The sequence below is a fragment of the Cololabis saira genome, chromosome 7 (genome assembly GCF_033807715.1).
Source record: "Cololabis saira isolate AMF1-May2022 chromosome 7, fColSai1.1, whole genome shotgun sequence".
In the NCBI taxonomy this organism is placed as follows: domain Eukaryota; kingdom Metazoa; phylum Chordata; class Actinopteri; order Beloniformes; family Belonidae; genus Cololabis; species Cololabis saira.
Window position 1 is genome coordinate 16,579,404 of NC_084593.1, and position 72,089 is coordinate 16,651,492.

Genomic DNA, 72,089 nt, shown 5'->3' on the forward strand with positions numbered 1-72,089 from the left:
CATCTCTGCACGATGAGGTGACCGACCTCGAAGTCCAGATCAAACTCTGCATAGGAAGCAGCATCTCATTCTGCAGCGGTATGAACTAATGTAAATGTGCTGCCCGAAAGAAAGAGAGAAAAGTGGGGTAAAAACCCCAATTTGTCCAGGGAAGCAGAATCGGAGATGGATGATACCAGAACCTTAGGGGAATAAATTTAGCATAGGCAGGATTCTGGAGGGGCGAGATCAGCGATGCCTGCTGAAACAACACGAGGAAAAAGCTTTAATGACCTTTTACTTGCCTGAAATGACTGAATAAAGACTGACAAAATGATTCAAGTGCTTTAAATTGCAAGTTATTTGCCAGGGGCACAACCAGACATTGTAAACCTTCAGGGCAGTGCGTCACACAGAAATGAGATGAAGTTTTTAAAAAATAAACTACCTGAATGATTAACAAATTCAATGTTATTGAATATGTTTAATTAACAAACAACATTTAGATTTTTTTTATTTGAAGATTATTTCGAACATGCATGATAAAAAAGCGTACAAAAAAGTGAAAAAACAGAATACACACATATATATATTTGTATATATATTTGTATACAAATATAAATATATATATATATATATATATATATATATATATATATATATATATATATATATATATATATATATATATATATATATATATGTACAGTGTACAGCACTGGACAGCAATGGTATAACAATATACTTGAATAACTATATACTAAGAGTAGCTATGCTATATATACTGGTTCTTATATTTACCCCCAATTATATACATAAAATTACTATAAATCTATATATCAACATATCTACATATAAATATAAATCAATATATATTAATAGAGATATAGCTATATAAATACTGTACGTATAATATAACTCAATATATCTATATACATACCTACATATAACATATCTATATCCATCATATACATCTATATATCTACATATATTAATAAATGTTCATATCTACATGTTTATTCATGTCTCTATTTTGAATAGAATGTTTCTTTGTATCTTTTTTTAAAGGAGCTTGAGGCTCCTTTTAAGAAATGAGACTCTCTAGCGCCACCCTTCACCACGACGGCCGTTGGGGGTACTGCAGCCAACAGTGAAGCCGGCACGGGAGAACGGGGAGAACGCACATGCAGCGTCATGTGACGTCACATCCGCAGGACAGCGCGGGAAATTCCGGTCCAGAATTGCAGCACATTTTGCAGCACACAGCCTGTTCAAGGCAAAGGAGAGATACACTAGAGGGCCCATTCGTTTTGGTTTGGAACGCTTCATCTGACATTATTACTAGAAAAATTACGTATATGAATTTTTTTCATAAATCCTGTCTCAATGCTGCCTCATGCTCCTTTAAATGGTGATATGTTTTGATTTTGTTTTAGCTCCATGTTCAGGCTGTTCCACAGTTTCATCCGCAGGTCGACATACAGAAACTCTTCCGTGTTTGTGCGTCTGTTGAGAACTTTAAAATTAAACTGACCCCTGAGGTTGTACCCTCCGTCTCTTTCAAAAAATATCACCTGTATACGTCCCGGTAATTAATTATTCTTTGCTTTGAACATTAGTTGTGCTGTATTGAAACTGACAAGAGCCAGAAACTTTAGTGATTTGGATTGTAGAAATAATTGATTAGTGTGATCCCGGTAACCTGGTTGTGTATAATTCATCATATAAAACATCTTACAACGTGGGATGATGTTCAGTAGAAATATTACCTTTATAGCCGTATCCCTACCTGCAGTCTTATAGAAGCCTACTACTTATATACAGTAGTATGTCCACCTACACAAAAGATTAATTTAGCCTGCTATGAGTTTCCTATATTTTTTCCAGAATACTATAACTTTCTTAAAGTTCTTTTTTGTAAGGAAAATCGTACAGTATCTACAGCGATGCTATTTTTCCAGATGTTACTGGGCTTTCTTTGACACTTGTCCCTCTGTGGGTTTAGCAGCAGTCCTGACTCCTGCGATGCTTCAAACATGTGTCCATCGTTAGATGTTTTTGCAGTGGCACAGTGGCAGGTGATTGACAGGTGATGCTTCTTGGCAAGTGCCAGGTGACGCTCAATCAAACTGTCCTGGAATGGAGAAGACTTGAGGAGTCATTAAATATACAGAGATAAAATATTATATATAAAATCTGCCTTACAAATTGACATTTATATTTGATCTGACTATTTATTATAAAATCGTATGAAGAAATGTGAACTAATGCTATGTTTTAAAGTATTGTTCTTAAATCTATTTGAAAAACAATGATCTAGGCAATAGTGATTGGGTGCATTAAAGGGAACATAATAATTAATTTGTAGCCAGCTAAAGTAAGTACTTTTTAAGTACTTCACTGTGATGCACTTAAATTAAAGTCACTGGCTACTTCATTAGGTACAATGTGCCTGTTATATTTGATTGAGTGGTGAGTGAATACATACACATGCACATAACATTAATGCATCACCACTGTTCATCTGTAAGGTTTTTTACAAACCCCCAAGCTGCTGAAACTGTGGAACAGCCTGAACATGGAGCTAAAACAAAGTCAAAACATATCACAATTTAAAAAAAGATACAAAAAAACATTCTATTCAAAATAGATATGCGAATAAACATGTAGATATGAACATTTATTAATATATGTAGATATATAGATGTATATTATGGATATAGATATGTTATATGTAGGTATGTATATGGATATATTGAGTTGTATTACTGTATATGTACAGTATTTGTGTATCTATATCTTTATTAATATATACTGATTTATAGTTATGGTAATTACTTCTATTAGTACATACATACATAGTAGCACAACTTAATGCTGGGCGTTTGTTTTGTTTTCTTTTGTTTGCCTTCATTTGTATTCTGTTTTTTCACTTTTTTGTACGCTTTATATCATGCATGTTCGAAATAAAAATCTTCAAATCGAATCAAACCAATATATCAGAGTTTTAAAAAAGTTTGGCCCTGAAAAGACTAAAAACGGCCCTGCCTGTCAGAATCCCGAATTGTAATAAAAAAATAAAAATAAACAAATTGAGTAGCCTATTACTGTTACTGTCATACTGTGGAAACTATTTTCATCAGGTGATTAGCACTTTTCATTATCAAAACGGCTCATGTCGCCCATCTTCCTCATCGCTGCCATTTCCACAGGCCAAACTGAGCAGCATGTTTCCTCTCGCCACATTTCATTGATGGTCTTTAGCCCTAATTACAACCTAAACCAGTCCATCAGCACAACCAAACAAAGCCACAAAGTGTAACGAGCACTGTGTAAAAAGCCTTTTAAAGGACGTGTAGACATTATTCCAGCAGACGTGTGAATGGTGTTTCACACTGCCATTTGACGTTTTTATATTTGGGGCTGAAGCCACAGCAAAAATCACCTGGCAACGCTTGTTACTTGCTATGTTCTGCACATACCGGTTGTTGATTCACTACCCGCATCAGAGCAGAAAACTGCCAGAAGCAGGTAGGAGTTCATCGTTTTGCTCAAGGTCACAACAACATGGTTTCAAGCATTCACAGAATCCAGAAGATGCTTTGCTTATTTTTCATGTATAATAAAGAACAGCAGAGGAAACGGGGGACTATTTTTACACATCTTACCCAGGTTAATTCCTCCTTTCCCTGCCTCTTTTTACTAGCAAGCCTCAACAGACTAACAAGTGTGGGGGCCATAATTTTTCACAACAATGTATAAGTAGTATTCTAGAAGGAAAAAACAATCAAATATGTTGTCATGTGATGATGATGCTATTGGGCTGCTGACATTTTAAAGCCTGACCCATGGTTTCTTTTTTCAGTGCAATTGTTACTATTAAATGCTTTTTAAGATTTCTTTTGACATGTAGCACAATCAGGTCTGGTTACAGATGCATTTTTTTTTAAATAAATTAATATAACTACCTGAACAGTGGTGAGATCTTTAAAAAAATGTTTTAAAAAGAACAGGATTCTCTACAATTTCATTTATAATGTATAATAAATGAAGGAACGTGACTATCTTTTTCTTCAAAAAGAAAACATGGTATTCTGTATGAAACATGAATAAAAACAGATAGTTTGTAACAGAAGTGCTCTGTTTATTTTATAGGCCGACAGCACCGTTAGTTAGCATGACTAACTACGCTGCGTTTTCACAGGATACTACGTAAATCACAAAATTTTGTTCAACCCACAGCTAGCAGCGCTCGAAGTTGGACATTATTGCAGTATCACAACACATCCGAAATGCAGCTGGAAATTTGAAGCTTTAACTTTAATCTACCGTAATTTCGACCACATTTCATCAAGCTATGTGACACACAGATCCTGCCCTCTGCTGGTCAAAGTGAAGAACTGTAGTTTCTGTCTGGATAGGGAGGCTTGATGCTAATGTTAACAACAACTCATTGCTGCCATGACAGAGAGATTCTTGTTATCACAGCACAGCTCGCAGCCTATTCAATTTATCACGCAATCAAACACCTGAAAAAAGATTATTTTTCAAAATAAGCATGCATGTGTTCTCTGACATCCACCACACAAGTTGAGGTTTCGACTTCGAAGTCGGCACAGACTAGGGATGTCCCTGACACCATTTTTTAAATTTTACATTTTTTGTTTTTTTTCACACCGAGTACAAGTATTTTAATTTGTGTACTTGCCGATACACTGCAAAAACTCAACATTTTACCAAGAATATTTGTCTTATTTCTTGTTAAAATATCTCATTTTTAGTCAAAAAATCTCATTACACTTAAAGGGGAACTATTATGGCATTTAATGTATATTTTAAACAGGCCTTGAATGTCTTAAAAACAATCTAAAGCTTGTTTTTTCTACATGAAACAGAAATTCAACCTCTGGGCCATGTCTCTAGTTTTACCGCTTCTAACCTCCTTCTCTATGAGGGATTCTGAGGGGCGGGGAGGCTATGATAATGAGGCTCTGCGCTGATTGGCTGCCTGAATGACGTGTAGCAGGGGAGGGAACAAAGCTTCGCTCCGGCCAGAAGAGCCGGCTGCGTACACAAAGCGTGTCCTCCATTGCTTTATTTTTTTTGTATTGGACTGTCTTAACTGGCCACGAGTTTAACGGTTTCAGTGTGGACAGAGAGCGTCCGATGTCACGCAGCTCGACGCCATAGTGGGACGCTCGAATGCAGTTACACGGTGTAAACGGATCTTAAGCTTGAATTACGGTTCTGCGTTAAATCAATGTAGGCTCAGCGTTGGTGTAACGCAGAACCATAAATCAGCCTTTAGTTCCCTGAAGAGGGAACCGGGTCACCTCGTCTTCACACTAATTCACACAGGAAGATTTAATTGAATTCTAAACAGGTACACCAGTTATTTACTCCGATTCCTCATCATTTCATATGTTACAAGACAAATGAATCATGTTAACTGTAAAGAAATCACAACACTGAATTTTCACAAATGGCAACTTTATTGTTAAAAAAATAAAAGAACATAAGTTGTATATAAATAACATGTATGCACTATTGCTGGCTCAAGGAAGGACCGTGCGTGTTCTGAAGGTGTCGTTGAACAGCTTCAGGTGCATTGCTTGGAAGATCTGAAACCATAAACAGAAGAAAAATGTATTACTAATAGAGCTCCGGTGTTACCTAGCGAGTGAGTGGCTCCATTAGGGAACACTGGACCCGCCGGAGCTACTCACCGGTCCGGTCCAGTGACTGGCCCCGGGGCTCCGGACCTAAGCTAAATACTTAGCCCATGCAAAGATCATACTTGTAGACAAATATAAATAACAAAATAACGTCACTTACCGCTGACTCGTGTGCAGTTGCCGGGTCCGTACTGTTGGTACTGATCCTTTTATGAGGGTAAATGTCGATGCAAAACCTAATTTTAACTGTCCCTCGATGTTCAAACAGCCACCGCTTCTGAACAATGGTTGGTTGTGGGCGTGGTTTCAGCAACGGAGCCTGACCTATGGAAATCTGCGCCTATCGTTACGTAGCGATAAGCGCAGATTCTGAACGGCTCGTAGAAATCACATGACACTGGAAGATTCAGCTGGGCGGGGTGTACAGACCCTGCAGAATTTCGTGGCATTTCATCTTCTCTGTGTTGGCAGGGTGAGGGGAGACCACTTTATATATGTTAAAACAATAAAATCTTCAAATCAAATCAAATCAAGTCAAATCAAATCAAATCAAATCAAATCAAATAAATGAAAACAGAAGGAAACTACATGGAACCGACCTCGTGTGCACCACCAGCAGGAAGTGAGGGTCCAGTGCAACGAGGATCGGGCAGCTTGTGTGTAGGAGGACTTGGCCATTTGATCCGCAGCTGCAGAAAACTTGAGCCAGCAAGCGGTTGCAGGTATAGTATAAAGGATTAATCACAATCACTGAAAATACACGCCTCCACCTTTCATGTGTTTCATCACCGGGCTGAAGCTCTAGAAACAAGAAAAGCCTTTAATGCAGCAGTTTTTTCTTATGTGTACATAGAGGCAGCTGTCAGTGTGTAGATCACGCCACAATGGTCGAGGGCAGTCATTGAGGACAAACACGATACTCTCATACTACAATCCAGTGAACTGCTAAATAAATTAGCTTGCTATGTTATTCCCTTCATTGAACAGTGTCATTTCGCAATCTCAGATACACATGTTCATGGTGAAGGGCACCCGCAGCTTATTATTAACATATTAGTGGTATCAACAAGGCTGAGATGTTAAACATTATATAATATATTCTCTTTTCTCACAATAGTACACAAATGAAAAAGGATTTTCTATGAAGAAAAATATCTAGAGTACACTGGCACTTAAATTATTATTTTGTTACCGTACTCTTTATTATTGTTATTATTAGGTTTGACATGATCCGAATAAAAGCATGTTGTTTGTATTATCTGCTCCGCTGCTTATTATTTTGTCAAGTTGTAACGTAGAGAACCAAGGACGTAGAGACCATATCAAATATTTCAACTGAAGAAATGAGTCTTGAGAAGAAATAGGAGAATTTTTTATTTAATGACAGCAGCGTTTCCCAAAAATGGCTTTTATTCTTTTAACAACAGTCCATAGAAATGTGGGAACGAAGAAGTTCTTCGAAATTCGGGATGGAAATGTCTTTATATTCTTGTCTGATTTAGTTGATAATAGCTCTGGACTCGGGGAGGAAACGACTTTCTAACTGATGCAGCATGCAGTTCATCAATGTCTTGCTGAAAGATGCAACGCCTTCCCTGAAAGAGACATTGCCTGGATGAGCATCGATGTTTCCTGTTCAGTCCAAACTGGCATTAATGAACCCTTCTACCATCAGAGATGCAAGCTTGTGTCCTTTCCATTTTAATTCAAAGGATGCGGCATTCACCATTTCCATGAACAATTTGAGATTTGGATTCATCCGAACAACAGGACAGTTTTTTTCTACGTTGTTTCAGTCCATTTTAAATGAGCTCTGGTCCAGAGAGGACCGCAGGCTTCCTGGATCACGTTCACATCCGACTTCTTCTCAGCATGATGATGGATCTTTATGCTGCATTTGTGGATGGGATGGCACAGCAAACTGATTTCTTCTTCCACAAGCGTTCCTGAGCCCATGCAGGGATTTCCATTACAGAATTAGGCCTGTTTTTTAATTTTGTACTGCATGAGGGCGCAGAGATCACAGGGATCCAACACTAACTTTTAGCCTTGTCCCCTAACACAGAGAGACCTCTCCAGACTCTCCAAGTCTTTTGACAATATTAAGTACTGTAGATGACAAGATGTTTACAGTTTTCACACTTGTGTGTTCAGGAACATTATTCTGGCATCGTTTCCCAATTTGTGAACCTTTTTTTCCCCACGGACTCTTGAACATCTGCCCACGTTTACTCGTGATAGACTCCTCCTCTCTAAGACGCTTTGACCTGGTGCCTTTTAACCTAATTGATTACAAGATGCTCCTGCAGGTATGTGTTTTCAGTACGACTCCGTACTACTCCAGCTTTGTAATGCCGATTGTCCCATCCCTGGTTAAATATGTTACTCGCACCAAATTCAAAATGAGTTTACATCTTTCATGAAACTAAAATATAGTTAATAAAGTATATTGTTATATCATTGCTGTCTATTGTTCTCTATTATATCATAGTATTATTGTAAAGTAATGATAATGTAATACTATACATTATAATTTATTCTATTAGTACATACATACATACTAGCACAACTAAATGATGGGCCTTTGTTTTGTTTTCTTTTTGTTCGCTTTGATTTGTTATGTTTTTGACTACGGTATATTTATATATACATATAATTGAGTCACTATATTGAATAGTTATTAAAGCAGGGGTGTTTGGTTCTGTGTGTTTTATAAGTAAGCTTATTGAAACTTTTGTTATATGTAAGAATGTATGTAAGATTCAGGGGTAGGACTCGATAAGTGTTTACTTCATTTTTTTATAACATGCATGTTCGAAATAAAATCTCTCAATTGATCATCAATCAATCAATCAATCAATCAATCAATCAATCAATCAATCAATCAATCAATCAATCAATCAAAATGTCTCTTTAAAATTTGAAAAAGTTTTCTTATAATCCAAAAAACATGTGTTTGTAAGGTTTGCAAATCATTGCATTCTGTTTTATTGATACTTAATAGTGTCCCATTTATTTTTCTGTGATTGAGGCTGCAGATAATTCACTATAACATGTCCATGAACTAATTTTAAGAAGAGGTGACCTCTACTGTACATGATATAATTGCACTGGACTTTTTACCAACAACCTCCTCGCACTGCTGTAAATACTTCCACACGCATGTAAATACTGCAATCACCAGTGTATATACGGTCATTCAAAATCCGTGTAAATCATATGGTCACATCTCATCTGTTCATAATATATATTGTTCATTCATGTCTGACCTGCACCTTATAATAATAGTTATTTATTGATCTTCACTATGTACATACATATTTACTGTATATATATATATATATATATATATATATATATATATATATATATATATATATATATATATATATGCTGGGCAAGTTAACGCGTTATTATCAAGTTAACTCATTCATTTACTTTTGTGCTTCACACTTTCTAACAGGGACATTTGGTGCTGAATATAGACTGGTAATGCTGCTTCCCATTAAATGTTTCTGCTGTTACCTCAGAAATTGCCTGTTTTAATGTCATGATTGTGGATCAGGATTTTGTTGGTAGACTTTTTTTTATTTTTCATAAAAAAACAGGATGACATTAATGCCCTGGCAGTGGCAATAAGCTATATTTTATTTGACATTTTTACACTAAATATGTGTTACTGACAAGTGCTGATGTTTGCTGAGATGTTTGCACAACAAATGTTATGGCACTTTCGTTCATACTTTTATAAATAAAAGTGCACTTTACACAACTTTTGAATTCATTATTTGATTTTGCATATACAATGTGATTAATCGTGATTAATCAGGGAAATCATGCGATTAATCATGATTAAAAATTGTAATCGTTGCCCAGCCCATATATATATATATATATATATATATATATATATATATATATATATATATATATATATATATATATATATATATATATATATATGTGTGTATATATGTGTGTATATATGTGTATATACTGTGCATTGTGTTTATTTCACTGCATAAGCACTTCTGGTTGGATGCTAACTGCCTTTTTTGTTGCCCTGTACTTTTGACATGTGTAATGACAATAAAGTTGAATCTAATCTCATCTAATCTACTCATCCTCTTTGCCACCAGCATTCTGGACTCCAGCCCTCGTCCGTGCGCCTCTTTGCCTTCACATCTGCGTGTACGCGCGTTATGCAGCCTCCCACGTGCTACTTGGCAAACGAGTAAGACTCCTCCCTCTGCTTTTGACAGGAAGATGACAACATTATTATTGACTCTAGGACTCTTGTCAGGCACACCGTGGATAATAACCTTCCCACTGAGCCGAGCCCGGATTCCTCACAAGCAGCTGCTGGAGAGGTACAGTGAGCGAATAGTTCAGTGACACATCTGTCACAAAACACAGAGGGAATCAGCACCTCCTGCAGATGCAAGGCTCGATCTGCAACCTTTGGTGCTGCAGTCTCATCCAGAGTGGTGTCATGTCACCGAGTTTAGACCTCAGAGAGCTGGTGACCAGGGGGTTGACATTTGCCTAAAGAGGAGTGGGTTATACAATGCAATATATATATATGTATATTTGTGTGGTTAAATGGGGGGTAGGAAAAATAAAGAAATGGTGACCAGCTGCCATCTACAGATACCGTCTTTCTCCCAACGTGTGCAACAGAGACATACTCAGCGGAAACTGATGTTCCCCAAACCAAAGACATTTATGGGGGATCCAAAAAGTTGAGACTGAAGTCAAGTATGTAGCCATGCTGCCTCCCGGTGGACAGTTTATGAAGAACAGCAAAAAAAAAAGAAGGAAAAAAAGCCCCCAATGTGATCGTAGGCTGTACACAGTTTCATCATTAATCATTACCCCTAGCAACAAAGGTGAGACAGACTGGTAGATTTGGACCAGAGGTCTAATTAACTAGTACAGATTGCATACCTCTGCTTTCAGTAGGCCAAATTAAACTGGACCTTATGTCTAATTTCAGCTCTAATTTTGTAATAGTCGTATTCCTTGCAGCCAAGCGAATCTTTGAAGACTGATGGTTTGGTAATAAGACATAAGTGCAGCATTGGAGTTTTGTTTAGCGGATTCCTGTCAGCTCATCATAATTCACATGCAGCAAGCCTCTTAGCCTGCACAGAGAGCGAGGACGGGAGCATCTTGTAAAGTATATCCTCAGATTGCCTGCTTGTATAAGCTCCGATTCCCCCACCAACAGCTGACAAGCTCATAAACAGACATCTTTCCAGGGTGAGTTTGGATGGCAGTGAATTCACAGCTCGCGCCTCTTAACAGTAGCATTAGTCACGACATCACGCAGGGACAAAGTCACAGAATCCTTCTAGTTTTGAAGTAGAGAGAATTAATTCTGTAGATAATTAATTATTATGATATTATGAGAGAAATCACAGCTTTCATACGACCTCAAATATGGAAAATGATCACCTCATGCATCTGTCAATTACAGGTGCCGGCTCAGATTAGCAGCTCCATGTATCAGGACATCAGGAACATCCAATCTACACCCTCAGGTGTCTGTTAACACCTCAGGAGAACAGGATGTGCTGATCAGCAGAAACGGGTTTAGGAGACGAGGTTGACATTGTATAAACTGTCAACGGGCTCATCGTCACGTCAGTGTGGGCCAAAACTAAAAATGGCAAGGCTGTCGGTGGAATTAGAAACACATTCCAATTATTTGTTTTGTGGTTTTGTTTGGAGTTATTATTATTAGGGCCTGAGCACTACAGTGCGAAGGCCCTATTGTATCCGTAGGAATTTATTTTTTCCTTCTTCCAACGAAATTAGGGGCTTTTTGCCCCCCTAAACGTGCCGCAAAAGTCACCAAATTTTGCACACAAGCCAGGCCTGGCGAAAAATTTGATATTTAATGGTTTACATTAATGGGCGTGGAAAAATGGCTCAACAGCGCCCCCTAGAAAACTTTGTGCCTCAAGCCCCACAATACGGTTTGACGTACATGCATGAAAATCGGTACACACCTATATCATGTCACAACTTAAAGAAAAGTCTCTTGGCGCCATGGCCGAAACCGAACAGGAAGTCAGCCATTTTGAATTAATCGTGTAATTTTGGCGCAATTTATGCCATTTCTTCGGCCGTTAATGCGGCCCGAACCGTAACGTGCACCCAGATGTGTCATACATCAAAATGTGCATCTCCGTCCTGCGAAAACGCGCATTACTTTTCTCAGTCAAAAGCATTACCGTGGCACCAAAAAGCGCGCCCCCGCTTCATCTGATTGGTCGATATCTGATAGTTCCTACTTTCTGCCATAACTTTTGAATGGTTTGATATAGAGAGTCGTGGCTGGTGTCATCCGCTAAATGTCCAGGCCTGAAGAATCTACATGCAAGTCATGCAAGCGCTTCCACTGCAGCCTGAACTTGAACAAGGGTGCGAGGGCTCGTTCATCGCTGCTTGCAGCTTTAATTTCTTTTGTGGTTTTGTTTATATCTTGGAGTTCTAATTTCTTTTCTTTTTTTAAATAAAATTATTGCCCACATCAGTGACTTATAAATGCACTTACAGCTGCAATATGTATCACACACACACACTTCCACACAATGATGTCACTGTTTTGATTTGGAGCGCACCTAAAAACATCCAGGACTGGAAGGTAAATGCACAAAGTTAATTTGTTTGAAAGTGTTGAAATGAACGGAGCTCTTTAAAAGATAGAAGCCCAAAAGAACCCGAGGTTGTCTTTGGCTGACCGGGATGCTAATGAAAGCATCGTGAAACACTGCAGACAACAGCTGTTCAAAGGCCGGTTTCTAGTAGGGTCAGGTCCAGAAATGACTGGACGATGAGTGTTTTCAATAGCCTTGAAATTAAGCTGATTCTACTGCAGAATTTCAGTGTTCATTTAACATTTAGGGATTACAACTACTGAATGCAAAGTTAGGGAAGAGTATTAGGGCCAGGCAGGAGAAAAATAAAAACATTTTAGAAGAGGAAGATTTTTTTTTCATTATGCACTTCGAGAAAAAAGTCGAAATGTTGAGAAAAAAGTCGAAATGTCGAGATTAATGTCAAAATTTTGTGAATAAAGTTGAAATGTTGAGAAAAAAGGCGAAATTTCGACTTTATTCTTGAAATTGTATTTGAACATTAATCTCGACAATTCGACTTTTTTCTCGACATATGACTTTTTTCTCAAAGTGCACAATTAAAAAAAATCTTCCCCTCTCAAATATTTTTTCTCCTGCATGGCCCTAATACTCTTCCGTACAAAGTATCTTCATTTTTAGGGGCCCAAAAGTATTTGGACAAAGTGACAGATTTGTAAAAATAACCATGATTTTTCATTTTTGCACTAAAGTCCTTTGAAATCAACGACTGCCTGAAGTCTGGAGCTCGTGAACATCAGCAAACTCTTCCCCCCTGGAGATGTTTGGCCAGGCCTTCACTGCATATTTGTGGACACAACAGCTTTCAGTTTGTCTTCGGTGTCTGAAGAGCATCTTTTGTTCGGGCAGCTGACTTCATGATTGACGAATATTCCAATTCTTTGCCTTCAAAATATCTTTTCCAGTGTGTTCAGGGTCATTATCCATCTACACTATGAAGTGCCGCCCTCTTACTTTTGTGGCATTTGTCTGAATGTGAGCGAAGTAAAGCCCTAAACACCTCAGAATTCATCTGTCAGCAGTCACATCATCAATAAACAAGACTTGCTCATTCCACCAGCCGTCGTACACGTTCCGTCCAACCACAACTCTGCCTCCATGTTTGACACACGATGTGATCTGAATCACGAGCTGCTCCTTTCCTCCTCCAGACTTTTCTCTTTCCATCATTCTGATACAAGCTGGTCTTGGTTTCATTCATCCAAAGAAGAGGACTCCAGAACAAGAGGGGCTTTTTTCGTTTTGTGTATTAAATCCACTTAAAATAACCATCTTTAAGCATCTTTTGAAAGTGCACATACAGCTGTACAATTTATTTAAATGCTTACATTTTACGTTTCAATTATTTTACATTAAAAGGCACTATTCAGTCTCTTAACAAGCTTATTTTGTGTCTGAGAAAGCAATTATACAGTCAGCCCACAGGACAAGAAACTGCAAACCAAACTGTCTAAAACATGATTCCTGAAAAAAACTAGTCATGCCATATTACACAGTGGATATACTACAGAAGAGTATTAGTAAAGAAGTAAAAATAATATTTTAGAGGAGGAAGATTTGTTTTTCATTATACACATTATGCAAGTTGAAATGTCGAGAAAAAAGTTGAAATGTCGAGATTAATGTTCGAAGTACAATTTAGAGAAAAAAGTCGAAATGTCGAGAAAAAAGTCGAAATTCTGTGAATAAAGTTGAAATGTTGAGAAAAAAAAGGCGAAATTTTGACTTTATTCTTGAAATCGTATTTCAACATTATTCTCGACATTTAGACTTTTTTCCTCGACATTGACTTTTTTCTCAAAGTGCACAATAAAAAAAAAAAAATCTTCCCCTCTCAAATATTTTTTCTGCTGCATGGCCCTGATATACTCTTCCGTGATATATATATTTTTACTTACTTACACATATAAATCTTAGAAAATATTTTTCTTAAAACACACCCTTGGAGTGTCTTCATGCTTTGCAACTCAAACTCCCATTATTATGGAAAGAAAAAAGGTTTCCTGACAAGATGTAAAATACTGCAATTGCTGCACTGCATTTATTTATATGTATTTTGTAATTTAATCTGAAAAATATGTGTGCTTTTAAAGCAAGTAAAGCTTTAAAAGCAGTACGAGTGCCCTGGTGTTCTCTTATTCCCCCACTCCAAGAAAATTTGCATCCCAATATTGTGGCTTGAAAGAAACAGGTGTTTTAAACGTGACTGCTTCCCTGCTTTTTGCGCACTTGAACTAAACCAAATATTTATATTTCACAAAACCAGAAAAAAGCTTATTTTGAATTTCACCTTTATTCCTCAGTATTCAAAAATGTACCCATTCCAAAATATTACCCATCTTGAGAATGTTACATCTCTATCCACCGACCCCCAAAAAAGACGTTTCCACAGAAGTACAAGTGCTACATCTTTAATTGCACATGGTCTCACCACAAACAAAAGCTTTGGTAGAGTGCCAAAACAAAACAAGAAACTTTATCTCCATTTTAAATGCATTTTCTTTTTAGGTGGATTATCATGTATGTTATATTCAAAAAAAAAATTCAAAAATATATATTTATATACAAAAGAATAAGTCTTTTCTAACAATGGTGAAGAGAAAACAAACATACAAACAAAGAAAACTTGGCAAAGTAAATGTGCAGGTCCTCAGGCAACAAACTTGTTCTTGGTGCTGGAGCTGCTCTTGGTGGCCGTGTCTGCGTGCGACTGGTAACCGATGATCACTTTTGTCGGGACGCCTAATCTCTCTTTATACACTCGCCTGGAAACACACATGTTGTCATTAAAGCAGACAACCTGAAAATCTGAACATGAAAGACCTCAAATCATTCAGAAATACACGACCTACCAAAAAAAAAAAGAAAGAAAAAAGAAAAAATGGAGGGGGTTTCAAACATTCTCTACAGCAGACCTACTTTATCAGGCTTAAATACGACCTGGAACACAATTACAATGCCTCGTGCAGATGCAGCTGTTAGGAAACACATTTAAGCCCTTCTCAAGCGTGAGACATGCGATATTAATGGCTTTAAATCTATTGAAGTGCTGGGATACAGTCATTTGTCACTTGGCGCGTTCATACTGGCGTTTCCTGGTGGAACATTTCCCCCTTCATTCGGTCACGGTGTCTGTGTGCAAGAAACACTTCACAGAAAGGTGGAAAATCTGATCACCTCTTTTCTCCGCCTCCCAAGGTAGAGAAAAAGACGTGAAAAAGGAGAGAGCGGTCGTGTGTGACGGGAAGACCCGGCTTCTGGTAGGTGACGAAGACCTGGGAACTTCCAGCAGCTGAGGAAGACCTGGGAACTTGCTGGAAGCATGTTATTTTGCCTCATTCAAATCATCTCGAAGTTTGCATCATAACTTCTCAGCTGCCGGTTAACCTGGCAGATCTTCGACTCACTTTTTTCCAGATTGCCGCTAAGTTTCTCTATTTTCCGTTATCTCTTCTCTTATTTTCTTATCTTTTCTTTCTTACCGCTATTTTTAGGGCCGGAGCACTTACAGTGCGAAGGCCCTATTGTATCTGTAGAAGATGTGGCTTTTTTCTTCATCTCGTTTTTATTTTCCTTCTGACGAAAGGAGGGCCTTTTTGCCCCCCTAAACGTGCCCCAAAAGTCACCAAATTTTGCACGCAAGCCAGGCCTGGCGAAAAATGTGATATTTCACGGTTTGCTTTAATGGGCGTGGCCTAATGGCTCAACAGCGCCCCCTAGAAAACTTCGTGCCTCAAGCCCCACAATACGGTTTGACGTACATGCACGAAAATCGGTACACACCTGTATCATGTCACAACTTAAAGAAAAGTCTCTTGGCGCCATAGCCAAAACCGAACAGGAAGTCTGCCATTTTGAATTAATCGTGTAATTTTGGCGCAATTTATGCCATTCCTTCGACAGTTAATACGGACCGAACCTTAATGTGCACCCAATGTGCGTCTCGATCCTGTGACGACGCGCATTACTTTTCTCAGTCAAAAGCGTTACCGTGGCGGCGCTAGACGCCAAAAAGCGCGCCCACCCTTCATCTGATTGGTCCATATTTGATAGTTCCTACTTTCTGCCATAACTTTTGAATTGCATTGCCCATTCATGGTATGAAGTGGGCATGTAGAGGGCGGGGTATGAGGCGAATTCACCTGCGCAACCTTCCAGCTGGACTGTGATTTATAAAGCGAACATTGCGTGCAAGTGTGCGTGCACACGGTTTTATAAATCAGGATTTTTTTTGTGCGCACGCCATTTTCGGCTTTTGAGCGCACATACACTTTTAGTATGAATCCTACGCACTCTTTTATAAATGAGACCCCTGGCCTCATATGTCCACAACCACTGGTACTGTGGTGAGCTGCTATTCTGGCTGATTTGTTTCTGCTGATCTGGGCTCTGGACCTGATGGTCTGCATCCTTAGCTGTGCACCATTACCAAAACACTCATTTAATTACCGTATTGGTGTTATTTGCATTGAAATAAGACTGGAAAGTGGGCGCCGTCTTCCATTTGGGGTCTAGACATTATACCCATTCACAAAGCTAGATGGCGCCAGATATATTTAAAGTGAATGCTGAACTCAATTCCCCAGGCCAAAGTGAACTCCTGTCACGAAGAATGAAAAATAAATTAAAGCTGCAAGCAGCAATGAACCGGCCTTCGCACATGCAATTTTCACCGAGGCAGGTGGGGCTGTGCCAAGCAGATACCTTTTCTGTACCGAGGTTCTAAGTGGCTGAGTCGGCCCTGGATCTGACGTCATCACTCTACACGCCACCGATTGGTCGGGGGGCGGGGCCGTCAGACGTTTGCATCAGGAAGCGGGAGTCGGCGCGAGAGCGACTCGCAGCGATTTTATTATACAGTGCAAACGTCTGTTTGGTGATCCAACTCTGAGGTGCAGATGATCATAAACCTGGTGCTGAGGAGAGAATTAAAAAGGGATCTAGACAGGAGATAAGGAACGACCAGATCCACCAGGAGCTCTGTCACTTCATAGCTGCTCGCGGCTCCAGCTGACTTTTCAGCAGCGCCGAGACAAACAAACAAAAAAAGAAAAGTGTCGCTGCTTGAAGCTTCACTCGCTCTCATTTTTTAACTTTATATTGAACACAAGTCACAGACCCAGCAGCACATATACCATCTCCTCCCGGTTCTACATCTTTAGTGTTGTTGTCTTCTTCGTTTAGATCACACAATCAAATACGTCACAGCAGCTTCGCTCCAACCTTCTACTTCTCATCTGGGTATTGTCGAGTCGAGCTGAGTAGGTACCGGTGGAAAAATGCCATTGGAGATGTGTAAAGATACTGAACAGTGATGGGACGGAACACATCCGTAAAATCCTTCTGCCTTTAATCAGCAGGGATGAATTGATCATTTACAAAGTGTTACGTTTTTATTTTGTCTGTGTGTGCATGTGTGTGTCCACTGTAAGGCCAAGGTTTATTATTGGGGAAGCAGACGAGGCTCAGGTAAATGTTTCCGTTTGATCCTGAGCAGACTGGTGCACAGCAGGGCACATGTCAGCCTCCTACGGCTGGTAGAAATTAAACAATATTGTGTGCTGTATTTGTTATTGTTCACCAGCAACACAGCAGCAAGAAATGAACATGCTGGCATACATCATTAAAAAAAAAAAAAAAGGACACATCTATGCTCATTATGATAGCAGTTGCAAGCAGGAGGTGGGAGCGAGAGAAGGAGAGCAGTGCAGGTCTGACGAAGTTTTAGTCTGAAACATGATAATGGGGATTTTTGTGGAGGGGTGATCAGAATACACATTCATTACAGTATCACTCAGTGTGTTTACATGGGAAGTTTAATTCCTCTTTAATTCAGAATTAAAATTAAATCCGATTTAAAATCAGTAAAAATGAACATTAAAACACCTAATTCCGAATGAAAATGGCCATTCCGAATTAAACTTAATTCCGAAGTAAGTGGCTGGTTTATTCAGATTTTAAATCCGGATAGAATAATTCCGCGATCATGTTTACACGCATTCCTCTTTAAATTAATTCTGGGCTGCGTCCGAAATTGCATACTTATACTAATGAGTATGCAAAATGAGTATGGAAGATTTTTTTTAGTGCGTCCGAAACATTAGTACGTACTCTATAGTATGCTCTATCCATACTCATTCTGGAGAAATGTATTAGTATGGATTGATGGACACTAGCTAAGCAGAAACTTCCCACAATGCAATGCAGCGGTGTTTGGTTGCTAAGTGATACGTATATGTGATAAGTATAATATTAAGTATAATAATATTATTATATAATATTAATATATTTCGGCCAGGATAAACGGGAAATAGCGGAGCTGCTACTACTGCTCTGACACGTCACTTCCTCCCAACGGCAGGAAGTGACGTGTGCGCTCTTAATAGAACGTCCGAATTAATGCGAAATACTGATATTTACTCAAAAGTGTGCCAAACTTAAAGCAGCACAATGTAACTTTCAGCTTTTGTTGAGTTTGGCGGCTCCTTTGGACAAAAGCGGTAGTGCTTTACCAGAAAGAACACTACATTTCCCATGAGCACCAGCGCGTACTGCCGGAAAGATCCTGTCCCCGTCGCGTGCATTTGTTTTGATAGTGAATGAACGGGACAGACTTTCAAAACTACTTTTCTGTTTTCAGCGGTTGTTTGCAGGATGAATAGCGAAGAGGTAATGTATTTATTTTTGGCTAAACAATATAATATGACGATAAAACTTTTATTTTCTTCGTTTTTTTTCGCTGCTTTGGCCATGATACCAGCTTCTGCTGCTCTCGCTCCACGCCCGACCAGCTTTCGTCTCAACTACGAATTGGGAAGGAGGGGGAAGTGACGTATGCCGTAAAGCAGTCAAAGCCGTAAAAAAATTGTAGTTTTTTAGTGTGGCAGGGTTCCTACCATGCTCCTCAAAGTTACATAGTGCCAGTGAAGGCGATACAGACCCCTCAGACCATGACAGAGGTTCATTAAACCTGTTGGAAGTTGATGTACCATCACAATGACTCTGGAAATATTATATTAAGGTGGAAAAGTTACATAGTGCTGCTTTAAGTATACACTTTATAGTATGGCATTTCGGACTGGTCTTCCTGCGCTGCTCGTTCCCTCGCCCGTCTGTCTCCATGATGCTTATATTCCGCGCTGGGCTTGTTTTCGAAAACAAAGTTTCAAGATGGCAGCACGCAGTAAACGGTGGTCAAGAGCAGAGACAGTTTATTTAATAAATAGCTTGGAGGACCTGGAAATAATTAAAAGAACAAATGGCAGGAAACGTCAAAAGCTTTTCAAAGTTGTAGCGGCTAAGTTTGTTTTTCTTCCGGTAGACGTAACTTCCGGTCCGCCCCCCTATCCAACCAGAACCTTCCCAACCCCCAGACCTTAAGAGGAATTGGATAAAGCCGATCAAACGTGTTTTTCCATGTAAACCTCAATTCGGAATTACTATTTCCATGTAAACTCAAAGGAAAATAGTTTCATTCTGAATTATTTAATTGGGAATAATTAATTCCGAATTAAAAAACATCATGTAACCGTGGCCAGTGAGTACCAGTGAGATAAAAATGCCATAACCAGGATGACTAGATAAGCAGCAAGATGAGATGTGATGCTCACCATTTCCTTTTCGTCAATAATTGTGATTTGTGCGGCTCACCCTATGTGTGTGATGGCATCCTTGTTCTCACAGTCCGTGGTCCATATCGCTATCTTGTCTCCTTTGGCTCGGACGTTGATGACGGCGCCGCAAACATCATCACTGGAGTCATCAAACGCTTCCCCCACGAGACACAAGAGCTGCAGGGAAAAGACGGTCCACATTAGTGTAAATTGTTAATGCTTCATCAACTGCACTTAGCGGCCCGTGTGCCTCGCTAAAAGCAGGGTCTTTGACGGATTTATAGCAGAAGTGTTTCCACTCTTCTTTTATCAAGAAAGCCAAATCTGAATATTACTTCTCTGTCACCACTGAGAACCTAAATGATCCACGGAAATTTTAGAAAGTTATTCATTCTCTTTCTGTGAGTAAAAGCTCCCCGGCTCTACCTACATATGTCTTAAAGGATTCTGTTCCAGTCTATGATAAAATGAAGGTACTGAATTGTTTTAACAAGCATTTTATATATCGTCCCGTTCTCTTTTTGACTCTGAGAGATCTGTCTCGGACAGACCTGGCCCTCCTACGTTTGTACCCTTCTTTGTACTACTTTGTACAGGGTACTTTGTACCCTTCTCTGTCCATGACGTTCATAGAGCACTTTTAGATTTAGGTCCCAGAAAAACCTCTGGACCTGATTTAATTGATCCTTACTTTTTGAAATTTGCAGCTGATTTTGTTGCAGAGCCTCTTGCATTGGAGAGTAATGTACTTCCCTCTGTATGGAAATCAGCTTTTGTTCTTCCTTTATTAAAAAGGGGGGTGACCCAGCAATTTTAACTAATTATAGGCCAATATCTAACTTATCAGTGCTGGCCAAAGTTCTTGAACCTCTTGTGAGTGAGCAAGTTAAGCTGTTTTTACATTCTAACTCCATTTTATCCAAATTTCAATCAGGATTTAGGAAAAAGCATAGTACTATCACATCTGCAATGAAGGTGGTAAATGACATTTCTGTTGCACTTGATAAGAAACAACATCGTGCATCTCTTTTCATTGATTTGTCGAAAGCATTTGATACGGTCAGTCAACTGGTTCACCAATTACCTCAGCAATAGGACTAGGATTGTGTTTGAGTGCATCAAACACAATGGCCTGTGTTCTGATTTTCTTACAAGGGGGTGCCACAAAGCTCTGTTTTAGGCCCACTTTTATTTATATCAATGACTTGGGTCTAAATTTGACAGATGCTAATTTACATTTCTATGCTGATGACACAATTATTTATTGCTGTGAATCTCCTCTGCCTAAGGCCATTGAATCCTTGCAGAAAGCCATTGCTGTTGTCCAGCATTCATTACGTCAGCTGAAGCTCGTTCTCAATGCAGAAAAGACGAAGCTTATGCAGGGCTCCAGACTAACTTTTTTCACTAGGAGCACAGTAGCCCCTAACTGAAAATTTTTAGGGGCACAATCAGAAATTTTAGGAGCGCACATCGTTTATCGACACGCTAACCAAATGTTTACATTTCTACTACATTTCAGTGTATTAGTAATACGTATTTCATAATAGATTAATGAATTACCACAATGTGCTGTTTCAAATGCAGTGTTACATTTTATTGTGCATTTTTAAAGATGCTGCAACATAAAGTAAACTGACAGCACCATTGCTGTCATTATATATTAAAAAAACATACATTCACATGATAAAAAAGTGCTTGGTAACAAAGTGCTTAGTAACCTTTCAGCCATGAATGTAACTGTTAAACACAGTACTTAACAAATGTACAAATATTGGGGGTACTGGCCAATAACATTTCCCTACTTGTGTCTTTACTAAAACCCTGAACTTACACCAGTCGACCAAATTCACTGCCTTCACTCAAATAACTCAAAGGATCTTACCAAGAAATATTCTTATGTCTAACCTAAAAATGCCATTACACCTGACAACACACATCACTTAAAAGGTTAGGTGTTTTTCCCACGTGTTAAAATTTAACTTTCATTTGTGTCAAGCAAATTTTAAGCAGTGTTCAAAATAAAATTATGAGACCTGCTGTATTGGAGCACATTTTCTTTTAGTTAAAACTGTAACGGGGACAGATGTTTAGAGAAACCTATGTATGTACCGGGTGAAGGCTGATTTATGGTTCCGCGTTACAACAACGCAGAGCTCTGCGTCGATTTAAGGCGGAACCATAAATCAGGCTTTAGAGGGGGGACATATCGGAGAACAACCAGAAGAATATAGAGTGGATTAAAAATAAAAGTTAAGCACTGAGCTACATGTGTCTCCCGTCTGGGCCATTGCAGACTCATGGCCTGAGCATGATGTTACTAAAACCAAACATACCCGCCGCCTCTTTCTTCTAACTTTATGTGCGCGCCGCGGCGGCAGCGAGTTGTGTCGCATTAAATGTGGTCCGGGCGTAATACCTGCTTTGAGCTGGTGAAATTAAACGAAAAAAATAAATAAATGAATAGATCCCCCAACTCATTCCCTTTCACACTCATTGGCCTGCAAATATAGAGGTTCATTGAGGCACCCCTTCCACGTTTAACGTGTAAAAAAAAAAAAAAAAACACTGGCAAATTTACTGGTCGCACGTGTGCGAGTGGACATGAAATTCAGTCGCACATACTCAAATTTTGGTCGCAAAATGCGAGCATTTGGTCGCAGTCTGGAGCCCTGTTATGCTGTTCTCCAATTCTAGGATCAGGCCACAGGTTATCCCCTCAGTGACCACTCTTGAGGGAAATGCAATCGAGGTTGTACATGAATATAAATACCTAGGTGCCTGTATCGATGACTCCCTCACTTTTAAGAAAAAAAATCCTTTTTTGCTTAAAATCAGTCACTTAAAGTCACTTAAAAAAAAAAAAAAGAAAAAGTTAGTTGTACTCAACAGAGCAGAACCCGGTTTTCTGAGCCTACCGTCTCCAACCAGAACCGGTCCAGGTCTGATTTCCGCTGCTGCTTGGACAGCGTTATGAGCCAGCGGCCTCCTCGTCGGTTCCTGTTATCCTCCCACATGGGTTCGATCCCATCCTGTTGAGAAAAAAACATACCCGCTGACTTACTGCCTTTCCTATAATTTGGGAACTTGGTTTGAGATACTTGGTGACTGTCTTCATCGCTCATGCTTTGCTGAATGATTGCAAACATTCATCAGTTGATGTGAAAAACTCTGAGCGCATAATGATGCTTTATGCAGACTTCAAAAACAGCTTATTCCATCTTTTCTGTGAAAGCTGGCTCCTCATCATCCCTCGTTACAGTTAATCATTTGACAGATGGAGTCCCGTTTTATTTCCAATTTATTCTATCTGATTCTAACCACTTTTTTCTTCATGGGCTTTGTGTAACCAAAGAAGGAGGAGTCAAGAATGTCCCCATTTGCTGCCAGTACCTGGAGTAAAGTAAGCCGCCGTTAGCTCCACTAACCACACATATCATATACAGGCTCATCAAATCTTAAGTAGAGCACCCACTGTGCCGTGCAATTTCAAGTTTAATATTCTCTCTTTTAATAAACATGCATCATTAATCGACTTTAGCTTTTAAGAGATGCATCTAAACAGCAAGTGGCCGACACTGTGAAAACGGCTGCTCTAAATTAAAAAGTGAATTTATCAAGATTGTAGAAAGACGCAGATGTTATGAGGCTGTAACTTTAAACAGTCTTACCTTAAATAGTGAGTAATCACAGCCAGACATCAAGTTACTCGATAGCTGGATGTGATTGTATAATCTGCAAGAGGACAATGTTTCAGTTAGAGTTTTGACAACGATGATGCGACTTTGATACGATGCCATGAACACAGATCCCACAGAAAAGTGGCTGATGGAACAACTTTCCTTCAACCAAATAAATACAACGAGATATGAATTTGTAACAGAGTGGATTTTCGCAAGTAATCAGGTCAATGGTTTATGAGCAGAACATCTAAACTGAGAAGGTTTTGCCAAATGATGCTACTAACCATCAATAAATATACATACATACATACATACATACATTTTTTTGTTTTCAACAGAAAAAAAACAAACATCTTTGTAAAAAAATAATACAGAAACAACAAACACTGAGCACTTCAGTGTTAACTACGGAACAATCATTTACTTACGCCCAAAAGTCCTCAACAGCGTCAAATTTGGAGATGAGACGAAGGTTGGCCTGCCATGTTTTGCTTTTGTCATTCTTGAAAAACCAAAGAGCCCACCTGCGGAAACAAATTCATTACTTTCTGAAGTCCAGCTTCATGGCTTCACTTCAAATACATTGTTATGAATTACACACATCTATTTCCTTAAGATTTGAACTCTGTTCAATACCTGAGTCATACTGTTTTAATGGATTACAGAAACGTGCAGATAAACCTTTGATCCCTTTAAAATGATTTAAAGTTGATTTGGGTATTCATTTTATTGGTGATTTGATTTGATTATTCAATGATGAAGGAAACATGTAGACTGCACCTTTTTTTTTTTTTTTCCTTTCTTATTTCTCGAGGAATCTTTGTTATCCCCATGGAGGCAATTTGTTTTACTGGCTTATCTCTTACTTCTTGCTTTTATTTCAATACTTTAAATAATCCTTTTGAGGGAAGGCAATGAATAAGCTTTGCTTCAGCCTCCACCTTTTTCGGTCTAGATGTTATTTGTATATTGGAAACTTTTTTGTAATGATTTCTTTGAACAGTGTATTTGTTTCCTTGTTGTCATTTTTATTTTATTTTCAATTTTGTAAAAGCTATTTTGATGTTTATCTTATTTTTATTCTTTTTTTGTGATGTCATGATCGAAATAAACTAAACTAAAATGAGTGGATCAACTTTCTTCAGCAACGATGACTCTCCTCTAATGTGAGACTTGCACACTGAATAAAACCTATTCCATTAAATTCCACTCTTACAGGTGATGTAATGTATAAATCCTTTCACTGTCTAAAAATGTGTTAATATGACTTTTCCTCCCCACATTATTCTAGCGACACACTGTTTGACTGTTTTTCACCTTGGATTGAATCAGGAACTGAATCTGGAAAGAAACTTAACTTTAAATATATCCAGATGGAGGAGAGAAAAAAAAAAAAGGTACAGAAGAAAACAGAAACGTACCTGTTCTGTAACGGATGTTTGATGCAGGGGTCAGGACTGATGACCTTTTCAACAGCCATTTCAGATTTCTCTTTTTCAGGATCTGCAGGAACTGAAGCTGACACCTATTAAAAAAAACAACAATTATTTATTTATGCGTGTGTATGCATGTAGATTATATTATATATAAAAATAAGGGCTGGGACTTTATCGCGTTAATTAATTAATTACAGAAAAATAACGCGACCGAAAAAAAATAACACATTTAATCGCAATTGCACGAGTTCCCGGTATAAGTTACCCGTAATAACTCAACACGAGAAACAACAATGGAAACCCAAACCGATGGGAAGTCGTTGCTGCGTTCGGTGGGCGTAATTTTTAGTTTTAAAAAACTAGACTACAGAGTGGAAACCTGGATAAAAGCACAGTTGTGTGCAAATTGTGCAAGAAAGAATTTGCCCATCACCGGAGCTCTTCCAGCCTCCGTCATCAGTTGATGGATCATTTTTGTTTATGTTGTTTTTCAAAAACATTTATGGTAGAAAGGGCACTTTGTGTTTAACTGTTGGTCTGTTTATTTTATGCCAAGGATATTTGAACTATTTTGCAATGTTCAGTTTCCACTTTTCTGGAACGTACTTGAAAGTGCTGTTTTTTCAATTTTTACTAAACAAAAATAAATGAAAAAGCTTGAATATAGCCAACTTGAATTTAAGTTTGTGCCTTGTGGACAAATGCAATCATGTTCCTATTATTCATATTGCACTTTATGTTAACACTCAGTTATCAAAATAAACACAATTTAGTTGTTTAAGCTCATTTATGTGTCAATTCAATGATTCAGTCATATACCAAAATCCATTTAAATTGAAAAATGTTGCTTCTCGTGCCAAATATTGATACGCGATTAATTAATTACAAAGCCTCTAATTAAATAGATTACTTTTTTTTTAAATAGAGTCCCGCCACTAATACAAATATAAATAATGATACATTGCATATTTCTATAAAAAAATTCTGACATGTTAAATATTTCTCTGCTATTTTTTAAATAATTACTCTGGGTCTTCTGGGCGTCGTTTTCCAGGGGAAAGCATCAATGAACTCAGGAAAAAAATACATTAATAAATAATGGATTAGGAACGCTCAATTCAGTAAAAATGTGTTGATCCAGGGCCTTATAAGGAGTTCTGCAGCCAGAATGAGTCGTCACATAAATCCCATCTCTGCCCAATTGCAATTAGTTCAGTATGTTTTGTAGCAGTGGAAATGACTGTAAATGGGAGGGATACCAACCCCATTTTACACGAGAGACTCGTCAAATTATACATCTTTAAAATGAATGTGTAAGCATATATTTTGCATTGAAAGGGCACATGTTTTCACAGAAAAATTCAATGTGTAAATTCAGTAATTGGAGAAGCAGTATTTTTTGCACTGTTAACGGTAACATTTCCCATTATGGATTATATTTTAGTGGAGAGTTCAATTTACTGCATAGACCCAATCAGCTTAGATATACAGAAATGTATGTTAATAATTGTTCTTATGCTTATTTCACAGTCTTGGGCTTTCAAGCGCATTTAGGACCTTGACAGCCAAAGTTTTATCGGGTCTTCCTTGTAATGTTACCAAAAACATCAGCTATTTAACAAACTGCTGCTCGTTTTTTTTTATTGTCTCCAATCTGACTACACATTTCAGATTCGGACGACTTTATTAATCCCTTTGGGAGGTTCCCTCGCGGAAATTGACGCCCCAAGAGCCAAACACCCATGTAAATATGAAAAGATAAGAAATTTAAAAATAAAAGTAAAAGGTCAAAATAAACAGAAATAAAATATAATTCTATTCTTTATACTGTACATTCTCATGTTTATAGTCTCAGAATAATTTACTACTTTACTGTATTGTACATATCTTTCATACTTTCATAGTTTGTCACAGTTTAAAAAACTGCTGCTCACACCGTACCTCATAATTTTATACAACTTCTTTGCACTTCTGGTTAGATACTAGGTGCATTTCGTTGTCTCAGTACGTGTACTAATCTAATGTGTGTGTAAAATAAAATAAAATAAAAAAATATACATTATATACCATATATATATATATATATATATATATATATATATATATATATATATATATATATATATATTTTTTTTTTTATTTATTTATAATTGCTCTGGTACATCATTTATTTATAATGCTCAGGTATAATATTGCAATGAAGTGCTTTTTATATTTTTATATTATTACTTTATATTTTTATAAGGTAATAACAGGGATTTTTTTAATAAAGTAAAGCTTGCCGTTATATTTTTTCTTGTTTTTATTTTCAAGCAAAATTGAAATAGAAACAAGGGGTTGCACTTCATAAGTTTTTTTTACTTCCCCCTACTTCTTTTCGGGCATGAAGGTTTATTTCCCTTTGATTTTGTTTAATGACTGTTTATTTGTATTCTTTTTTTGTTTTGTGTAATAGTTTTTTTTTTCTTTCTGTACGCTCGAAATAAAGATTTCAATCAATCAATCAATGTAATACCCCGTCCCGCCAGCAGGTTGGGGTAAAACACCAACCAAGGATGCTCGGACTTCCACGGACAGAAACATCAACTTAACGCGAGTTAAATCCACGCACTTGGACGTGCAGGGATCAGGTAACATTGTTTTCGGTGAAAGCACGTCCACTAACGAGTTTTCACACGGCCACGTGGAGTAAATTTGTCCACGTTACCTGCAGCTTTTCATTCATTCAAGCTTTCACAGCTCAGCTCAAAAGTACCAAACTTTTAAAACATTTCTGTGCTTCTCCATTACAAACTGTCGCTAACTCGTCTTTTATTATTTAGGTTAAGCATGTGAAAAGCGTGTATTCTGGAGGGGAAGTAAGCACTACTTTGCACGGGACTTACCACCACGGCAGTCGCCATCTTCTGGAAACAAGATCCACGTTTTTGTCCTGTTAAAATAGCTGATTTACAGCTCAGTGCGCATGCGCGAACAGACCTAAACACATTGATCCAAGACACCCAGTACGCATGCGCGAACAGACCTAAAACAATTGATCCAAATTGTGCCAAGACACACTCCCACACTGAAAAAAATAAATCTAAGAGAATGTAAATATAACATATTTAAATCTGTGACATTAACAATTAAAAATGAAGTTTGTTGCTTTACATGAATACATCTAGTTTTGAAATTAATCTGCATTTGTGCAAAAAACAAGACATTGTGCATTTTTTCCAGCAGTATTTATGTGAATCCCAGGCAATCTTTTCATTTACACACAAACAACAAGCAATTATCTTCTTGTATTTACCTTTTCCTTTAACAATTTTAATCTATTGGGCAGATTGACCAACGTTTAGATGAAACATGCTTTATTTGTTTAAGTAGAACACCACAGTAAAAAATATCTTGCTTGATCTACTTTAAAAAAATGTAAGGCAACTTTTTCACATGAGATTTTTATGTAGATCAAGAAAGACTAGTCTTTGTATAAACTACTTAATTTAGTATGAAAAACAATTTAGAAAAACCGAGGCACTCAAGAAGTTAGAAAAATATAAAAAGCCTTTATTGCGAGGTGGATATTGGAGGATATTGTATTATTTACATACAAAAAATTAAGTAGTTTATACAAAGACGAGTCTTTCTTGATCTACATAAAAATCTCATGTGAAAAAGTTGCCTTCATTTTTTTTTTAAGTAGATCAAGCACAATATTTGTATCAGTGCATATTTGTTTTATCACTGCTCACTTTGTACTGATTTTGAGAATTTTATACATACTGTAGTAAAACTAACTTTTCTATAACAGTTATGGCTAAAGATATTATCACTCAATTTGAATCTGACAAACCATTAAGTTACATAGTAAATCTTATGATTGCAATTGTTAAATTTCATATAAGCAAAATTCTCAAATCACTCCCAAATTTCAATGCTTTTTTTGGAGATTTTAATTTATATATAGACTCCCTTAATCTTATGTCAAACCAAAAGAGCGAACACACATTGTCATATTATAGAGACCATTTTTCTGTCTTGCTTGATTAAGCTAAATTAATTTTATAGATATTTTTATTTTATTCATTTAAACATATATATAATTTTATATTGTATACTCTAAAATGCTCAATAAAAAAAAAAAAAAAATATATTGATCCAAGCCGGTGTGGGAGGAGGGGACAACCTTTTTCTTTCATTGCTGGTAATGAGGGCCATGGATATATATAAATATATATGAATACATCATAATGAATAAAACAAAAGACCCAAGTACTGAGGTGTACTTTTTTTTTATGCAAGCCTAAAAAGTGAATTTGTATATATAGCGTTTTACAGTCTATTTTATTTTATACTTATTCTTTTTACTTACATTTTTTTTTGAAGGAAAACACCACTCCGTGCTGCTTTTAATTTTGTTGTATGCCTTGTATGATGACAATAAAATGTCTGAATATGAATTTGTTATGAGGTGATTAAATCACTCCAGCCCAAGAGGTGCACTGAAAATAGGGAGACCACTGTGCTGTTTGGCTATTATGACCCAAGGTCAAGTTAATAATTATTAGGAAAGACACAGACTATATCACCTCAAACAGCTACAGGCAATTTACAATTTCAAAGTAAGATCCAATAGGCACAAGATAAGGACACTAATGCCACAAAAATATGGCTCTCTGTACAAAATACTGAAACCAAACATTCAAACTGGTGAAATTTGTAAGCAACATTCTTGAACTACTAATGTATTTTACTATGATTTCAATAACTGGCATGTAGTCTGTTGTCACCATGTGTTCCTTTTCAAGCTATGGGCTGAGAAAAAAGTGACTTAATGGAGCGAACGGGCATCATCTGTTGCAGTGAGTGGTTTGAAGGGCTTTTTTTTGTAGATTCTTTTATTGACAGAATAAAAATTTCAAACAGGTGTTCTGCTGTTAACATTTATTCTTAACAGTGAAATTATACTGTGAAAGTGAAGCGGTGTGAAGTAAGTGCTTCCGCTTTGAAAGGAGAACATTTCAAAGTCAGATGGGACGGATGCTGTTTCAGGCACTTCAGAAGGTCAGCACTGCACGGATACTGCAACGAGAAAACGGGGAGGAAAAAAAATTAGGCTGGGAAATTAAATCGACAATCAAAAGGCAAGAATGGAGAAATATAAACAGGCTTTACTTGGAGTTAAAACTACAAAATAAGCTTTATAGGCATGGAATTTCACCTCTTTCCAGAATGCATGAGGTCAAATCCTTCATTGATCTTGTCAAAGGGCAGCGTGTGAGTCACAAACTCGTCCACCTTCAGTTTTTTACTCATGTAGTCCTCCACCAGTTTGGGAACGCTCTCCACGCTTTTCCAGCCTGGAAGCGAGAATAAAAAACAAAACAACATTTGGACAGTTTGAAAAGCACCGTTTCACCAAAAGACCTTGTGCATGACCCTGACACTCAGCCGATTGACTCACTTTTTAACTGTATTTTAGATATTAAGGCCTGGATGTCACAGAATTCTTTACAGCTTAATTTTGATAAAGTAAACTTAACACAATTAAGTTGACTGTCTTTCTTGATCTACATAATAATCTCATGCAAAAAGTTGACTTATTTTTTTTAAGTAGATCAAGCACAATATTTGTATCAGTGCATAGATTTGTTTTATCACTGCTCACTTTGGACTGATTGAGAATTTTATACATCCTGTAGTAAAACTAACTTTTCTATAACAATTATGGCTAAAGATGTTAAAATCACTCCCAAATGTCAATGCTTTCCTTGGAGATTTTAATTTATATATAGACTCCCTTAAACTTATGTCTTCTTTGTATGTGGGAACCGGGGAGGGTGGGATATATGTGGGGTTGTTTGTCTTAAAAAATATTGAAAAATCTTATAAATAAAGTTATTAAAAAAAAAACAAAAGAAAAAAAACAGCACTAGGAGTTCCTCACCTCCGAAGGCGGTTCCTTTCCACACTCGGCCCGTCACCAGCTGGAAGGGCCTGGTGGAGATTTCCTGCCCGGCTCCAGCGACGCCGATGATGATGCTCTCACCCCAACCTTTGTGGCAACACTCCAGAGCAGCTCTCTGAAACAATTCACTGGTTTTACTTCGTTTGGATTGACAGGAATCCCACGATTTTTACAGAATGAGAATACAGAAGGAAAAAAAAATCAAACCAAGTTTTAAGAGAAAAGTATCTCAGGGCGGTGTCAAGTGTGTGGTATAAATAAAGGCCTTGGCTTCAACCGCAGCCAGCTTTTAAACACTAATCCACTAAGTTTTCACACACTAAGGGGTAAATCCACAAAAGGATTGCGCGGCTTTTGCGGCCGCTAAACCGGTGCAAATGACACAAAAAGAGAGCGTCTAATTCACAAAGCACCCGCAAAGGGCGAATTGCTCCACAAAACTGCGCTGCCAAGCAAATAGTGGCATTTTGCGCCTGTGCCATTTGCATGCATGTAAATTAGGTAATATTCATAGATTCGGCGCAAAATTACTTTCTATGCAAATAAGCCTCATTGCAAAAACCGTCTAATTCACAAAGGCCAGCGCTATTTGCCACACGCAAAAATAGTGGAGCAAATACAGTCTTTTCGAAGCGTGTACTAACTGCGCGCAAACTCTCTCCTCACTCCCCATCTCTCTGTTTCTCTCTCTCTTCAATATCATTCAAGCCTGTGTGATACTGAATGATATTAAGGGTGAAATCTACATTCAGACATGACTGTAGACAGTCAGATCAAGTGGGGTTGTGGACTTATCTCGGATTTAAAAATAAAAGTAACAGGACGGAGCATTCATCCATACATAAGGGGCTGCTTTATTACAAACAAGTCCACCATATAAACATATAAATCTAGAATGTGTGTGTTTAACAGCTGACCTGTAGGTGTGTGTAGCAAAACAAAGAACATGAATTACCGTCAGATCCTGATCTGATCCCGATCCGGTGTTAATGAAGTTACTGGTGCTGTGCCTTGTGCGTAAATGCGCACAGCCTCTTAACATTTGACATTTCATTAGCTTAGGTCATACAGACACTGAGGTCTTTATGTGTGTGTGGAGATGATGGCTATGTTCTACACATGGTGGTGGCCAGTGCACTCTGTTTTGCTGCTTTGTGTTGGGGGGGCAGCCTTGCAATCAAAAACACCAGGCGATGGACAAACTGCCAAAAAAGCGGGCTCAGTGTTGGGCAGGAGTCTGGACCCGCTAAGATCTGTGGTGGAGAGGGGCACACTGAACAAACTGAGTGCTATAATGGACAATAGCAGACACCCTCTCCACAGCCTCCAGGAGCAACAGAGGAGCAGGAGCTGCAGCGGTCGGCTCCGCTCACTGCGCTGCAGAACGGAGCGGTTCAGGAGATCCTTCGTCCCCACAGCAATAAGACTGTTTAACTCGTCCTGAACTCAGTTTCACACACTCACCTCTGCCACAACTGGACTATATTTTAGTTTGCACTTTACATGATATTTGTTTAAAAATCTTATATTTCATGTTTATTTTAATATTATGAATGTGCTTTTATTATCTGAATGGAAGTGTGGTTGATTTTTATGTTTATGTTTTGATGAGCTGCTGGACGGTTGAATTTCCCTTTGGGGATGAATAAAGTTCTATCTATCTATCTATCTACATGCGAAATACTAGAGAAGTACAAATACGTGAAAGTTGAGGCTTGTGCTCTCTGAAGTTTTCATTATGGACCAATCTGTGTGCTGAAATACGGAGAACACTGGAAACAGCTCCACTCACTTACTCAGACAAGGGCAAATTGCACTCAGCTGCAGAACTTTATGGGCGTGTTTGCGCCGGTATATCATTAGAGCAAAATCTTTTGTGAATAGGACCTTAAGGCGGGGCAAATTGCGGGCGCAATTCACAGCGCTATTTGCAGGCGCAATCTGTTCTTTGTGGATTTACCCCTAAATTGTGTGAAAACCGCGCCAAGTTATGGATAAGCCCTGAATGCAGGCAATGTGACGTAGAATTGTCAAATTGGTTTAATTCCTTGTACGAATTGTTACAGATTACTTTTGTAATGTATTTGACCCGGTCTTTGTACGTTTTGACCGTATAGAAATGTTATTCTTTCCATTTTAAGAATGAGATGTACCTGCTGTACTCTACTGCCCTAACCTTTTAACAACTTGTGCTTTCTATTATTTTACCGCTTTTCTTATAATTTTATTTATGTTTTAATTGTGTCTTGCCGCTTTTAATGTTAATGTAAAGCACTTTGAATTACCTTGTGTTGAATTATGCTGTAAAAATAAACTTGCCTTAATCCAGTTAACTACCTGCTATAAACACACCGATAGGACGTTATCGGGGGGTCCCTGAACAGCGGATTTGTGCTTACTGTGATATTAATGATATTGAAAATTAGTTCCATTTTGTATTTTATTGTCCTCTGTATCATGAGTTGCGTCAGAAATTATTTGATAGGTGTAAGAATTTGGATTTGATGTGGGTTAAACCGGCAGACACTGTGCGATTGTCGGCTCGTTTTGAACCGATTTTTCACTCGTGCGACTATTTTTTGGATCGGGCCGGATTTCGATCCAATCGTTGCTCGTGCCTCGTGCCTCGTGCAGTAAACGTGGGGTAACGACGAGAGATTAACACCTCACGACGAGCTCCCGATCACAAATCGTGTGCTCGCAAGAAAATCAAACGTGTTTGAAATCCTGGTTGCTCCTCATGAAGGTATCGCACAGTTGAAGCAGCTGCGACCCAATTTGCCTCATCCTTTCACAGACAGCATGCGCAATCTCTGATGTCACGTCAAAAACCATTATTTGTAGTTTAAAGTGTTGCAAATTCACATTACAAATTATGTTTTAATAGCAGAAAAAAAGACAGCATTTCCCACGTCTGCCCAGCCAATTCCTTGTCCAATCACGACGTTGTCTAATCTTTTTTCATTTATCGCCACACAGAATAGCACAAATTGCTGAAGGCTGATTTATGCTTCCGCGTTACACCAACGCAGAGCCTACGGTGTAGGGTACGCCGTCGATTTAACGCGGAACCATAATTCAGGTTTAAGGCAGCACGTTTGTTCTTGCTGAGCATCTTCAGTGTCTCCCACTTCGGGGTTCCTCCTCTTCCACTTCTTTTTGACGTTGCAGTTCCAGTAACAGAAGTCTGACGGGAGGATTATGATCGTATAGTGTGAGCAGACAGGTCGCATCTGAGCATCGGGTCGTACAGTGAGAGACCATAAATCGTGGGCTGTGAACTTTTGAACTCAGTGATCTAGTCGTGCAGTGTGAGATGGGGCTGAATCAAACGATTTAAAATAGCGCACAGTGTATGCCCAGCTTTAGAGATGCTGAGAGGCTCAAATGGATTTTTGATTATGTAAGTATTTGCACTTACTGACTATTCAGAGAAAGCGTGGGATAAACGAAGAAAAGTAACATACATGTGAAAATATCCATTCTGGTTTTTGTTGGGGATATATGGAAGTATTTTTATTTTATTTATTTATTTTTTAATTTGATTTATTTATTTTGTTTTTCTGGTGTACATTGTGTAGCTCCCAATTAAGTGAGTGTGATATTGTATATTGATTTTCTGTTTCTGGTGTCTTGTAATCCTGTAAGGGATGGGTCTTCGGACACGACACAAAAATAAAACTCATTCCTTCATTCATTCATTCACTTACAAAGCAATAATTTATAGTCCTGCACAGTTGTGCGTAATGCGTTGTGTAATCGATACCATAAAATGTAACAGACCCCAAGTCCTCACCATGATCTGGACATTTCCAATGCACTCAAACGAGTAGTCGACCCCGCCGTCGGTCATCTCCACCAGAACCTCCTGGATGGGCTTCTTGTGGTCCTTCGGGTTCACAAACTCGGTGGCTCCAAATTCCTTGGCCTTCTCAAACTTGTCGGGGTTGAGGTCGATGCCGATGATCCTGGTGGCCCCGGCGACCTTGCAGCCCATAATAGCAGCCAGGCCGACGGCTCCGAGTCCAAAAACAGCACACGTGGAACCGGGCTCGACCTGGGGGGAGAATTAGAAAGCTGTCGTGTCGTATGCAGGAATTTCTAAATGGATATTGTTAATGTAATCGTATTGACAAATATTATTAGATCGGGATTTTTTTACAACTTACATTACAACAAAAACAAGTTCTGGAAGACATTGGAAAGCGGCAAGATTCTGAACAGTTTTTTTCAGAGGTTTAGCCTAAAGCTATGTTGTACTGAAAATAAGAATTTGTTCTTAATGATTTGCCCCATCAACTCAAATGTTTTTTTTTTTTTATTTCCAATAAAAAAATTAGAGCCCCTCCCTCCTTTAAATATCAACATACACACATTAATATATACTGATTTATAGTTATATGTAGATATGTTGATATATAGATTTATAGTAAGTTATATGTACATAATTGGAGGTAAATATATGAACCAATGTATATATAGAATATCTACTCTTATATAGTTATTCAAGTATATCGTTATACCACTGCTGTATATTGTTCTCTATTATATTGTAGTATTATAAAGTAATGATAATGTAATACTATCCATTATAATTACTTCTATTACATACATACATACATACATACATACATAGTAGCACAACTACAACTACAAAGCTGGGCGTTTGTTTTGTTTGCCTTGATTTTGACTATATTTATATATACATATAATTGAGTATTATATCACTGTATCGAACAGTTAAGATTCTGGGGTAGGACTGGATAAGTGTTTATTTCATTCCTACTCCGTTTCGAACATGTGGCCAAACGACCCATTGATATTTGATATCAGGTTACGATGAAACCGGACTGATTGACCTGCAGGCTGAAGTTGTGTCCGTTTTCATTTTTGAAAAGACACTACGTGGCAATCGTTTCATGCATGAAGAAGGGTTGATAAAGTTGCTTCCTTCACTAACGTGGCCTCATCCTTCAAGGCTCACCTTGGCGGTGTTGAGAGCGGCACCGTAACCGGTAGAAATGCCACACCCGAGCAGGCACACTTTGTCCAGCGCAGCCTTCGGGTTGACCTTTGCCAGCGAGATGTCGGCCACCACCGTGTACTCGGTGAATGTGCTGGTCCCCATGAAGTGGAACACCGGCTTGCCCTTGCAGGTGAAGCGCGAGGTCTTGTCGGGCAGCAGGCCCTGGCCCTGGGTGACTCTGCAACGGGGAACACTCACGGTGACTTTGCAGTATTCATGTGTAAACAAACCGGTGGCATGTTTATTTGTACAGCACAATTCAACACAAGGTAATTCAAAGTGCTTTAAATCAACATTAAAAGCGGCAAGACACAATTAAAACATAAATAACAAATAAAATGATAAGAAAAGAGGTGAAATAGTAGAAAGCACAAGTTGTTAAAAAGTAAGGACAGTAGAAATCCAGCAGGTACATCTCATTCTTAAAATGGCAAGAATTAAGTTTCTATACGATCAAAACGTACAAAGACCGGGTCAAATACAGTATTACAAAAGTAATCTGTAACAATTCAAACGTGAACTGAACCAATTTGACAATTCTATGCCACAATGCCTGTTTCCAGGTCTTATTTCACACAACTGACGAGAATTACGTTTCTATACGGTCAAAACGTACAAAGACTGGGTCAAATAAAGTATTAGAAAGTAATCTGTGCCGATCCATGCGGTGAATCAAACCAATTTGACAATTCTACGTCACAATGCCTGTATTCGGGGCTTATCCATAACTTTGCGCGGTTTTCAAAAAAGTATTCAATCTAAGAGTATGCTTAAATAACAAAAAAAAAATGAAATAAAATGATAAGAAAAGAGGTAAAATAATAAAAAGCACACATTTTAAAGCTCAACTCACATACCTGATTTTCTGGCAGAGGTTGGTCTTGGGATTTTTGCAGAATTTGCATTCGCCACACTGCGGCACATACAATGGGATGACGGTGTCACCTAAGTGTAAAATAAAAAAAAAAAAAAGGATAAGGATTCCATATTCAGAGTTAATTATTTGAGCTCATACGCTGTGGTCGGCTGCAGCTCACCTGTCTTGAATTTAGTCACTCCCTCGCCAACGCTCTCGACTATCCCAGCTCCCTCATGTCCCAAGATAACGGGGAAAATCCCCTCAGGGTCGTTGCCACTCAGGGTGTAGGAATCAGTATGACACACCCCCGTAGCGGAGAGCTGAGAAACACAGGGTCATACCAGGTTATTTACAATACAAACCTTTATGACCAACATAACCTGCCTTAATCTTGGTAAATATTTCAAATGAAAGTAGTGATGCACCGAATGTTCGGTAACCAAAATTGTTCGGCCGAAAAAAGCAAAAAAAACACTTTCGGTGTTCGGTGGAATAAGTGGGGGAAAAAAATGAACAATTAATAACGGCATGTTTAGATGACGCAAAAGAAGTGGATAAAACAAAATAAAGAAAAAGAAAATCAATCCCTTTCCCATATTAATACTTGTATGGGAAAGGGATTGATTTTCTTTTTCTTTATTTTATCCACTTCTTTTGCACTTTTTTTACAATGAACTTTAATGCATTAAATGCATTTTTTTTTGTTTTAAGGCCTGTTACAATTTTTCAGCAGTCAGTTATATGCCTAATGTAAGTTCAAAGATGGCCAAAAAATGTATTTTGCTAATTTATTTATTTTAGGTTATTGTGCCTTGTTGGTATAATGTCTGCTGGAATATTTAAAAATGCTGGGAAATTAAAAAATGTTCAGTTGTTCATGTTCAATAAATACTTCTACCTTCTTATTTTGTAAAAGATTTTTTTCTTTGAAAAGCATGCCTAAAGAACATTTATTTGATATATGCAATAGTGAAAAAATTGGCAAAATAAATGGGAAAAACTGCGAAGAACCATTGTTCGGTATGTTATTTGTTATTCGGCCGAGTGGTTATTATTATTATTTTCAGTTTCGGCCACAAATTTTCATTTCGGTGCATCACACAAACCTTTATGACCAACATAACCTGCCTTAATCTTGGTAAATATTTAAAATGAAAGACCAATGAACAAGATAGGAAGGATAATGGTTCTGGAAGGTGAAAAGTGTCATCATTTCTCAGTTTTGAAATGACACCTTCAAAAAGTACACTAAGGGCCAATCCCAATGTTCACCCTACTTTCTACCACTAGCCCTCACCCACTACCACTAGCCCTCAAAATGAAGCCACAAGGGGTAGGGCTTTGTAATCTTCCCTAGGGATTGGGACACCACTTGCTACGTCACTGCGTGGTTTACGTTCGAGTACGTAAGCGGCCCTGGGCATTTCACGGATTTTTGTGAGATCAGGTTGAAAACAATTTTGAGTTAGTTTCTGCATAAAAATGCGTTTTGATTACATTTCTAGCGAGAAATATTTTACTTTCATAATAATCACTGCGTCGCCGCGTAACCTACGCCGTAGGCTCTGCGTCGATTTAACGCGGAACCATAAATCAGCCTTTATTATGGCGGGATCTGAAAAAACAAGCAAGCGAGTGATTATGTACATTCACTGAGTGAATATTATGAAATTAAAATATATATTTCTCGCTAGAAATGTAATCAAAACGCATTTTTATGCAGAAACTAACTCAAAATATTGATTTTATTCACTAAAAATTAGAAATGTCCGCCTTTTTTTTTTTTTTTATTCAGTCTGCAAATGATGACGTAAAGCATTCTGGGAGATTTTCTCTGGCCCTCGGTCGGCGAGTCAGTATCTGAAATCCCTCGCTCTGAAGGGCTAGATTCATACACACTACCCCTCGTTATGGCCACTACCCCACTATCCCTCACGGGAACGTGCAAAAATTAGGGGTAGGGCTGAAAAGTAGGGCTAGGGGGTGTATTGGGACTGGCCCTAAGACTGCACACAGTCAAAAAGAAATAAAGACAGGTGAAATGTTACCCTCAAGACTCTGTAATTGCATCAAAATTGAGGTTCCAGCGCAAGTGTATGTAGTGCAGAGCTTTACCTTAATGCGAACTTCGTGGGCCTTGGGTGGAGCCACCTCCACCTCCTCGATGGAGAGAGGCTTCCCAGCTTCCCAGGCAACCGCCGCCTTGCACTTGATCACCTAAAACACAAACATTGGCATGTTTGAACTCGTGGCAAACAAAGCCAGCTGTGATTATACTGCTGCTTTCCAGAGCCTGGTGAAAATGTTACACACTTAAGTTCTGCGACCCCAACGGAAAAATGTGAGTCTTGCATCCGACACATCATGTTTTTTAAGTTAAAGCCAGGATTGTTTTGGGGAGGTTTTTTTTTTTGCATACATGACAAAAGGAGTTGGACTCCACAAAGACTCTCAGTTGAGGTTCAGATCTGGACACGTCTTTTACAATTTAATCCAATGAATCCTGGCATTGTCATCATGGAATATGTTTTGGGGGATATTATGATACACCTCATTGAGAGAAACAAGCCTAAAGGCTTGCACTGTAGTCAAACTTCATCTGTGGCTCTTTTAAGGCAAGGCAAGTTTATTTGTATAGCACAATTCAACACAAGGTAATTCAAAGTGCTTTACATCAACATTAAAAGCGGCAAGACACAATTAAACAGTAAATAAAAAATAAAATGAAATAAAATGATAAGAAAGAGGTAAAATAATAAAAAGCACAAGTTGTTAAAAAGTAAGGGCAGTAGAGTACAGCACGTACATCTCATTCTTAAAATGGCAAGAATTACGTTTCTATACGGTCAAAACGTACAAAAACCGGGTCAAATACAGTATTACAAACTAATCTGTAACAATTCGTACGGTGAATTAAACCAATTTGACAATTCTATGCCACAATGCCTGTTTCCATTTCCATCCAGTTATATCTTTTAACCCTGAGAGGCCAATCCTGAACAAAGGTTAATCATCTTGGACCCTTTTCCACTGATCCAGAGTCCAATATTCATGGTCCCTATCAATTGAAGCCTTGATTGATTGATTGAAATCTTTATTTTGAGCATTAAATAAAAAACAATTACACAAAAAAATCAGAAAAGAATACAAATAAATAGTCATTAGACAAATCAAAAGGGAAATAAACCTTCCTGCCCGAAAAGGAGTAGGAGGAAGTAAAAAAAAAAAAAAAAAAACTTATGAGGTCCTACCCCTTGTTTCTTTTTCAATTTTGCTTGAATACAAAATAAATATAAATATAAATAAATATAGCAGCAAGATTTACTTTCTCAAAAATTATACCTGTTATTACATTATAAAAATATTACAGCACTTCATTGCAATATTATACCTGAGCATTATAAATATAAAGCCTTTGCTGTTTACATGTGTAATCTCCTCATTGCTTGTTTTTTTTTTTTTTTTTTTTTTTTTGCCTAATGCAGGCTAATCATATGATAACAAGAGTAATATATTCCCCATAAATGCAAGATGCCATTATGAAATGGTTGTTCAATGAACAATAAGATACTCATGAATGAGTTAAAAGACTTCTTGCTGAAAGATAGGAATAAATCCAGTAGTTTTCCAGTGTGGGAAGGGAGGGGCTATGTTGAAATTTAACTTGAAAGTAGTGACCCCTTGTTGTTCAGCGGTTTAGTTTCGTTTCCAAGCATGCTCTTCTGTAAAACCTCCACTAGATTCTCTCAGCACTTGCTGATAATGTTGGTTATTCATTCAGCTTTGCAGCCTTTCCGTTACTTCCTGACTGATGCCAAATCGGTCAGAGGTGACTGCCGACTAAAATCAATTGTAACCTTGTTTTGTAAATGCATTCTATACTGGTGATTTCAAAATTATCGCCGATAGCTAAAGAAAAAGCCTTTTGCCAAAACTTGCACATTCCAGCTGAAACTCACTGACCCCGCAGCTGCTTCAAGTGCGCAGACATTCATTCTTTGTTGCACTTCACAATTGTCATTAAAACGCGTCAGCGAACATAAATTAGCCTTTTTTCGTAACAAGAAATGTTATATTACGTTACGGTCGGGTGCGAACGGAGAAGAAAGCGTAATATTTCTTGCAGATATTGAGGAAACTTACTTTGCCTGCTGTGTCCATGTTGGTTCCTGCAGCAGAGAGAGACGGAGGCTCCAAGTGACGTTCAAGAGGGGGCGGCGCAGCCAATCAGAGACGAGGACGGGGCAGCGTCAGGATGACGTAACGTGGGGGGAGGGGCTTCAAAACGATTTTTGATTTTTGAACACATTCAAAATTAAAGCTGCAAGCAGCGATAAACGGCCCTCGCACTCAACACCCCCGCTACCCGGGTTCCCCCCACAGGTGAATAATACTATTAAAAGTGCCTTTGCTGTTCACATAAAACTCAACTTATAAGCATATCAGAAATGACACCACCCACGACTCTCTATGTCAAACCATTCAAAAGTTATGGCAGAAAATAGAAACTATGAAATATCGACCAATCAGAAGAAGGTGCTGGGCTAATTTTCACCAATTATGGTCAAGGACTATATATAAATATATCAATATATAGAAAATCTATATAAATATACACTATATAAACTACATAAATATCCCTATAAATATATATGCTACATACATAATATATAACATAATTATAACTATCCCTCTCAACATATAATATATACTACATAAATATCCACATAAATATCTAAACATATCTTAAGCAAGTATAATATACAATTTTTCCTATTTCATTTGTTTATCACACTCCTCGTTAACCCATTTCCTCTTCCATATACCTGTTTATAAATAATTTTTTGTATTTTTATACAGTTCCACATGCACATGCTGCACATTGTTTGTACTTTGTTTTCCAAAATTTAGTTCTCCCCTTAGATTATAGACCCTTTCTCTCTGTGAACATTCCTCTGATATTTTTTGGTAGTAGGTTATTCCTTGCTTTATTTAGTTATTAAAGTAGGTATGGATGTTTTATAAATAAACTTATTGAAACTCGCCTTATATGTAAGAATGTATGTAAGATTCAGGGGTAGGACTCGATAAGTGGATACTTCATTCCTACTCCGTTTCGAGCATGTTGGTGGATCCGTGAGGTCTGCTGTACACACACATATATACTGTGTTTTTTTACTTTTTTTTTTTTTGCATGTTGGAAATAAAATCTTCAAATCAAAACACAGTCTCTATGGACATTTTGGATAGTCAAATTTACAGCACGGTAACTTGTATATAACTTGTATGTATAGTTGCACGTTAAGCTGCTCACTTGTGCCTTAAATTGCCCCCAGGGGACAAATACAGTTGTGTGAATCTGAATGTAGATGTGCCGGAGCAGAGAAACTTCTAAAACATGCAGGGCAGCGATACACACTCTTTCCTCAAAAGTAAAAGAATGCACATGACATTGGTAAAGGATGTATTCTTTAAAGTATCAAACATAGAAAAAACAACACGCATTTACAAAGCACCATTGAATGCTTTACTAGATAAACTACAAATTGAGGATTACAATGTGTTCAGTTAAAACTGAAAAAGAATCTGACTTCCAACAAGCGAGGAAGTCACTGGAAGTTCTGCAAAATGTCTTTACTAAAATCTTCAACATCGGTTGGATATTCAAAAGGATGAGTAAAAGGTTATGATGTGCCCGTCTTAAAATGAATCCAAAAAACAGGCAGGAAAAGGTCCCCACTACAGCATATAAAAGCCTACTTATGAAACTTTTAATTCAAATGCATTAGGATCCTTCTTTCTTCCAAAGCTGGTAGGAAGAAACATTAACTTAAACTCCTTAAGTCGAGTCAATGTCTGCGTGATTCCCTCGGGCCTGAACCTGCCTGAGTCCAGCCCTCTTAGTTTAGCTGGAGACAGAAAAGAGAAGCTCACGCCAGGCCAGCAGAGATGATCATCTCCCACCTGCAAGAAAAACAACAAAAGGTTACCATACAAAACAAACTAGGTTGTTTTTTTTTTAAACTTCAGAGACTGTGGACCGACCTCTGAATCCCCGTCCAAAACCGCCGCCGCCGCCTCTTCCTCTGAAGCCTCCTCCTCCACCGCGTCCTCCTCCGAACCCTCCGCCCCGTCCACCTCCAAATCCTCCACCCCGTCCTCCTCTGCCGCCTCGAAAACCGCCTGGTATAAAATCAAGGAAGAAAAAATAAATCAATAAAACGCAGTCTGAATGAAAGTCATTTACATTTTAAAAACACAACTAATGCCAACAAGGGGAAAAAAGGCTTCCCTTAATAGAGGGAATGCGCATGACGTCACAGATGCAAAATTCACAGCGGGTTACGCCCACTGAGTGGCAGAAAGACCGAGTGGCAGAAATGATACAATTTAAAATTATACATAGAGCTTATATCACGCCACATAAGTTAAAAAAAAATGGACCCAAATGTCTCTGAACTGTGGTGAGCTTGGCACATTTATGCATTTACTATGGTTCTGCCCAGTGGTCCAACAATTCTGGTCTGAAGTAATTGACATTTTAAAAGCTATTTTGAATATTCATATTCCTCAATGTCCTGTTGTGTGTTTATTGGAGAGTGCAGTGGAAAATATACATGTAAAAATTATGCAATGTATCATTGCCCTAGTTTTTCTGTCTGTGAAGAGGACAATACTTATAAATTGGAAGATTCGCAAGCCAAACTGCTTTCAAAAATACAATTGGTTGAGGGACTTTTTGGATTTATTGTCAACCTCAATCCTTAAAGACAATGAAAATAGCCAATTTGCCCCAAAAAAAAGACTGAGTGGCAGTGTAAACCTTCAGTTTGAGCAACCTCGAAAACATCTAAAATGGGAAAGAGCTGTTGTGCGATTGACTGAACTCTGAACTGAGATTTAGCAAAAAATCGGAGTTATCGTTTTACAGAAAAATAAGCTTAAGAGAGACAAATGGATCGCTGCAATTTGCAGAAACAACTGGATTCCAGGCACCGAAACGTGGATTTGCGGTTCCCATTTTGTATCAGGTAATGTTGGATTTTTTGGTAGCTAACGTTAAACGGTCAAATCATAAAGTTCGGTGTCCTCATCACTTTAATTTCACCAACAAATCCTGCCTTGAAGTCGGACCAAGCATCAAGACTTTTGTATGCCTTCAAGCTTTGCTTTGTGTATTTCCCCAGCGTAGAAATTAAGTACATATAAATATCAGGAACTGGATTCGTGGCCAAATATTAATGTCCATGGACCACTGGTTCTTGGGGTAACTGTACGGGTCACTGTCAAGTCCAACTGCCTTTAATTTAAGCTGGTAATCGGCTTTTATCCCGTCTTCTCCACTAGTTGCAGCCATTTTTGCTGATGTTTTGCCACTCAGTGCGAGTAAGGGGGCGTAAGTGGGGAAGTGACGTCAATGCAGACCCTCTATTGTCAAGTTCCAACACTTCTAAAGCCAAAGATTGTTTAAACTTGTTCCTCACCTCCACGGCCTCCACCCCTCCCTCCTCTTCCTCCCCTCGGCGGTCCCTTCTCGCCCGGCGGCCGAGGAAGGAACCTTTGCAGTGGGAGGAGCTTCATTGGATCGATATAAAACTGAAAGAGCAGCAGGATATTACATCCTGGTTAGCACGCAGAAGTAGTTGCATTGATCAAAAATAAAAATGTTTATTGATTTCATTTACACATTTTTTTTTTTTTTTTTTACCTTCTGTAGTTTCTTAAAGGAAGACGCCTTCATATTATCAGAGAGCTTCACTGAAAAATACTGCAAGAATGAGTTAAGGAACACACAAGTATTAGGTGGCAAAACAGAGTCTCACAGCCCCCCCTTGAACATAATTGGTGCAAATTAGCCCCGCCCCTTCTTCTGATTGGTCGATATTTGATAGTTCCTATTTTCTGCCATAACTTTTGACATAAAGAGTCGTGGGTGGTGTCACCCGACTTAGTTTTGAGTCCTTGACCTTTATTGGTGAAAATTGCATGCGCTAGGGCCCGTTCATCGTTGCTTGCAGCTTTAATTTGTTCTTTTGTATTGCACCAATCACCACAACAAATTCTTTGTGTGCGTTAAACTACTTGGCAATAAACATCTTTCTGATTCTGAGTCTTAAATGGCTTGAGACTCAAATGAGAAGAACAAGGATACGAAGTCCCGTAGTTGGCCGAATATTTCATCCACTTTCCCGATCTGCTCCTTGTTTTCCAAGTACACCGGGGCGTTGAAGTAGGGAACTTTGTTTTCCTCCGTTGTGCACTTACAGACGAGGTCATCTTCACATGGATGCACAAACTCTCCCACCGCTGCAGATTGGAGACAAAAGATGTAGTAATCATCAGGACTATAGTCCAGGGTGGGTGGATTTAAATACCAGAAATCACACTTCAATAAATATTTAAATGGTTTTCAAAAATGCAACAACACTTAAATCAGTAAATCAATTATTTGACCCTTTACCATATGCAGGTAGAAAAGGAAACCATTTTAGGTGTTCTCTCTAACTTGTTATGGGCATGCCAAGTAGTGGCATGCCCATATTGCAATCGTCCAGATTGGCCCAAAGGGCAATGTTGCTGCATTTTGCTAACAAGCTAAAGTCTCAAAAGTCCCACTGCACACCAGCGGGTGTACAGCATGACCCCGCTCTGATACAGAAGAAAAAAATCCCCAAAAAATAAAATGCGCCCGAAAAAATGAGGAAAAACATGAATGAAGGCGATATAATAGTATACAGAAAAGGTTTCCCTTTTCTTATTCCGCACGCTTTTTTCGTTCCGTTAATGCAGCCCGAACCGCAACGTGCACCCATGCATGGCATACATCGTTGGATGCGTCTCCATCGTGCCTCGATGGGCATTACTTTTCTCAGTCAAAAGTGTTACCGTGGCAACGCTAGATGCCAAAAAGCGAGGAAAAGGCGAAAATTCGGACGCTTATTGCTCGGCCGAACTTTATCGTAGAGACATCGTTCAAATTTACAAACACTCGGCCCGATTGGCACTAAAGGTCTGTACAACTTCATCATGCTAATTATTACGGTTTTTGCGATATTTAACTTTCAATTTAAAAAAGACTTCCATTTGATTTTGGACGCTTGTTGCTAGGCAAAGGTTTATCGTACAGACATCATTTCAACATTGACAAACCCTAGACGCGTTGTACTACAACATATTTTAGTCTTATCTATCACGCTTTTTGAGATATTTAACTATTCTAGTTTTCAAGCTAACGGAAATTTGGACGCTTGACTCCACAGTACTCACACAACAAAACAGATCAATTGTAACATGAATGGCCCCAGTAAAAATGGCTACACAGAACACAGAACTTATTTAACACCTTGCAAGCTTGACCATATGAAGATCTTGGTTAGCTCTTTATGTACATTATGCTCTCAGAATAAACCAGGAACCTTCATGCATCTGGTCTGGGAATGCCAACCTGTTGCAAATTTCTGGCAACAGGTTGCAACTGCATTATCCTCCATAACAGTACAGAATATTCCAGTAAACCCTCAAACACTTATTTTAAATAATTTATCAACAATCAATGCTTCACTACGTCAAAAACAAATCTTGCTTGCTGGCCTAACAGCAGCAAAAAAGATAATTGCAGTAAGATGGAAACCACCACACATGCTCCCATTGGTATTTGACTTTTCTTGATATTATCTATCTGGAAATATCTACACCCCGAATCCATAATGCAAAACATTAAATGTTATTTTGGTATATGGCAGCAGATAAACTTAAGGCCAAACTTGAAAGATTTATTTAAAATTGATATAGACGACCTTGTTGCAGCTATCCTTGTCCAGTTTTTGATATTATTATGTTTTGCCTTTGTTTTATTTTGTCCTTTGTTCTATTATCTCTCTATTATCTTTTTTTTCTGTTTTTCTTTATTATCAATTGTTTTCATCAAATGCTTAAGTCCGAGGGGTGGGTTTGGAAGGGGGTGAGAATATGTGTTAATGTTTGTTTAACATCATTGTGGATGCCACCGTTGATAATAAGAAAATCATGAAAGATAAATAAAAACATTTGATCACAAAAAAAAAAAATGATGGTGATGATGAGAAAGTACCAAAGATTAAAATCAGATGGCTGAAAAATACAAGCAAAAACCCTGTAAAGAGTTTTGGACCAGCAACTATTATGTTCAACGAGGTGATGAAACCGTTCATTGTTATCCAAGTCGTCCTCATAATGTTGTATGGCATTTTTAACAGTTTTTTCACGATGTTTGGATCTTACCAACGACATACTCCGGAGGACCGTAGTCCTGCTGCCTGAAGCCGCCTCTGCCTCCTCCTCGGCCAAACCCTCCACCCCTGCCTCCTCCACCCCGGTTAAAACCTCCACCTCCACCTCTTCCAAACCCTCGTCCTCCTCCTCCTCCTCTTCCTCCTCCTCCTCTGAAAGACATTGTCTGCAAACAAAATGTAAAAAATCAATTAAAGAAGAGCCCAGAAAAAACCACACTGAAAATATATTTAAATCTGTGATATTAACAATTAAAAATGAAGTTTGTTGCTTTACATGAATACATCTAGTTTTGAACTTAATCTGCATTTGTTCAAAAAAACAAGACATTGTGCATTTTTTCCTTAACAAGCAGTATTTACAGGACTGTCTCAGAAAATTTGAATATTGTGATAAAGTTCTTTATTTTCTGTAATGCAATTACAAAAAAACAAAAATGTCATACATTCTGGATTCATTACAAATCAACTGAAATATTGCAAGCCTTTTATTATTTTAATATTGCTGATTATGGCTTACAGTTTAAGATTAAGATTCCCAGAATATTCAAATCTTTTGAGATAGGATATTTGAGTTTTCTTAAACTGTAAGCCATGATCAGCAATATTAAAATAATAAAAGGCTTGCAATATTTCAGTTGATTTGTAATGAATCCAGAATGTATAACATTTTTGTTTTAGTAATTGCATTACAGAAAATCATAATATTCTAATTTTCTGAGACAGTCCAGTATGTAATCCCAGGCAATCTTTTCATTTACACACAAACAAGCAATGATCTTGTTTGTATTTAACTTACCTTTAACAATTTTAATCTATTGGGCAGATTGACCAACGTTTAGATGAAACATGCTTTATTTGTTTAAGTAGAACACCACAGTAAAAATATCTTGCTTGATCTACTTTTAAAAAATTAAGGCAACTTTTTCGCATGAGATTTTTATGTAGATCAAGAAAGACTAGTCTTTGTATAAACTACTCAATTTTTAGTATGTACAAAATTCATTTGCAAGTAAAGTCAACTTAATTTTTATGAATAAAAGTAAACTTAACACAATTAAGTTTGACTGTACTTGCAAAATGTATTATTTACATACAAAAAATTAAGTCGTTTATACAAAGACTAGTCTTTCTTGATCTACATAATAATCTCATGCAAAAAGTTGACTTATTTTTTTTAAGTAGATCAAGCACAATATTTGTATCAGTGCATGAATGCATTTCTAACAGTGATAATGCTAACAAGTTAGCTCACTTCAAGCGTTTAAGATACAAAAATGTGTTGCTTTTTTAAAACACAAGTTTCCAGATCATATACCCACTTCCAAGCAACAACCCCCTGAACGCTTTGGACACAGTTTTACAGATGAATTAAGCGTATATTACTTACAAATAAGAGCTGCTAGCTGCACGCTTTTAACCGAGACGAACTTCCATGTGACGATGACAAACACGTGTGAGCACAAGCTGCCGTAAAGGCGTGTGATGCTGTCGTAAAGTGTCGTAAACTCTCCAACGGAAGAGCATAGCGTTCCATTTACCTCGGAAGTCAGAACTGGGAACTGGGAATGACGTCACAGCCGAGTTATCAGCATTCCAGTTACAAAGTAGGAAAACAAGTTTGTAGTTCGCATATACCACATGAAAAATGTAAATTACACTATAGCAGCATATATATGCCGAAGAATACTTGTATACGACTGATTTAGTGTGACCAAAACTAGAATGAAGTGCTACGAATTTTTACAGAGCTCTCTTCTACTGTTTACAACCGGGGCAGCCATCTTGGAATGTGAACTCGGGGGTGGTGAAGACTCTCCCACTTTCCCAGTTGGAAATCCCACTCCGAGGGGCGTTCCAGTTGAAAATTCCAACTGGGAACTGGGAAATCCTCACTTCCGAGGACAAATGGAACGCGGCATCATCTGATGAAACTTATCTTTCTTCCTTTTTTCGCACTTGACAGGATAAGTCGAGGACTGCAATTGTTTCCTATTTTTTGATTTTGATTTGATTTATTTTGTACATGTAAAAAAACAACAATTCAAGAGATGATAAGAAAACAAAACAAAGAATTTCATACTTTAACACTTGATATCTTAATTTATCTGCAAAAAGGAGTAGGAAGAAGTGTAAACTTTGTCATTTATTCATGCGTGGATATTATTTTGTTTAATTTCTTTTTTATTTATAGATGAACAATGACTACTGTTGGTCAGGTAAGTCTATAAAATAAATATTTTCACATTTTTATGGTCATGTACATACTTGGAAAACATCTTTTCAGACTGCTGTTTACTTATTTTTTATCAGTACCCCAGCATACCATTGCACAGCCAGCTGGGAGGTCCGGGGATTAAAGTATAATTTGTTTTTTCATTAAAACCAAAAACGAAAAAACGGAAACAGCGCCCCCATTTTCGTTTTTTTCCTTTTAAATTCAAAACGGGAAAACAGTTTCTGAAAAAAACAAAATACCAAACAACCAAATCAAATAACGGCCGAAATTTGGTTTTTGTAAATTCACTCACTCATCACTCATCTTCTCCCGCTTTATCCGTTACCGGGTCGCGGGGGCAGCAGCCTCAGCAGGGATGCCCAGACTTCCCTCACCCCAGACACTTCCTCCAGCTCTTCCGGGGGGAGTCCGAGGCGTTCCCAGGCCAGCTGAGAGACATAGTCTCTCCAGCGTGTCCTGGGTCTTCCCCGGGGTCTCCTCCCGGTGGGACATGCCTGGAACACCTCCCTAGGGAGGCGTCCAGGAGGATCCGGTACAGATGCCCAAGCCACCTCAGCTGACTCCTCTCAATGTGGAGGAGTAGCGGCTCGACTCCGAGCTCCTCCCGGGTGACCGAACTCCTCACCCTATCTCTAAGGGAGCGTCCAGCCACCCTGCGGAGGAAACTCATCTCGGCCGCTTGTATCCGCGATCTTGTCCTTTCGGTCACTACCCAAAGTTCATGACCATAGGTGAGGGTAGGTGCGTAGATCGACCGGTAAATCGAGAGCTTCGCCTTTCGACTCAGCTCCCTCTTTACCACGACGGTCCAGTACATCGACCGCATTACTGCGGACGCTGCACCGATCCGCCTGTCAATCTCACGCTCCATTGTTCCCTCACTCGTGAACAAGATCCCGAGATACTTGAACTCCTCCACCTGAGGCAGGACTTCTCCACCCACCCGGAGAAGGCATGCCACCCTTTTCCGGTCGAGAACCATGGCCTCGGTCTTGGAGGTGCTGATTCTCATCCCTGCCGCGTCGCACTCGGCCGCAAACCGCCCCAGCACATGCTGGAGGTCCCGGTCTGATGAAGCCAACAGGACAACATCATCTGCAAAAAGCAGAGATGAAATCCTGAGGTTCCCAAACCGGATCCCCTCCGGCCCCTGGCTGCGCCTAGAAATCCTGTCCATAAAAATTATGAACAGGACCGGTGACAAAGGGCAGCCCTGCCGGAGTCCAACATGCACCGGGAACAAGTCTGACTTACTTACTGCCGGCAATGCGAACCAAACTCCTGCTTCGATCATACAGAGACCGGACAGCCCTTAGTAGAGGGCCCCGGACTCCATACTCACTCAGCACCCCCCACAGAATGGCACGAGGGACACGGTCAAATGCCTTCTCCAGATCCACAAAACACATGTAGACTGGTTGGGCAAATTCCCATGAACCCTCGAGCACCCTGCGGAGGGTATAGAGCTGGTCCAGTGTTCCACGACCGGGACGAAAACCGCATTGTTCCTCCTGAATCCGAGGTTCGACTATCGGCCGTAATCTCCTCTCCAGTACCCTGGCGTAGACTTTCCCCGGGAGGCTGAGAAGTGTGATCCCCCTGTAGTTGGAACACACTCTCCGGCCCCCCTTTTTAAACAGAGGGACCACCACCCCGGTTTGCCACCCCAGCGGTACTGTCCCCTTCCTCCATGCAATGTCGCAGAGGCGTGTCAGCCAAGACAGCCCTACGAAATCCAGAGACTTGAGGTACTCAGGGCGAATCTCATCCACCCCCGGTGCCCGGCCACCGAGGAGCTTACGAACCACCTCGGTGACCTCGGCTTGGGTGATGGACGAGCACGCCTCCAAGCCCCAAACCTCTGCTTCCTCAGTGGAAGGCATGTCAGTCGGGTTAAGGAGATCCTCAAAGTATTCCTTCCACCGTCCGACAATGTCCCCAGTCGAGGTCAACAGCTTCCCACCAGCACCATAAATGGTGCCGGCAGAGTACTGCTTCCCCCTTCTGAGGCGCCGAACGGTCCTCCAGAATTTCCTCGAGGCCGACCGAAAGTCCTCCTCCATGGCCTCCCCGAACTCCTCCCAGACCCGAGTTTTTGCCTCCAAGACTGCCCGAGCCGCGGCCCGCTTGGCCTGCCTGTACCTATCTACTGCGTCAGGAGTCCCACCGGCCAACATAGCCCGGTAGGACTCCTTCTTCAGTCTGACGGCATCCTGTGTTTTTGTAAATTCCTTTTTTAATTTTTGTATGAATAGACCCCTTTCCAGCCTACGTCATCACAGGATGCGCGCGCATTGTTGCGGCGGAAGTGCTGAAGAAGTTGTATGAGTTTGACTCATGAATTGACTAGAGCGAGGGAAGATTTGTTTCTTAAGTTGCGTTTTTGGAGTTGCAGTAACGTTATAGAAGAACAACATGCCCACCAGCTGTTGTGTGTACGGGTGTACGAATCGAAATCCTGAGGAACATAATTTCTTTTGCAATACCCAGAGGAAACAGGCCATTTCAAAAGCACCGTAGGAGCCTGTGACCAAAACCCCGATGCAAAGATCAAAAGGTAAAATACAATAAATAAGACCTAGCTGTTTGTGTTTTTAGCTTCACCTAATGACATGATTAACTCATGAATATTAAGGGTTTACTTATTTTGGTATTAAGCAAACCATAACCGATAAGATAAGATAAGAAATCCTTTAATAGTCCCTCAGAGGGGAAATTTGCAGATTACAGCAGCAAAGGGGATAGTGCAGAAAACAAGAGGCATCAATATCACACAGTAATAATAAAAACACTATAAACAGTATACAATAATAAGAAGGAGAATAAAAATAAATAATAAGAAATACTAGTATGTAAAAAATAACAGTTAGATATTTAGAGATGATTTACGATAATTAAGATGGGAATGTATTGTTTACAGCTTGAGATCAGTAATTTTGTTCATTTGAGTTTTTTTATGTGAAGGTACCAAAGAAAAAAGAAATGGAGTGAAAGACTTCTGGTTGCTGCACCAAATCAACCTGTTCCTGCTCCTGGAACTCCAGAGGAAGTCGCCAGCATGGATCACAGTCCTAGTAAGTGTAGCCACTGTTGTCATTTCATGTCTCATTGCATTCTATAATGGTTCAACCATGTTGAGTATTCTCCCCCTATGCTGATCTCCACATCCATTCTTTTCTTTACAACCCATATTTATGCACAGTGTAGACTAACACAGTTGCAATTAATCTTAGGTCTATGTATGGGACAAATAAAATCTCCTTGTCCCTGTCCTTTTCTCCTCTCCTATTCACAACTGTCCTCTACTGATTCCAATGCCCCTCTTATGTTCTCTATACACCTCTCCATCCATCCATCCATCCATCTCGTCTTCAATTCTCAACTGTTCTCTTTTCTGCTAAAGCTGAAGAGGACATCCCAGTCACGAGGACAGAATACAATGAACTGAACCTGAGGTACACCGAGCTGAAGAGTGACCACGTCAACCTGCAGGAAAAGTATTAACAGCTGCGAGATGAAAATGAGAGACTTAAAGAGGAGCTGAAGAAGTCTACATTTTCTTACTCAAATATTAAGTGCAACATGGTACAACTGTTGTTTATCACTGGAATAACATCTGTGCTCTTTGACTTTGTGCACAGAAAATTGCAGGAAGTGTAAAAATATTCAGCAAGAAGCTCTCTCTACAGGATCATCTTTTGATAGTGTTAATGAAATTAAGGTTGCAGCTCATGGTGCCACCCTTCGTGTCAGGATACATGTCGAACGTGTTATAGGGAGATGGAAGAACTTCAGAATTTTGCAGACAAGAATTCCACTGTCACAGGCTGACCTTAGATGATATTGTTATTGTGTGTGCTAGTCTCACAAACCTTAGCAAAAGTGTTGTTCCGAAAAAATGTAAGAAATAAGGGTTCTGAATAATAACATCAAGTCTTGACATTTTTTTATTTTCTCATCAGTGATTTGGAGCTGTGACTATGAATTGAATATCAGCCATTAATGATTTACTTGACTATTAAAGTTTTGCTAATAAACTACCGGAGTTTTTTGTTTTTTCTCACTGATTGTGTAAATGTATTGATTATTTTTTCTTTTTAAAGCTACAAACATCCAACTTCTACAGCTGTAAATATGCTGCACAAATATACATATTTTCACTATATGTGTTGTATATCAAACTCAGGTATATTATAGATATATTAATCCCCACAAACCCTCAAATAAAAATAATGAATTTACCTAAAAATAATGAACTAAGTTTTAAAAAACTGTATTTTGCATTATATGCCTTTTAATGTTTTTCTTTTTATCATATTAGTGGGAATAGGTTTCTGTAAATTAATGGTGATAATGTGAGATGCAGGATGGATATTAAAACTCATATAATTTTTTTTTTTTTTTTAATAACTATCAACTTCATTCAGCCAACACAGACAAAGGTACACATGACATGGCTTTCATTCAAAGGCAATGCTTAATGAAACTCATTAAGAAACAAAGGGGAACCAAAAATAATAAGATAAATTAAATATGAAATAATAAAATAACTTAAATGTCTAGTGTATAAAATACATTCAGTTGTCATAATTCTTTACAAACTTCAGCTGTGACAGCTGCTGACAGTGTCGCAGCTTCTTCTGAGTGTAAACACTAGGTTTCTCAACCAAATACAGATGAATATCCGGCCATTGGACATCGGGCCACTTTGTGATATCTTCCTCCGGGAAGGAAGTTGCTTTCCATCCGCCAAAGTTAGTTTAGTAACGTAATTTCCACGATCTTTTTCCGTCAATCGGCTGGTGTAAACTGACATGAACTCCGTCTTTCTGCCGCAACAATGCGCGTGCAGCTTGCCTACGTCATACTTGTTTACAAACACGGAAAGGGGTCTATTCACAGGTGGTTCAGTTCACACTTTACACCTATGAACAGTCTTACCTTCATCTTGCCTTTTTTTCTCGACCCCGGACTCGTTTTTATTCTCTTCTCCACTACAGAGGGAAAAAATCATCTATTTTTTGTCCTGCTCAAAACCAGAACCGACGCCTTGACATCTTGTGTGAGAATAACTTCAAAAATCTCCGTCGCGCTTTACTGCGCATGCGTCGTACTACAGAGGCACGTTTACTGACGTACCCCTTTATATAGATGCGTTGTTAATATAACATGATAATTAAAAATAATATTAATAATAATAATAATATGTGACATGGTCATTTCTCAAAAACGAAAAAAAGAAAAGTTAAAAAAAAGACCTGCGACGTTCGGCGTCCCAGAATGGAATGACGTCATTTGACGTCATACGCGGGCCGGCCTTCCTGCGCATCAAAGGAGTAGTGATGTCACGACACGAAGGTATAAACAGAGACGTTCTATAAAGGATCTTTGGTATAAATACTGGACATTTAGAAGGATTCACAAAGAGTCGAGATTAGTTGGTGAAAGTATCCTTACCAAGGAAATGGATCCTGCACAGCTGTGTAGAGCCCAGAATATTCATATTGAGAATATTCATGTTTTTAATTTTCATATGCACATGGACGACTCTCAGGAGTCTCAGACAACAAGTTGGTGGTATTCCTGTGGCAAAGGCCTGTTTAATGTGGTGAAACCCTTCGCCATCAGCGCTATTTCTTCTGTACTTGTACATGTAGCTCTTACTTATATATGGCAAGGATGCAACTACTACCTTGTTATCCTTGAGCTCAAGGATAACAACCCCTTCTGATGTGCTGCTTTTAGAACCACAATGTTATATAAAACCTGCAGAAACACCAAAAACAAATCAAATGAATGGGATCATAAGAGGACAGCAGATGATGCAGAGTTTATTAACAATCATGAACTGAAACCAAATTGTTGGAGCCAAAATACTTTGATTTTATTTTTGATTTATTTAAAATGAATATTGAATTGTCACCCCCTTTATGGTGACGTCATGTCTAGCCTATCAATCAGCCATGGTGGGTGGTTGTCCTGGTAACCATTATAAGCCATCTGGGTGGTGATTGCACTCAGGTGCGACAGGGGGAAGACAAACAGTTTTTGACCGTGCAACCGTGCAAGACGTTTAAGACAGAGAGTGGCGTTCTGTCATAAGTTTATGTTTAGTTTAAATATTGAAATTACTTTTGCTTTGACTACTGCTGATTACGAAATAAATGGATTGGCATATCCGACCCGGATCCTAAGTCTGAGCGTTTGCATCTATCTTGAAGCACGCGTCCCAAACAAAACCAACCCTGTTGCCCTGAGTATAGCCTATTGGTACAGGCTCTACATTGTCAAAAACTATACTCTTCGTTTGGAACGGACTATTGTCAAAGAAACTTTAGTCTTCGTTTGGAAGGGACTATAGTTGAAAGTTTAAAACCTGCATTGGAAGTAGATCTAAGTGTGCAGGACAACGCCACAGCCGCTGCTGAGACGCGGCGTTCGGAGGACCACAGCGCAGCGCAGCCAGCACCGCCCCGGCTGCCGGCGGCACCGCACTGCGGTCACGCCATCTACGCTTCGGAGAGGCGCAGTCGCACTATCTGCGCTTGGAAATCGATTGCGCGTCTACAGCGCGTTGTACGGTAAAGCTTGTGGACGGCTTCAAAACGGTTATTATTATTATTTTCACGTCTTGAAATAGATACATATGTCATTCCTTTTTGTAGTTTTACTAAAGTCTAACAAAATGATAAAAAAACAAAAAAAAAACAAAACAATCCCATTCAGAATCCCCTTCATTTCTATATAGGCAGATTAAAAAAATTCATAAAAAAATCAAATCAAATACTAGTCAGCACACTGTAAGATATTCTTGTTCAGCATGTCCTCAAGTACCTCTGACATCATTTTCAAGTTCTTTACCCTAGCATTTTCTAATAATTACATCCCAAAATCATACCGAATACACAGGAATATAGGCAGATTTCAAAAATTCATAAAAAAATCTAATCAAATACTACTCAGCACACTGTAAGATATTCTTGTTCAGCATGTCCTCAAGTACCACAGAAAATGGAAAAAATAAAAACAGAATGTGGTAAAAAATAAAACCGATTTCATACGTCTCTGTTTTACGGAAGATTATTAGGGCCAGGCAGGAGAAAAATAAAAATAATATTTTAGAGGAGGAAGATTTTTTTTTCATTGTGCACTTCGAGAAAAAAGTCGAAATGTCGAGAAAAAAGTCGAGAAAAAAGTTGAAAAGTCGAGATTAATGTTGAAGTAAAATTTCGAAAAAAAAGTCAAAATGTTGAGAAAAAAGTCGAAATTTTGTGAATAAAGTCGAAATGTTGAGAAAAAAGTCGAAATGTTGAGAAAAAAGTCGAAATTTCGACTTTATTCACGAAATTTCGACTTTTTTCTCGAAATTGTATTTCAACATTAATCTCTAATTTCTCGACATTTCGGCTTTTTACTCGAAGTGCACAATAAAAAAAAATCTTCCACTCTCAAATTTTTTTTCTCTTGCCTGGCCCTAATACTATTTTATTTATATATATATATATATATATATATATATATATATATATATATATATATATATATATATATATATATATATATATATATATATTGGTTCATATATTTACCTCCAATTATATACATAAAAATGACTATAAATAGATATATCGACATATCTACATATAACTATAAATCAGTATATATTAATAGAGATATAGATACACAAATACTGTACGTATAATATAACGCAATATATCCATATACATCTACATATCTATATCCATAATATATATCTACATATATTAATAAATGTACATATCTACATGTTTATTTGCATCTGTATTGTGAATAGAATGTTTCTTTGTATCTTTTTTTAAATGGTGATATGTTTTGACTTTGTTTTAGCTCCATGTTCAGGCTGTTCCACAGTTTCATCCGCAGGTCGACATACAGAAGCTCTTCAGTGTTTGTGTGTCTGTTGAGAACTTTAAAATTAAACTGACCCACTAAATACTATATGGTTATAAATGTACATATATTTATAGGAATAGGACAAATTCAAAGCAGAGGTAATCACAGGGAAATGTACAGACAACCCCACCAGTGTTATCGTACTGAATCCACGGATGACTTTTGATTGACAAGTACACGTGAATCCAGGTTGAGAAAGATTCCTCGTGTGCCGTGTTTGGCCTCGGAGCCGTTGGACTGGCTGCCATCATGGGCTGCAAGGCTGCCGGGGCACAAAGGATCGTAGGGGTCGACATCAACACGGACAAGTTTGAGAAGGCCAAAGAGTTCGGAGCCACTCACTGTATCAACCAAGAGACCACAAAAAGCCCGTTCAGAAAGTCGTGGAGGAGACGATCGACGGAGGAGTGGACTACGCCATTGAGTGCGTTGGAAGCCCAGCAATCATGGTGCGTATCTTCACCGCTTTAGACATTGCTGACTAGGCCTGTGTTGAAAAAATCAAAAATCGATATGTCTAAAGATCGATTTCTTTTCATTATGACATTTTCGCCCAGTGAACTTTAATCCCAGAAGTCACACCATTTAATTCACAATTGCGCTGTTGAGCTGTTGCAATTTCTTTCTTTTTTTGCACTTTTTTTATTTTTTTATTTTATTTTTTTTATTGAAAGGCATATTTGAGTTATTTATTTCTTAGTTATTGATTTCATACAAATAACTTTTTGTTTTGTTGGACACGAGAATAACTACTGCCATGTTTTTGCCTTTAAATATGTTTAAAAGTATGAAAACATTTTCAGTTATCATTGGTTTACTTTCTTGGGGTTACATTTGCATACAATGCTAAAAACCGAAAAACACAGAAAATGGAAAAATTAAAACAGAATGTGGTAAAAAATAAAACCGATTTCATACGTCTCTGTTTTACGGAAGAGTATTAGGGCCAGGCAGGAGAAAAATAATATTTTAGAGGAGGAAGATTTTTTTTTCATTGTGCACTTCGAGAAAAAAGTCGAAATGTCGAGAAAAAAGTCGAGAAAAAAGTTGAAAAGTCGAGATTAATGTTGAAGTAAAATTTCGAAAAAAAAGTCAAAATGTTGAGAAAAAAGTCGAAATTTTGTGAATAAAGTCGAAATGTTGAGAAAAAAGTCGAAATGTTGAGAAAAAAGTCGAAATTTCGACTTTATTCACGAAATTTCGACTTTTTTCTCGAAATTGTATTTCAACATTAATCTCTAATTTCTCGACATTTCGGCTTTTTACTCGAAGTGCACAATAAAAAAAAATCTTCCACTCTCAAATTTTTTTTCTCTTGCCTGGCCCTAATACTATTCCGTACTGTTTGCTGCCCTGGATCTGTTTGGTAATTCTGCCCCACGATGTTTCTGCAAAGCATTCTGGGAGGTGATTGGTCCTTACAGCATCATTAGCTCATTAGTATTAATATGTTGCATAACTACAGTCATATAATTCAGGCAACAGCTCAAAAAACATTTTTAATAACACTAACCCAAATCAATATCGGAATTGAATCGGATCGAATCCAATCCTGATAATCGATTCTGAATTGTGAGAATCGGAATGGAATCGATTCTTGACATTTGAATCGCTGACATCTGAGTAATTCAGTGCACATCTAAGACTGTGTTTAGATGCATGCATGTGGTCAAGTTTGATTATAAAACAAGCATGACACAAAAACACAACGTTGTTTCTGACCATGCAAACGTTTAAATGAATTACAGAAGGACGTCCAAGTGAAATATCTGGTCATTTTCTGACAGAGTGCTGCCCTTGAGTCGACAGCAGACGCCTGGGGAACCTGCGCCATCGCTGGCTGGTCGGAGACGGAAACGATGAACGTCCAGATCATGAAGATCCTCATGGGGCGAACCTTGAAGGGGACGTATTTTGGAGGTAAAATTAAACTTCACCTTTGCCTCAGACCAGCTTGAAAGAGCTAAGTCCATCTGCAGGTAGAATTGGCCCAGATAAATGACAGATGTTAGAGTTCTCAGGCTCATGCAATGATTAACAAAACAGATTCAGAACAATTTAATGCACCACCTGAGAGCAAGAAAATCGCTGCCATTCAGGACTGGTTTCCAAAATCTTTCAGAATCTTCAAATGAAATCTTGTGCAGCGTTGATACATAACATTTCTTCTAGGGCTGGGGATCAATTCAAATGTCAAGAATCAATTCGATTTTGATTCTTAAGATTCAGAATCGATTATCAAGATTTGATTCGATCTGATTCGATTCCGATATTAAAAACTGTTTTTTGAGCTGTTGAATGAATTATATGACTATAGTTCTGCAACATATTAATACTAGTATTATATTGAGATTCAACAACAAGTATTGGCAGCTAATGATGCTGTAAGGACCAATCAGCTCCCAGAATGCTTTGCAGAAACATTGTAGGTCAGAATTATCAAACAGATCCAGGGCAGCAAACAGAGACGGATGAAATTGTTTTTATTTTTTCCCACATTACGTTTTAATTTTTTCCGTTTTCGGCCTATTTCGGTTTTGAATTTTTGAGAATTTGGTTTTTAGCATTTTATGCAAATGTAACCCCAAGACAGTATATAAAGTAATGAAATATAGACAATTTATGTAATTATAACTGAAAACTTTAATGTTTTCATACCTTTAAACATATTTAAAGGCAAAAACATTGTGTCCAACAAAACATTCCTTTTTTGCGCATAAACAAAAAAATACCAAAAGTTGTAATGTAATGATGAAAAAAAAAAAAAAATAGATCTTTAAACATACAAATTCTTAGGAATTAATATGAGAATCGATTTAGAATCGGAAAATCGATTTTTTTCAACACAGGCATAATTTCTGTCAATTTCTGTCATTGACATTTTGATGAAACCCTCCTCTTTCATTACATTTGCTCTCCTCAGATAAGATCATGTCTCCGGTTTACTAAACGTGATCTTGTCATCCTCTTTGAAAGGCTGGAAGAGTGTGAGGGATGTGCCTAAACTGGTTGACGTCTACATGGAGGGGAAGCTGAAACTGGACGAGTTTATAACCCACAACTTCCCTCTGGACCAAATCAATGTGGCCTTTGACCTTTTCAAGAGTGGTAAAAGGTGAGACCAAATAACACACACGCAAACGTGTTTTATGTTTCATGGTGTAATACATATCCAAGTTATGTTGGCAAATTACAGATCTTACAAAAGAAAGTGATCCGAGTTATATCATGGAGCAAATTCAATGCTCCCTCTGATCCTCTTTTTTATGGATATAAGCTTCTGAAACTTACTGAGTGTAACATTTTCCACAATGCCTGTGTAATGTATAATGTAGTGTTTAGACTCAATCACAGACTCTGTCATCTCATCCCAGTTTCTGCTCCCACTCATGAACACACCGCAAGGGGAAAACAACTTTAAAAGGGAAAGAAAAGGAAACTGAAATGTACAAGTTTCAGTGTAACCTGTAAAAGTCCAAACATTTGTAATGAGATTGATATAAAATGCTATAAAAGAGTCTGGATCTCTCTCAATTTTCAAAAAGAGACTAAAAAAAAATTGTTATTAAATTATGTCTCTTCTTATTAAATTATGTCTAATTCTCAAATTATGTCTAACTCTAAAACTATCTGTGAATGTTTATGTACCAATACCTGATATATTATTTTTACAAGAATATCTTTGTATCTAGGAAATCTGAGGAGGTCTCAGGGTTTTATTGTGTGTGGGTTTTTTTTGGAGCTAATAAGGTTATTATATGTATCTGTATAATTTATAGTTGTCTTGCTGTGTGACTGGGCCCCTATTCATAAGCTACAGTTGCTTCTGGGGAGTCCCATTTTACAAACCTATCTCAATTGATTGTTATCTGTATTTGTGTTTTTAAATTATTTGTGAATAAACTCTGTGAAACTCTGTGAAAAGTGTCAACAAATCCAATCTCATCTGACAGAACATGTGTTCATTGGGACGTTCAATGAACTAGTGCCCCAGAACTCAACCCAGGGGTCATAATTGGCTTCATCTGTACAAAATATTAATTGTTGTTGCATTCCTGGACTTACAAAAGGTTTCCTGGGTACAACCCAGGCCATGCGGCCTCATTGATCATAGTTGGAAGGTTTTTTCTCAAGCAAAGTTACACGAGGACTCATCAGTACGGAGACACACAGAGGCTTCAGTTGATCACCTTTTCTCTTTAAAATTGTGCAGTATAGATTTCAAAAGACCAATGTTGCATTAAGAAGTGGATAGTATCATAATATGCTTGTTAAACCTTTCTTTCTTTCCTTGCATTTTCCGTCATATTCAGACCATCTTGCTGGCAGTAAATACTGTACGTTCAACCGGGGACTTTCACCTAAGTTGTCTTGGTAATTTTTCCTCTCTTTTTTTCCCCTCCTAGCATTCGTTCTGTCATCAGCCTGCAAGACCCCAGAGTGGAAGAAAAGCCAGCAGGAGCTACTTCATGAGGAGAACAATTATTTTTCTGATATTTAAATTATATTTTCCACATCTTCATTTACTTGCCATTTTTTTGATTTTGTAGTAAATTGCTGCAGGTTACCACTAGATGGCAGTATATATCAAGCAAACGCTGCAATGTTTTCTGTCAATTAAAATTGTCTAACCTTGTGAAAACAGTTGCTTTCAGTATGTAAGATTTTAGTATTTTAAATCTGATTAAATTCTGTGGTTTTTGCTCTAGTTGATCATGGACTTGATGAAAACGGTTTGAAAGAACACCACTGTTTATGGAAAGTAATTTGTAATTCATAAACACGCAGTATCTGTAGAAACATCAAGACCAATTCTCTCTACATTTGTCACACTTGGCCTCTACAGCGACAGTTATTCTGGTCCGGGTCGTCTTCCGCTTAAAAGATTGGGCTAAAAGACACAGGGAACCAAATGGCCAAATCTGTCATCGGCCACAGAGAAATATCTGCTTCATGTGGTCCGGGCTTAGCAAATTTCTGTCCTTGGTAATATTATATATTGATTTTTAAAAAAGTGATTCACTAAGAAGAGGGACTCAAATAACAGTTGTGGCGTGTCACAGGGAGAAGACAAAACGTTTGGGGAAGAACCATAATAGATGTCAAAGGAATTTGTTTTATTGGAGCGCCATTCCGATCAGAGGAATCCCCTTGACATTTGCCCAGATTTTTCATCTCCCCCTTTTTCTTCTTTTCTTTTTTTATATGGAGTATAATTTGGTGCTTTTCCCTTTTAAGTCTTTTTTATTATTTTTTTTAATTTATCCTTTATTTCATTCATTGATAAAATAAAACCACAAACAATCCAATATAAACACAAACGTTCCTAAATTGTGAATGAAAGGGAGCAGAAAGAAGAAGAATCTTATCTGCCCCTTTTTCCCCAAAAAATCAATTCACAAAGAACGTAAATTAAAAAATTAAAAAACAACAAAGTAAACAAAAAACTAAAATAAAATAGCTGCCGGCCAACAGTCACATTCCTTCTTACTTCCCAAGTCACAACTCAGTTAATACCACTCAACAACAACAAACAATCTTCATACCTTTCATGACAATGGGTATGTCAATCAAACGTAACCAACATATTACATTATATTTCATTATATTTCCTTAACATACTGGATTCAATTGTTCTTTTGAATGTAATGTTTGATTTGGATTCTTTGTTTTCTTTGTTCAGATTGTTCCAAAAACTGATTCCTTTCACAGAAACACAACGTTCCAACAATTTAGTCCTGAATCTTGGTTTTTTAAACTTTTTAGACTCTTTGGTCTTCTGCCCCTCTATCATTAATCACAGCGTATACAGCTTAGATTACGTCCTTCTACCAAAACTCTGAACGTAAAGAAAGCTTTTAATGGGCAGAGAGCAGAATGGTGCAGAGAACGGAGCAGCAGAAGGGGATGAAAGATCAGAGGGAGAGGAGGACAGGTGGCCGTGCAACTGGGCACCGTCGTCTGTAAACGTTGGACAAGCTCACAGATTTATACGTCTTTCTCGCGGACGTGTCTGAACGTCTGCCTCATCTATGGGAAAGCTATCCAAAGTAATGACCATAAGTCTCCTACCTTTTTCTTTTTTCTTTTCCCCCCTCTTTGCTTTTTGATCCCTCTCCCATCAGGAATTGTCACAGCATTGTGCAACTGATACAGGCGGGACGTGCCGTCTGAATCACAAGCACGGCATCGCGCACATTTTTAAAAGTCCTAATTATCAATCCTGACATGGTTCACATTCATCAGCGTAGCTTTGATGCAGATATCCCTTGAAAGCAAAATGGCATAAATCAGGGGTCTTCAACCTTTTTGAGCCCCTTGGATGAGAGAAAAACAGAGCAGGGACCCCCGCTGGTAATTCTTATTTTTTCCCTTTTTTTTTATGTGTCAAGTTTTAAGCCTGGCTTAAAACTTGTTCAAAACACTTTTGAATGTGTTTTATTCTGCTTATATCACCTTATTAACCAATTCCTGACTGGGTTATTAGCCTACACGTGTTTACGGTTGATGAAACTTTGGCCTCGTCAGACGTGGAAGGAGTAACGTTAGGCCGAGCTGTAACGTTACAATCTCCAGCTTTAGGCTTCGTTATTGTCACAAATTTATCCATCAGATCTAACAAGCGTTAAATAGGAAATAGCCAAGTCAATTTCGCAAACAAATTTTCTTTTCTTAAACAGCTAGCTAGCTCGTTTTTCCGCTCCAAAGTTGACATTAGTCACATGACTCACGTCCTGGGAATCATTTATGTAGAGTTGTAGACTAAATAGTTATTGTCAAAAGTAGATTATTATCGCCTGTTAATGGAGTTTTCTCAATCATATATATATATATATATATATATTATACACAGGCATCGTGGAATATATATATATATATATATTAGGGCTGTCAACGCGTTAACTTAACGTCCTCTTAACGCCGACAATTTTTTTAACGCGCAGGATAAAAAAAAAAGAAAAGTCGCATTATATAAGTTCTGGCCGTCGACGGCACCGTAGCTTGAGGAAGAGTATGGTGAACTGAAAGATGGAGAATGAAAAGGGACTTTTGAACAGCTACTTCACCTTCAAAAAGATGCCCAGATGGTTCGCTGGACAAAACTAAAGTTATTTGCGTGTACTGTCGATTTGAAATGAATTACCATCGAAATACGTCGAGTCTCACTTCCATCCAAGCACGACCGATTCAGTGAGCGCCCCCCCCCCCTCAAACTGTGGAAAGTTGAATAAACATTGGCATAAAGCAAGCATATTTTCCCTTTCTCATGTTGTTAACAATATTAAAAACATTAAAAAACCCACCTTAAGGTAATTTAGAACAGCAAAACAATGTGTGAATAAGTGTGCGATTGATATGCGAATAATCGCGAGTTAGCTATGGACAACATGCGATTAATCGCCATTTAAAAATTTGGTTAAAATTGCCTTCATTTCTTTTTAAGTTGGACGACCCCCTGCAGGACCTCCGCGGCCCCCCCGGTTGAACACCCCTGGCATAGAGTGAAATGATGATATGGGTGGCACCTTTGACACGTGGAAGTCATCTTTATTTCCATCCATGTTTATGTTTACACCTCTTACCACCTTAAAGTTCACTGTAGTTATTATTTTAGACAGGAAACTTTGTGAAAGTAAAACCTGTCTTGGCCAGGCCACCGTTGGACAGTTTTTATTTAAAGTGAACATTTTGAGGTATAAAATGAAATAATTTAACCTCTGACAGCACTCACTGCGCTTGTAAATTGAAAAAAGGCTGAATTTCATGTCATTTAGCCGGTTAGATTTCATTGTCTTTACGGCTCGTAAACATTGTCAAAAAAGGACGAGTAGAATATAAAATATAAAAATATGAATCCAAAACACACAAAAAGTAGTGATTTTACTCACAGAAGAAAAGAAAACATCAAATGCTGAAAGAGAATTTGATGGCAGCAGCAAAGTTAGGATGGGGTTGTGTTTACCGTTATGTAGCATCCCCTTTCCTTACGACAACAGTCCACAGACGTCTGGGAGCTGAGGAGACCAGTGGTTGGAGTTTTGAGAGAAAATATCCCATTCTCCTCCGATTCAGAAGTCAAGCTGCTCGACAGTCCGGGCTCTTTTCATGGTCTGCCAAATGTTTTCAATTGATGAAGTGTCTGGACTGCAGGCAGGCCAGTTCAGCACCTGGTCTTTTCTACTACAAAGCCACGCTTTTGTAATGGAAGCTGTATTCAGTTTATCATTGTCTTGCTGAAACATGCAAGGCCTTCCCTGGATGGAAGCATATGTGGCTTTAAAATCTGTATATAAATCTGCAGGCTGCAGACACGATGCACAGCCAAACCATCAGAGAAGCAGCGTTTTGAACTGAATGCTGATAAGAAACCAGATTCTTTCTCCAGAGGACAATTTTCCACTTTGTTTTAATCTATTTTAAAGGAGTTTTTTTATTTTTCTTCCAGAAAAGACAGTGGCATTTCAGGATCAAATATGTCTTCTTTTTTGTATGGTAGATATTTAACCTGCAGATTTTGATGGCAAAACAAGCTGGGTTTGTAGACGGTGATTTCCCGCAGTTCCATCATGCGATCAGAGCTGTTTTTCATAGATGGCTCAAAGATCAGTATTCAATATTTGTTTTCACCCTCGTTCAGCGTATGCAGATTTCTGCAGAATCTCTGAATCTTTTTACATTTACATTCAACATTACACGGAACATTGATCCGGGAAATGAGTTAACCTGAACTTCCTTTTAGCATCGTGCGCATTTCTATCCATGTTCCAACTTTGTTCAGATGCGTCACTGCCTTCAAATTTCGAAAGTGAGCTAATACTTTTCTTGACAAATATTTTTCTTGACTTTTTCATTTACAGTACAAAGGCACAAAACGGAACAAGGCACATTAATACGTACAAATGGGCACTTGAAGATATTACAAATGTAGAGATTTAGGTGGTATATTTTACTGTTGTGGTAACTGACTGATTCACATCATGGCGTTTATGGAAAAGAAAAGGATAACGCTAATGAGTGACCAACATGTACACACACAGATGGAAACACATTGTGTACTTATAGAACGCTCCCACCATCTAAAATGTGATTAGTGACCTCATTAGAAATAAACAAGAAGTATATATAAAAATAAGAATAAATTAAAGCTGCAAGCAGCAATGAACGGGCCCTCGCGCCCTGGCCGACTTCCTGTTCAGTTTCGGCCATGGCGCCAAGAGACTTTTCTTTAAGTTGCCATGATACAGGTGTGTACCGATTTTCGTGCATGTACGTCAAACCGTATTGTAGGGCTTGAGGCACGAAGTTTTCTAGGGGGCGCTGTTGAGCCATTAGGCCACGCACATTAATGCAAACCATTAAATATCAAATTTATCGCCAGGCCTGGCTTGCGTGCAAAATTTGGTGACTTTTGCGGCACGTTTAGGGGGGCAAAAAGGCCCTCATTTCGTCGGAAAAAGAAAAACGAGAAAAACGAGAAAAAAAAACAGAAACATTCCTACAGATACAATAGGGCCTTCGCACTGTCAGTGCTCGGGCCCTAAAAATATATAGAACACAACAGTAGAATACAAAGCTGCAATAAAATCCTCCCCTCCAGAAATTCCATAAAAGCGCCCCAAATCTTCTCAAATGTGTTATATTTCCCTTTAACAGCATATGTAAAGCAAGGCATTGCAGTACACCCTCAACCCAACTCTGCCTACTTGGTCTGTGAACAGATTTCCATCACAGTGCAATTTTATGTTTAGCTTCTAGAAGACAAAATACCACCATCTTCTTTCTGCTATCCCTCAGCTTGCAGGGAAACTAGCTAATACTGTACTTTTCAAGAAATGGTCAAATATCTCACACTCATGATTTGATGTTTTACCGTGGCAGAAGATATGGGTTTATAAAATTGACAGATCTTGCATTTATAAATATAAATCATACATAGCCTCCTAACCCTCTAGACTTGGAGTTGGAGGTTTGTACTTTCAGAGGAAAGGTCCCATTACTGTACTGTGTGCTTGTGAGCATCACAAACCTCAATTCATTTCTTGAAAATAAAATAAAAAGGATGGTCTAGGATCTAGTAAACTGAAGGAAAGCATATTTGAAGAAGTCATGGACAGAGGTACGGATATACTTTATATCCCCCCGGCTACAGAAGATGGCCCACTTAAGTCACTAAAGAGAGCCAATGTGAGAGCCCTGTTTTATCATCAAATCCTGGCCATTACATCCTTAATGCAAGGCATCGCCTGTGACATCCCCGGTCTTTCCCTGCTCTGTCCCTGGTCTTTCCCCGACACGGCCAGCTTTGCCTTCTGTGTCGGTGGAGTCTACGCCGCTTCGCTCGAGGACACCACCACACAGCGCTAAGGAATGACTGTTTTTCTCCGGGATTAGTGTTCTGATACTTCAAAATCAATGACGTGCGGTCATGGTTTTTGTACCAGTACATTTGCATTGCAAGTGGCCTCGAAATTGGTTGCAGATGTTTTACCTTGCTTTTTACATGCACTATTAATCAGCATGCACTACACTTCCTGGAAAAAAAATGCTCAGGATTTACCAAACCGGCTCCTAAGCTGTATATATTAACAACTAAAACATATTTGTAGACATTCTTATTCTTCACCTAGATTATAAAAGTCTGTGGTTAGATTCTCCAGAGGCCTTTTTTTTTGTAATACAAAAACCTCTAACGCCGGTAATGACTGTATCGCACTCTTCTCATTGAGCAACGCCAGCTCACATGTTTACTGTGCCGTTACCTGTCAGTCGTGACGCTGCTTTATAGTTGAGTTGCAACAGAACGAGACAACAAAGACTGGGCTTTACACAGACCACACATAACTATTACCAAAGAGACGCACAAACACAGACTCGCATAAAGAGATACGTGCATGACAGGTCTAAGCTTTTGTTGTCTTTTGTCTGACAGTAGCACTAAAGTAGTAATTGAGAGATTAGCACGAGGGTGTTATCATGGCACTCCTTTGTTTGGTTTCTCCCATGTTGGGCACACAGCACATTAGCAGCAACCATGGGAAGGAGTCGCATTTGGAGTTGTTAGGCCTTTTTTTTTTTTTAAGTTCTTCTGAATTTGAAATAAATGATCCCATACGAAAGACATGCAACAACTTTTTGCTCAGATGTAAAATAGCAGGAATGCAGCATGAGATTGTCTTCACGCATAAATATTTTGCAAAAGATCAAAGACATGAAACTAACCCTGTTTTTGTATGACCATAGAAAGGGTACGTTACATTACAGATCATTGCCCGTGGGAGGATTTGACGAGGCTTTCCAGAGATGTATGGAAGCATATGAGGGACTATATTCAAATTAAAATGCATTTGCGGAAATGCTTTTTCATTTTAAGAATGTGCCCGCATTATTTGAGTCAAAAATTAAATTGATAATATATAATCCGATTTGCATTTTAATTTTCGTATTCAACACTGCTTATTCTTGTACTTAATTCAAATTAAAAAGAAAAAGACGTTTGAGATTTAATTTTCAAATCATGCCTCAGCAAATAGTTCACAATATTCAATTTTAAATCTAAAATTTGAAAATTAAAATGCATTTGCAGAAATGCTTTTTCATTTTAAGAATGTAGCTGCATTATTTGAGTCAAAAATAAAATTGATAATATATAATCCGAATTGCATTTTAATTTTCGTATTCAACACTGCTCATTCTTGTACTTAATTCAAATTAAAAAGAAAAAGACGTTTGAGATTTAATTTTCAATTCATGCCTCAGCAAATAGTTCACAATATTCAATTTTAAATCTAAAATTTGAAAATTAAAATGCATTTGCAGAAATGCTTTTTCATTTTAAGAATGTAGCTGCATTATTTGAGTCAAAAATAAAATTGATAATATATAATCCGAATTGCATTTTAATTTTATTCTTTACGCTGCACATTTTATGTCATAATCAAAAAGAAAACAAAGAAGACATTGCTTTTTCTTTTTCATGCTCTGCCCGCAAAAAAGTGTACAATATTCAAAATGAATTCGCAATCCCAGCGGCGCAGGAGAGTGACGTCACGGCTTCTCCTGTTCTCCAGCTGCAGCCCAGAAACCCTGGAAAATGCTCACGTTTTTTAAGGTGACATCGTATTTAGCCGATTTCCCAAAGTCTGTTAGAAAAGGTCTGATTTCCTACAACTCTAACAGAGTTCTAGATGTCAACATGAGACACAGACAGCAGCGTTTCTCTACACGGAGCGCTGGTGCCGGGCTGACTCCTCCTATTCAGACACGTGTGTTTGTTTACAACCTATGGAGCACGAAATGCAAAGAGGAGCAACGTCGACCGACAAGGTACAGTAATATTACCGGATTTTGCCACAAAAATGACTTTACTAGCATTTTCGCTTGTTTTTAGCATAATGTTTGCATGTTGAGCATGTTATTTTATAAAGAAATGTTGGCTTGATGTGTGCAGATCACATCTAACTTACATCACTGCATTTACAATCGTGAGGGTAATTTATTACTTGCAGGTAGACGTGTTTCTAAGGGTCAAAAAATAAGGTTTGGCTGTGGAAAGACAATTACAAAGGCAACTCTCTGGCGTAACATTTATTTATTTGTTAGCTGGGTTAGATAACTCATGTCATCCAGGAAATCTCGTAATGCAATCTCGTACAATAACATAAAATATCAAATAAATGCTTTATGTGTAGGATAACCTCACAGCCCTGACTCCACCACAGATGAAAACCTTTCTGGGGCAGGTCGTGACCAGGCTGCCAGGCCTGGTGTTTGATGTGATGGCGTTACTTGAGCGTCCAAGTCCAGGTGGTCCAGATGAACCCCAGCTGCACAAACTGCAGGGACATGCCCACAGACCTGGAGAAGCTCTGCATAAGTAATCATATGGCACACATGCAGTATTTTATATTAGAAGATGGGGTTTTGTGGCCGGCCCGGGCTGCCTGGAACAACATCTTCGCCACGATGACCACCAGAAGCCTGGAGTGGAGCTGAGAGTTGCGGCATGCGGAAGGAAATCCGGTCGTCATCCCAAGCTGTGTAGTTTGGGTCAGGAAACCTATCTGTAATCTTCCAAACAACCAGTACACCGGATTTCTTTTGCACTGGCTGGTGTGAATAACAGTGTTTAGCTGGGTTACACTTTCAATGTAAATAGTTTTTATTTTTATACATTTTATTATGTACAAGTCAGAAATGTTGAGTTCTGTCCTTGTTTACAGAATAAAAAATATATATATCTTTCCGATTCCGAATTATATTCATTGTGAAAAACACCAAATGCAGAGAATCTCCCAGAGATTTTGATTCAAGTGAGAAGTTATGAGAAAATAGGTTATGATAATCAGATCATTTGCAATTACAGCTACATTTATTTAGGGATTGTGACAAGACATGAACAAGAAATTATGTCAGTGAATTATTTTACTCTGTCCTGAAATCCTGGAGCTTTGCTCCCGAGTATTGAGACAGATATAACAACAGGCAATCAAAGTTTTAGCTGTCATCACGAGGACCTGCATCTCCACGTGACACCTTAGTTTTTACCAGTCCATGTGTGGTTGTGGCTGTGATATGGCAGAAGACCCAGGGGCCTTGGATCTCCAGGCCTCAGACTCTGTCTCCTGGGAAGGCCCTTTCCACTCTGAAGCCTCTTTGAAAGAGTGGCCTTCTGTAGTTCAGGGATGTACAGTAGCCATAGTCCTTTTTCTCTTTCAGGGTATACACACTTCAGCTCTTCATGTTTTTATTGTAGAACCATCGGTAACTTGGGAAAAAACAACAACATAATTTAAAACAATTTCACAACGAGATATGGTAACAGTGCTAAGAATCTATTGGGGTGTCAGACAACTATGATATAAAAAACCCCAACAACTTACATCTTGTGTCCCATCACGGTTTCGTGCAGGGAGGCGGTGGTTGTAACCAAGTGTTACAAGCAACGTCTGAGCTGTGTATACAGGTGGGCTAAAGCCAAAATGCTTTCCTGCAAACATCAGGATGTGATTTTGGAAGTTCTCGAAGTCTGAAGTTGTCCTGTTAGTTGAGAAAAAAACAACAGCTCTGTTACTGTCACATTACTCACTTTTATATCATATAGTGTTAATAGTATTTTATCATTTCAAATAAAATCTGTACTATACATATTACAGTATATGTATATGATATGTATATATCATAATACATATGTACTTTTATACATTTTCTAAATACTTGATATACAACCAATAAGTAAAGCATACCATAAACAAAGGTGAGGAATATATTCCTCATCAGAGCCGTCTCCTTTTCCTGAACCTCTGACCAGGATCATCGATGAGCATACATAAACACATAAGAATGGAATTACATACCAGTAAAATAAATAGGAGACAATGCACTCAACTGTGTGCTGAATTCCTAATAAAGTATAGCTCAAAAGGATAAAAGGAACAGCAATTCCAAGTGTAAAAATATATTTATCTTGCTATGTTGGCAGCCAGGAAATGTATAACCTTAAATTGGAAAGAATCTAAACCCCCAGTATTAGCCCATTGGTGGAACGAACTCTCACGCTCCTTACACTTGATGATATTTACTACAAGAGGAAAGGCAAATCCTCAGACTTTTTAAAAATATGGCAATCTCATACAGAATTTGATTTTAAGAAATCCGTAGGTAATTGTAAGGCATAGTGACAATGATAAGACCTGAGTGTAATGGTTTGTATTGTTTTGTTGTCGTGTTTGTTTTAAGTGGGGTTTTCCCACCGTTTATGTCT

General features: G+C 38.4%; 3 protein-coding genes across 3 annotated transcripts; all 3 read right to left on the reverse strand.

Moving 5' to 3' along the window:
* Positions 1-14,714: 14,714 nt before the first annotated feature.
* On the reverse strand, positions 14,715-27,993 carry LOC133446793 (eukaryotic translation initiation factor 4E-1A-like). Its single transcript, XM_061724878.1, has 7 exons — positions 27,937-27,993; positions 25,037-25,140; positions 24,044-24,139; positions 23,604-23,667; positions 22,851-22,964; positions 19,970-20,109; positions 14,715-15,084 (listed from the first exon to the last, which is right to left on the reverse strand). Exons 1-7 carry the CDS (start codon positions 27,952-27,954, stop codon positions 14,970-14,972), a joined length of 651 nt encoding a protein of 216 aa, XP_061580862.1. The 5' UTR covers positions 27,955-27,993; the 3' UTR covers positions 14,715-14,969.
* A 1,972-nt stretch (positions 27,994-29,965) lies between these two features.
* LOC133446792 (alcohol dehydrogenase class-3) lies at positions 29,966-41,115 on the reverse strand. The gene is made up of 9 exons (XM_061724877.1): positions 41,033-41,115; positions 39,005-39,106; positions 37,068-37,209; positions 36,888-36,975; positions 35,989-36,208; positions 34,801-35,061; positions 30,984-31,119; positions 30,258-30,396; positions 29,966-30,118 (listed from the first exon to the last, which is right to left on the reverse strand). The coding sequence occupies exons 1-9, from the start codon at positions 41,048-41,050 to the stop codon at positions 30,094-30,096; spliced, it is 1,131 nt and encodes a 376-aa protein (XP_061580861.1). The 5' UTR covers positions 41,051-41,115; the 3' UTR covers positions 29,966-30,093.
* A 1,230-nt stretch (positions 41,116-42,345) lies between these two features.
* On the reverse strand, positions 42,346-47,324 carry LOC133447485 (H/ACA ribonucleoprotein complex subunit 1-like). The gene is made up of 6 exons (XM_061726175.1): positions 47,150-47,324; positions 45,042-45,196; positions 44,598-44,657; positions 44,374-44,485; positions 42,935-43,072; positions 42,346-42,853 (listed from the first exon to the last, which is right to left on the reverse strand). The coding sequence occupies exons 1-6, from the start codon at positions 47,319-47,321 to the stop codon at positions 42,843-42,845; spliced, it is 648 nt and encodes a 215-aa protein (XP_061582159.1). The 5' UTR covers positions 47,322-47,324; the 3' UTR covers positions 42,346-42,842.
* Between the last annotated feature and the right edge of the window lie 24,765 nt (positions 47,325-72,089).

Bases quoted from the DNA above. Each gene is read 5' to 3' on its own strand.
- LOC133446793 (XM_061724878.1), bottom strand. The intron at 24,140-25,036 runs GTACGTTTCTGT...TTGTTTCCGCAG, and splicing joins AAACATCCGTTACAGAACAG to GTGGGCTCTTTGGTTTTTCA. The intron at 22,965-23,603 runs GTAAGACTGTTT...TTTTCTCAACAG, and splicing joins GTGATTACTCACTATTTAAG to GATGGGATCGAACCCATGTG.
- LOC133446792 (XM_061724877.1), bottom strand. The intron at 36,976-37,067 runs GTGAGCTGCAGC...TTTTACACTTAG, and splicing joins AGTGACTAAATTCAAGACAG to GTGACACCGTCATCCCATTG. The intron at 35,062-35,988 runs GTGAGCCTTGAA...TTCTCCCCCCAG, and splicing joins CCGCTCTCAACACCGCCAAG to GTCGAGCCCGGTTCCACGTG.
- LOC133447485 (XM_061726175.1), bottom strand. From the start codon at position 47,321: ATGTCTTTCAGAGGAGGAGGAGGAAGAGGAGGAGGAGGAGGACGAGGG. The intron at 45,197-47,149 runs GTAAGATCCAAA...TCCAATCTGCAG, and splicing joins TCCTCCGGAGTATGTCGTTG to CGGTGGGAGAGTTTGTGCAT. The intron at 43,073-44,373 runs GTGAGGAACAAG...ATTTTATACCAG, and splicing joins GAGGGGTGGAGGCCGTGGAG to GCGGTTTTCGAGGCGGCAGA.